Here is a 72,089-nt window from a genome sequence, read left to right as displayed (position 1 = left end):
ATCTGGAAATTTTCATAATTTATTTTCTTTTTCTTTTTTTGGTACCAGGGATCGAACTCAGGACCTTGCCCTTGTGAGGCAGGTGGTGGAACCACTGAGCTAAATCCCCAGCCTGAAAATATTCATAGTTTGAATAGCTCTTTTTTTGACAAAACATAAACTTTATAAATGATCCTCTGTTTTACTGAATGAATGAATGAGGGATCAAAAATAAGAGTAAAGCACCAGTTTTATATTAGTAAACAATTTTATCTATATTTGCATAAATCAATTTAAAAATGTGTGCAATTATGTGAACAATAATTAAAAGTGGATACACAATAAAGAAATTATGCATCTCTATAGATGCAATAAACACCAACCTTCTCCTCCCTCAATTCTGTGAATCAATTCTTAGTTCCAAGTTAGGTGCTTTTGTGGCTGCATTGAAGAATATAAAGATTTAGTACAAACTGGGAAATGGTCCCTGGGTCACAAGAGGAAAAGTTCCAACAAACTATAGATGAAGATAAATAGGAAAAGTATAGGAACTTGTTTATTCCGTTGGCTTCACAAACACTCTCACACACAAAATTACATTCTTCTTTGTTTACTCTGAGTCACTGAATGCTTATTAATTTCTGTATCAATGAAAGTATATATAGAAGTATTGCAAAAATGGAACTTTTCCAAGTAGTTAATGTATGGTGGTGGTAATATAAGGAATTTTCAGATATTTTGGTAGCATATTACAAAATAATCTGAGAAAAAGTAAGCCAACTCAATATGCATCATTTGCTTTCACCCTATATCACATTATTAGACAGTTACTCTTTCTTTTATAATTTTTAATTTTTATTAGTACAAGTTTGCAGCACAAAATGACTATATTCATCATAGGGAAAAGGTTCACATATGCAACACATCTCAATTCATTTTTCCCACTTCATTTCACCTCTCTTTTATTTTGCTAGCATTTACCTAGCAATCTTTCCAACAATTTTTCAATGTAGTAAACTTTATTTCCATATAAGTCCTTATATGATTTCATGGAGAAGTGGTTGTATACAGAAATGAAGGGAGAAAATACAAAATGGTTCTAGGATGTCTTGTAGTGGCATAGAGAAGGAAAATAAATTAGGAGTTTCTCCAAACAATAGTAAGAAAAATGACATACAAACTTGATTTGTTATATTATTTTATTGGTACATTTTAGGTATACAATACAATGACATTCATACTTGGAAATTTGCACCCTTACATAATCTCTCTTGATTCTTACTTTTCCCCCATCCCCTGCCCTCCCTTCAATCCCTCCATCCCTCCCTATTTACAAAGACTTTGTTTCCATTCTTTCATTTTCTCATATTAATTACATTCCCTTCCTTCCTTTCCCCTAGCCCTACCCCTCCCATTTCCCCTTCCCCTTTGCCCCTTTTCTTCCTATTTCACATTGTCTATTACACCTTTTAGTCCTTATTTACACTTTCAATTTCTCACACTAGAGAAACTATTCAGGATTTACACATGTTCTGTCCTATTTATTTCACTTAAGAGTATCGCCAGTGGTAAGGACCACCAGGCATGTGCAACAACTACGCAGGCAGAGAACCCAGGACTGACTGAGCACAGCTCTGTTTGGCTAGGTACCCCTACTTGCCACCAAGAGCTGCTACCTGGTTCCACACTACAGAGACACAGGAGGACATAAAGGCCATTGTCCTGAGCTGCAGATGTGAACAAAAGAGAGAGGGCCTCTCTCAGGCTCCCTAATGATAACTGAAGCCCACTGGAAAAGTGAAGAGAATCTCTGCAGTAAAGGCACACCAGACCACCGTACTTGGTAAGTTACAGGGACCATCATCTCCCATCAGAACCTGGACTATCTTCAGGAGAAAGGCAGCTGGAACCTGCAATAGATCCTTGCACAGTTCAACCCTGCAAGAGGACAGGGAGCTCAACTTGGGGCTTGCAGCCAAAAGTCTGCCTGAATCTCATGGGGCTGTGGCTGGCTTACTGAGATTCATTGACTTATAACTGCACACTGCTGCCCACGTTCACTATTGTGACAGAAGAGACATACCCTGAAGGAGTCCCTTCATTTTTATCTTTTATTTGTTATTTTCAAAATTACCACTACTTTTTGGCTCTTATTTTTAATTTTTTCCATCTTTTTCTACTCTTTTAAAATTTTTATTTTTCTCTTTTTTCTTTCTTTTCTTCTCTCTCTCTCTCTCTCTCTCTCTCTCTCTCTCTCTCTCTCTCTCTCTCTCTCTCTCTCTCTCTCCCTCCCCTCCCCCCCTTTGCTTTCCCACATTGTTCTTCATCTCCCTGTGTGTTCCTGCTCTGGTCCTAATTTGTATTTCTTTTTTATTTTTCTTTTCTACTCTTTCCATCTCTCATCTGTGTTCTCTGGCCTCAATGATAACCTTCCCCTATCCTTCTACCTATCTATCCCTCACTCCCCAACTCCTTCTAACTCCCCATTCCAAAGGGTAAAGTTGCTATTTTGAAGAGTTTGTTCACTAAAAACATATGTTGCATTGGTCCTCGATTTTGATTTGATTCACACAGTTAAAGGTGATAGATTAATAACTACCACAAATTGTCATTTTCTAAGAGGTACTTGATGTTATTGTGTTGCTAATTGTATCACTTGGGTTAAGGTCTTGTGATTGATCTAATCAGTTGTCCTTCCTGGTATAATGAAAATGAGACCACCTCAGAGCCATTAGAGACTCAAAAATTAAAGACCAGCTATATCTGGAAGACACCTCTGAGAATCAGTAATTCCATAAGGGTTCTAAATACATCAACAAAGATACTTACAATAAGCAACTTCAAAGTATCAACCCAGTAACTAAACCAAGGACAGTACCAAAAACAAAAATGAGAAGACATTTAAGCAAGTCACAAACTCAGACTTCCACCCCACAAAAGGCAAATTCTGGAGGAAATGAGGTGGAAAAGTCTGATAATCAACCACCCAGACACCCTGAACTGATAGCACAAGAAGTAACAAAACAGATGAATGAGGTTCTAGAAAAATTCAAAACAGAAATAATTTCCCAGATAACTACAGAGATGGTGAGCAAAGGGAAAGACATGATTAGAGGCTCTAGAACAGAAACAGATTTAAAAAAAAAAGATGAGCTCAAAAACATGCTGGAAGTCATGAGTGCCCAGCATAAGAAAGAAATGGAATCCATGAAACAGACTCAAACAGATATTGGGGAAATTAAAAACTCCATTGAAAATATGCACAGCAGATTAAGGGAATGTGAAGATAGAATATCAGATATGGAAGACAAGATTGCAGTTAAGGACCATGAAAACAGAGATTTCTTAAAAATGGTAAGGGCCCATGAGAGCTCAATCCAGCAGCTGCTGGATGATGGAAACAAGAATAACATAAGACTGATAGGAGTCCATGAAAAAACAGGAGAAAGTACAATTGACATTAAAAAAAAACCTGTTTACAAGAGTAATGGTAGAAAACTTTCCAGACAGAGGTGGAGAATTGGACATACAGATAAGTGACACATATAGAACTCCAACTAGCCACGATCAACAAAGCAAATCCACACCTAGACATATAATTGTCAAGATACCAGAAAACCAAAATCCTACAGGCAGTTAGAGAAAAGAAACAAATCACCTATAAAGAAAAGCCCATCAGAATCTCGGCAGACTTCTCAACACAAAGGCTCAAGTCAAGGAGAGCCTGGAGTGAAGTATTTCAAGCCCCAAAAGAAAATAACTTCCAACCTAGACTGTTGTATCCTGCAAAATTATCTTTCAAAATTGACAGGGAAATTATACACTTCCATGACAAAGAACACCTGAGAAATTTCATAAACACCAAACCAGCACTCCGAGCAATTCTAAACAATATCCTAGAAAAAAACAATGAAGCTCACAATTCCATGTGGCCCAACAGAGGGAAGCCACCAGGCAAGGTAAGACACTAAAGGGAAAGGGGGGAAAAAAAGAAATAAAAGAGCCAACAACAGCAAAACATCATGACAAGGATGAGTCAATATCTATCAATTATAACTATCAATGTTAATGGCCTCAATTCACCAATCAAAAGAAATAGACTGGCAGAATAGATTAAAGAAGCAAAATCCGGTAATATGCTGTATACAAGAAATACACCTAACTCAAAAAGAAATTCATATACTCAAAGTAAAAAGATGGAAAACAGTTCTTCATGAGACAGGAACCCAGGAAAAAACAGGCATAGAGATTTTATTTGCAGACAAAGTACATTTCAAAACAAAACTAATTAAGAGAGACAAAGATGGTCACTACATCCTTGTGAAGGGAACAATCCAATATGAAGAGATGACAATCATAAATCTATATGAACCAAATATGAATGCCTCCAACTATACAAAACAAATATTAATGGACATGAAAAACCAAATAAGCACTAACACAATTGCAGTGGGGGACCTCAATACACCTCTATCACAAATAGATAGATCATCTAGACAAAATTAACCACAAAATTCTAGAAGTGAACCAAACTATTGAACAAATGGACTTAATAGATGTTTACAGAGTGTTCCACCCCACAAAATCAGAATATACAATCCTTTTGGCTCCACATGGGTCATTCTCCAGAATAGACCACATGCTAGCTCATAGGACATGTCTAAGTAAATGTAAAAGAATTGGTTACTTCTTGTATATTATCAGACCATAGTGCAATAAAATTGGAGGTCAATAACATAAGAAATTGCAAAACTCCCACAAACACATGGAAATTGAATAGCACCCTCCTGAACAACCAATGGATCACAGAGGAAATTAAAGAAGAAATTAGACAGTTTCTACAAGTAAATGATAATGCCAGTAAAACATATAGAAATCTATGGGACACAAAGAAAGCAGTTCTACAATGGAAATTCATAGCAGTGAATGTCCATATTAGGAAAACAGAGAGAACTCAGATAAATAACCTAATGTAGAACCTCAAGATCCTAGAAAAAGAAAACCGTAACAAACCCAAAGCTCACACAAGAGAGAAAATTATAAAGATCAGAGCAGAAATCAATGCACTGGAGACCAAGAGAATGATGAAAAAAAATAATGAATCAAAGAGTTGGTTTTTCGAAAGAATAAATAAAATCAATAAACCTTTAGCCAACCTTATCAAAAAAGGGAAGAAAATGCTCAAATCCATGCAATAAAGAATGGAAAAGGTGAAGTCACAACAGACCCAGCAGAAATCCAGAGGATCATCAATACCTACTTTGAGAACCTATACTCTAATAAAATGTAAAACACAGAAGAAATGGACAGATTCCTAGATATATATGAATGATCAAAGTTAAAAGAAGAATATATAGAAATTCTAAACACCCCAATTACAATGAGTGAAATAGAAAATTTAATAAAATATTTACCAACAAAGAAAAGCCCAGGACCTGGCAGCTTCATTGCTAAATTCTACATGACATTTAGAGAAGAATTATCCCCATTACTCTTTAAACTTATCAAGGAAATTGAAAGGGAAGCAAGGCTTCCAAATTCACTCCTGGAAGCAAGTGTTACTTTGATTCCAAAACCAGGGAAAGACCCAACCCCAAAAGAGAACTACAGCCCAATTTCCCTAATGAACATAGATGCAAAAATCTTCCACAAGATACTGGCACATAGATTACAGAGGGTCATCAAGAAGTTCATACACCATCACTAAGTCGGATTTATCCCAGGGATGCCAGCATAGTTCAGTGTTGGAAAATCAATAAATATAATACAGTATATTAACAGAGCCAAGGGGAAAAATCATATGATCATCTCAATAGATGCAGAAAAGGCATTTGACAAAATCCAACACCCATTCATGATAAAAATGCTACAGAAAATTGGAATAGAAGGTCTTTATCTCAACCTGATTGAGGCTATCATGAAAAACCATTAGGCAACATCATACTAAATGGTCAAAAATGGAAACCTTTCACTATAAAATCAGGAACAAGACAAGGATGCCCACTATCACCACTCCTGTTCAATATAGTTTGGGAAACATTAGTCACAGCAATTAGAAAAGAGAAAGAAATAAAAGGAATAAAGATAGGAAAGGAAGAAATTAAACTGTTATTATTTGCTGATGATATGATACCTTACATAGAAAACCCAAAAAACTCCGTCAAAAGTCTTCTAGACCTAATTGACAGATTCAGTAGAGTAGCTGGATACAAGGTCAACACTCAAAAGACAATAGCCTTCTTATATGCAAAGAGAAGACTCATTGAGAAATTCAGGAAACAATTCCTTTTCTAATAGCATCCAAAAAATGAAATACCTAGGAATCAACCTAACAAAGGAAGCAAAAGTCCTCTACACTGAAAACTACACTGTTTTGAAAAAGGTGATCGAGGAGGATATAAGAAAATGGAAAGACATCCTTTGCACCTGGGTATGAAGAACCAATATAGTGAAAATGGCCATACTTCCAAAACTATTATATAGATTTAATGCAATGCCAATTGAAATTCCAACAGTATATTTCACAGAACTAAAGAAAACAATTCAAAAATTCATTTGGAACCAGAAGAGACCTAGAATAGCAAAAGAAATTGGAGGAAACAGAGACAAGGCTGGGGGTATCACAGTGCCTAACTTGAAACTATACTACAAAGCTACTCTGATAAAAGCAGCATGGTACTGGCAAAAAAACAGACCCAAAGATCAGTGGAATAGATTAGAAGATGCAGAAACAACTCCAGACATACTCAGCCACCTCATCTTTGACAAAGGAGCCAACTACCTTCATTGGAGGAAAGATAGCCTATTTAATAAATGGTGTTGGAAAAACTGGATTTCAACCACCAAAGATTAAAACTAGACCCATATCAATTACCATGCACTAAACTAAGATCAAAGTGGTTTAAAGATCTAAATATTAAGACAGAAACACTAAACTTGCTGGAAGATAAGTTAGGTAGAACTGTTGAAAATATTGGCATAGGAAAAGACTTTATGAACAAAATCTCAGTAGCAGGGGAGCTAGCAGAAAGAATTAACAACTGGGATTTCATCTTTTTAGAAAGATTCTGCACTGCAAGGGAAATCAGCAATAGAGCTAAGAGGCAACCTACAATGTTGGAAAAAAATTTTAGCAGCTATATCTCAGACAAAGGTCTACTATCTAGAATATATAAAGAATTGAAAAAAATCAGACCCCCCAAATTCAAAGACCAAATTCAAAAATGGGCATCTGAAGAGACATTTCTCAGAACAAGAAGTAAAAGCAGCAAATAAATAAAAGAAAAAATGTTCAACATCACTGTCATTCATGAGATGCAGATGAAAACAACTCTGAGGTTCAACCTCACCCCAGAAAGGTTGTCTGCTATCAAGAAATCAACCAATAACAAATGCTGGAGGGGGTGTGGGGAGAAAGGAATCCTTCTCCATTGTTGGTGGGAGTGCAGGCTGGCACAACCACTGTGGAAATCAGTATGGAGATACCTCAAAGAACTAGGGCTAGAGGTCCCATGTGACCCAGCTATTCCCCTGCTGGGTATCTTCCCAAAAGAATTGAAAGAATCATACCACAGGGATATATGTGCAATCATGTTTATAGCAGCACAGTTTGTAATAGCTAAAGGTTGGAAACAGCCCAAGTGCCCATCAACTGGAAATTGAATAAAGAAGATGTGGGGTTTTTTATAAAATGGAGTACTACTCAGCCATAAAGTACGAGAAACTAGACATTTGTAGCTAAATGCATGTATATTGAGGCCATACTCTTAAGTGAAATAAATGGCACACACAATTGTAAACACTGAATAGTTTCTCTAGTAAGAGAAACTGAAAGTGTAAATAAGGATTAAAATGATTAAAATGAATAATTGATAATTTGAAATAGGAAAAGGTCCAAAGGTGTAGGGATGGTGGGAGGGGAAGGGGAAAGCAGAGAAGGGAAAGGAAAAATTATGAGAAAAGAAAAAAAAATGGAAACAAAATCGAGGTAAATAGGGAAGGGTGGAGGGGGTGAAGGGTGCACAGGTAATGGGGGAAAAAATAAGAACTAAGATACATCATGTACAGGCACAAAAACCCAATGATGAATGTAAACATATTGTATACCTAAAATGTACCAATGAAGGAATTCTTTTTTAAAAGAGTATTGCTTCAATGTGTATCCATTTAGCTATAAATATCTCTAATTTCTCACTTTTTAATGGCTGAGTAGTACTACATTTTATTTTTTTAAAAAACACATTTTTTTCATCCAGTGGCCAGTTGATGGGCATTTGAGCTGCTTCCAAGTTTTAGCTATTACAAATTGTGCTGCTATGTACATGGGTACCCATATATCACTGTGATATGATACATTTACTTCTTCGGGAAAGATACTCAGCAGAGGAATAGCTGGGTCAAATAGGATTTCCTGTCCTAGTTCTTTGAGGTATCTCCATACTGATTTCCACTGTGATTGCACCAGTCTACACTCCCACCAGTAGTGGAGCAGGATACCTCTTTCCCCACAGCCCACCAGTATTTGTTATTGGTTGATTTCGTGATAGCAGCCATTCTTTCTGGAGTGAGGTGGAATCTCAGCATTGTTTTCATTTGCATCTCTTGAATGACCAGTGATGTTGAACATTTTTTCATAAGTTTATTTGCTATTTCTACTTCTTTGTCTGAGAAATGTCTGTTCATTTCAGATGTCCATTTTCAGACTGGGTCTTTAAATTTGGGGAGTCTGACTTTTTTAAGTTCTTTATAGACTCAAGATAGTAGACCTTTGTCTGAGGAACAGCTGGTGAAAATTTTTTCCCACATTGTGGGTTGTCTCTTCACACTGTTGGTGGTTTCTCTTGCTGTGCAGAAGCTTTTTAATAAAAAGAGATCCCACTTGTTGATAGTTGATGCTACTTCACTGGCAAGTGAGGTTTTGTTCATAAAATCTTTTCCTACACCAATGTCTTCAAGATTTCTATCTAACCTCTGTTCCAGCCGATTCAGCATTTCTATTTTAATATTTAGATCTTTAATCCATTTCAATTTTTGTTTAGTCCATGGTGAGAGAAACATATTAACTCTAATGGGCTCTCAATGTCTAATGTGGGACCAATTTGTCCGACACAATGCATAATGATAATAATAAATTTTAGCACACATTATCTAATAAATATTCCTCTATTGATTTTTATTGAAAAACTAAAAAAATGATGGAGAAAGGATAGTTTCTTATAATAAAATTTCATTAATGAGTTAGAAGAAAAAACTAAAATAGAAAGCAATAATGAGGCAAATAGCACATTAAATTTATTGCAGATAAAATTAAAATCTGTGGACAGAAATTAGAGAAAAGTCATTACATTTCTTCAAACTTTCTCCAAAATGTTTGGCAAATACAAAACAGAAATAGTGACTTTACAGTGTAGAAAACTAAACTTTACCAAATGATCACAATTTAAATGCCCATTAAAAAATCCTATTGTCATCTCAAACTCCTGGTTGTGAAGCATTTAGAAATAATACATGCAACAAAGGTTTAATTTCATTCCAAGGATGTAAAATATGAGCCAACCCAAACTGAAGGACATTCTACCAAATAACAGAGCAACGTCCTTCAAACCTATCAAAGACATAAAATATAAGTAAAAGAAAACTGAAGAATGGCTTGGAAAAGACTAAGGACAAAAGACAACTAAATGTAATATGGAATCTTAGATCAGAAAAGAGACCCTAGTGGGGAATCTGGTGGAATCCAAATAAGATTTTTATTTCAGTAGTGTTATAGTATATATTAGATGTCCCTCCTCTATTCAAGTGTTCATATGTGGAGCTTTGCAGAGGTGACTGGATTATAGTTGTGTGATACTCAGCAGTGCACTAGTCAATTGATGAGTTTATAGCTAAAGGTGACGTTGGGAGGTGAATGAAGCCTGTTTGGAGGAGGTGTGTCACTGGGACCTGGCCCAGAGGATATATCTCCCTTCCACCTCCTGTGATCCCTTTCTGCTTCCTGCCTGCCGTGCCATGAGCTCACTCTTCTGCCATGCCCTTCCTCCATGCTTTCCTAACTTGGAGCCAGCCAACTATGGACGGAAACTTCTTACAAACTGTGTGACAAAATAAACCTCTTCTCCTTTAATGTGCAAGTGTTGGGTATAGTGTCTCAGCAATGAGAAAGTAACAGGACATGTAGTTTTTCACCAAAGCTAGTTTCTTGACTTCAATATTCATATTTTTATGATGTTATTTATGATAATCATATAATTAGATGAAGTAGAGTGAGGGATATATGGAAACTATTAGTTTAGCAGCTGTTCTTTCAATAACAAACAAATCATTTTAAAAGTTTGTTTTAATTATCTTTATAATTCTCAGGAGATATAATGAAGAAAAAGCAAAGTCAGAATTTGTCCACTTCAAGATGTCCAGAAATGTCTGGCTTTATGACCCAAAAAGTCTACATCAAATTAGAGGTTAGAAAAAAGAAGACAGAGGGCTGGGGTTTAGCTCAGTGGTGCAGTGCCTGCCTCACAAACACAAGAGTTCAATCCCCCGTACCCCCAAAAAAGCAAAAAACAAAAAAGACAGTCCTGCATTAGAGCAGTTAAATAGGTTGTATGCTCTGCCAACCCTTGTTTACTTTTTCTTGTCCCTTAGAATTTATCTATTGCTACTCTTTCTTATTCACTTTTTTCTATCTCACTTCATATCTTAATATTCCTTGGTCACCCAAGATCACCACCAAATCAAAGCTTCTGTATTTCCTGTTGTTACATTGAATTGTTTGGCCTAAAATTGGCTCAGTACATAACTATACTCAAACTTAATGTGCACACAAATTGGAATTTAACATAAAAGTGTACTGTTGCAATGTGGCAAAGTGGAACAGCTTGGTGCTATAGCCAAGTGTTACAGCACAGTGTCACAGCCAAGTGACACAGCTCTGAGACGCAGCCCAACACTACAGCTCAGTGTTACAGCTCTGCATTGCAGCTATCACAATTTGAAGACTCGAGAATCTAATGGTCACTCAAAGAGATAGACAAAAACCTTTATTACACCAGCAGGCTCAGTGGAGTTCATACTCCAAAGTCTGAGAGCTTTACCAGAAATGAGAGTTTCCTTATATAGGGATCCACAGGGTAGGTGAGCATCCTCACTAAAGCAGAGGGGCAGAGTTACAGAACATTCCTGAAACACATCCTATGTTAGCATGCTCAATGAAGCAGAGGGGCGTAGTTAAGGGAACATTCCTGAGAGGTCACCAAGATCAAACAGTTACAAAACATTTTGATAGATTGGGCAGGAGTGCTGCCCAGCAGCACAAACTGTTACATTTCCAAAACAAAATATTTGGGGGGGGGGACACGGGGGCAAGGCAAGAGCCTATCTTATTGTATAGTTTTGCTCTATCAGTAAGAACCAGCCAGTCTCAGCCAATCAGAGCAGCCAAACACTCAGCTACTGAAAGCTGCAAACTTATGTCCCAGTGAGGCAAAGACTGCACAGCAGCAAACCAGGTTATTCCCATGTGTCATTTCCATTTCCTTGGCTATAACTATACCGCTACACACTGGGGTGTGGAGCATTCTGAACTACTTTTGGCACCAAACACTACCTAGTTAGTTAAATTTTTGTTCTGCTCTGTCAAGCTCTGTTAAACACATCTAAGGTTTTGTTTTTGTTTTTGCTTTGTTTTGTTTTGTTTTTTGATACCTGGGGTCTAACTGGGGACCTTGCACTTGTGAGGCAGGCGACAGAACCACTGAGCTAAACCCCCGGCCCCATCTAAGTTTTCACATGTTGGATGTTTTCTGCAGCTATTACTGGCCTACACGACCATCTCTCACTTTGTCGATGCCATGGAGAGTCCACAATAAACCCAATTGTTTACTGTTCTAAAATTTGCTCCTCTAGCAATTCTGCCTCTAACAACAGAAACTTCTGAAAACATTGCTCTCTAAGAAACTGCTTGGTGATGTACTGAATTTCTTCCCAAGAGCAAGTTTGGTGTGCAGGGGATGTTGCTGTCAGAGCAAATTCCCCAAATGAATGCAAAGCTCGTGTGGACTGAGAATTTCTCCAGAAGTTACGGCTGGTGGTCTGGGCCCACCACCTGAGTCCACTGCACTCCCTGGGAGCTTGTCTTATGCTTGCAGAGTACAGCCCCCCTCCCAGTGAGGGCAAGCTGTTATGAGTTGCTTACTAATTTTTATTTTTTCATTACTGGGGCTTGAAGCCATGGCCTTTGTACAAATCTATGTCCTTAAGCCTTATTTTGTTTTGTTTTGTTTGAATTTTGAGGTAAGGTTTGGCTAAATTGCTACATTGACCAGGCTGGGCTGGAAATTGTAGTTCTCCTGCCTCTGACTCCCAGGGTGCTGGGACCACAGGCATGCAATAATATGCACTTTGTTCTGTGCATTGTCCCTCTTACTTTTTATGCTGTTTAGTTTCCCCAACACTTCTTTGGTGGTTCTCAGAATTTTTCTTTCTTCTCCATGAAATATAATCACTACTTGTTGCCCTCAGTCTTCCCACTTGCACAGACAGGAAAAGGCTACCTTCATTCCATAGTCTTCTCCACCCCTGCCTCAACTATACCCTTCCGTCCAAAAGTTGTGTTTTTGTATTACACTCTAGATAAGATGGAGAAGTTTCCTTCTACTCATATTCTATTGAGAGTTTTTAATTAGAAATATCTGTTGGATTCTTAAAATATTTTATTGGATCTACTAATATGAGGAAAATTTTCCTTGTTATTCTGGTAATATGATGAATTGCATTATTAAATTTTCAATGGTAAACTAAGTATGCAACACTAGGCTGAGCCTAATTTGATAATAATACATATATTTATATATTGTTAGTTTGATTTGTTAATAAGTTAGAATAATTTTTACATATATGCTCGTGAGGAATATTTCACTCTAGTTTTCATTTCTGACAATGTTTTCTTTTGATTTTAGTGTTAGGGGAACAGCCTTCAGAATGAATTGCCAGTTATAAGTTTGGTGTTATTTCTTATTTAATTGTATAGTAGTATTCATCACTGAAGCTATGCAGGACAAAAGTTGGGCAGGTTTTTACCTACTAATATGATCTCATCTATACATGGTTGTTCATGTTCTTGCTCCTGTTGTACATTTCCCCTTAAGTGAGCCCTCTTTCTTTATGGGTTTCAAGAAACATCCATTTCAGAGCCAGGAATGGTAGTGCATGCCTATAATACTAGCACTCCTAGAGGCTGAGGCAACAGGATCACAGAGAATACCAAGACAGCATGAGCTACATAGTCAGCGCAAGGATTTCCAGGGACTACATATCAAGACCTGTCTCAAAAAAAAAAAAAAAAGAAGCAGAAGTGGAAGCAGCAACAGCAGAAGGAAGAGGAGGAAACAGAGGAGGTGGAGGCGGAGGCGGAGGCTGAGGCTGAATGAAGGAAGATAGGACCCAATTAAGTTGTTTTATTTGATGGAATTAAGTTTTAACAAATAGTTCCTTTTTATGATCCTTAATGCTGATATGTTAACTTTATTAGGTTAAGAAATGTCTAGCAGATTAGTAAACAATGCTTCTGGGTGTGTCTTGGTGGGTCATGGAGGCACAGCATTGGGTGTTATATATGATCCTTGCCCTGTTTCTCTCTGGCACAGTTTTATCTTTCATGCCCTCTCACTAGGTCATCTCCTCCTTGCAGCCAAGCAACCACGAAATAAATTCTTTAAAATTACAAACTAAATTAAGCCAATCCTTCTTTAAATTGTGGGTATCAAGTGTTGTGTCCAGTAAAAGAAAGCTAATACAGAATATTGGAACCAGAGAAAAGGAGTCATTACAGTGACTGTACCTGACCATGTGGTTTAGAAAACACTGGACTTGTTTACTAGAGTTGGCAAAGGTTTGTAGATGGAGGCCAAAACTCAGAACACCAGAATTCTAATAGTAATGCAAATAGTAAAAGCCAGGATCAGGAGGTTTCAGTTGGGATCAAGGACTCCACTGGCATGTGAGATAGAGGCCATATGTGTCACACTGTAGCAGAATATCTGTCTACATTTTCCCATGTCTCAAGACTTTGGAGGAGACTGAGATTGAGGCAGTAAAGTAATTAACCTCAGAGTTGAAATTACAAGACAGCCCAACGTTCAGGATGTGACATAGTAATGTTGGCAGGTTTTACCCAGATTTGTAATGCAAATTAAGAGCAAAAGGCAGAGAAAATATTCAAAAATTAAATTTTGTCCCATAAGAAATTATGAGTAAAGTTAGCGCCAATGGAAGTGTGGCTGCTAAAGAGATTTAACACCATTACAAAGAATATGTGTGCTTTTTACAGGGACAAGAAGAAAGATGATTTGAGGGCACCTCAGAAATCAGCAAGACACACCCATCACAGGTTCAAGGATGCAAAACTATAAACTTTTCATTTGAGAAAACAGTCTTTGGGATGACTTATCAAAAAGGAACTCCTGGGGAATTGGTTCCCCAGGATTCATTTTACTGTGCTCAGCTATCCAGTCATTCAGAAGCCACTGGGCCTATGACTCAAGGAGGACTGAGTCAAGCTCAAGCTGGCAACCAACCTTGTCATCCACATGATGCTGGTTTTACTGGCAGAATGTATGAGTTGTGGTGTCAGGAAGGATCTAACCCAGATTTCAAAGGAAGGCCTGAGAGTCCAGGCAGGAAGTCCGTGTGAGGGCAGTGTATGTAGTTGTGGGAATGAAATGAAAGGTGTGATAGACACAGAGATTGTAGGAATTACTGTTTGCCCAGCTGGATTTCAGTCTTGTTTTCATCCAGTTTTTTTCTAACCCTCTATCCCTCTTTTTGGAAGTGTGAACGATTACCCTGTGCCATTCCATCTTGGAATTATATAACTTATATAACTTCTTTTTTTATTTTTTTAAGAAGCTCACAGTTTAGAGTTTGTTTAGTCTCAGAAGCTACTTGGATTTTTGAAAAAAGGTCGAAGTATTGAGACTTTGGAAAAGGGAATATTGCATTTGCAGTTGTCTGTAGGATAGTTGTCTTATGTTAGCTGGAATTATGAACTTGCTAATGCCTTTATTTGGAGATTAAGTATGGTTTAAGATGTGTTTGCAAGTGAAGTTCAAAAGAGATGGACTGTGATTGTCAATCCTGGTATGTCAACTTTATTGGATTAAGAAATATCTAGAAGATTAGTAAACTAGGTTCCTGGGTGTGTCTGTGTGTATCACAGGGGTGTGTCTTTGAATACTACATATGGTCTTTCCTCCATTCCTCTCTGGAACTGTTCCTGTGCTCTGGCACCTGGCTGCCATCAATTAACCACTTTGCTCCACCACACCCTTCCTCCATGTTGTTTTTCCAAACCATAACTTGAATTCCCTAAGTCCATTACCTAAATAAAGCCTCTTTGCCTTTAAATTTGAGGTGTCAAGTATTGTGTCCAGGATGGGAGAGGTACTATATTTACCATATTTTGAATATCTGTAAAATCAATAATCTATATTTCCATCTCCTCATATTCCTGATGGTCACAGTGGTGCTTTTCCCTTATTCTTTTCCTGATACATCTGCTGAGAAATCCATTACATTTCCGCATTTTGTCCCAAACTCTTTCTGCTATTCTCTTTTTCTCTATGTAAATTTTTTGTATATAAATTTATTCTATGTACATTTTTTCTATGTAAATTTTCTTCTCTGTAAATATTTCTGCTCTCATTGTTGTGTTTCTTTTCCTTTGGTTACTCTGGGTTTTGTTCATTCTGCTTTTTCATTTCTAGGTTATTGATTAGTGTTTACAGTTTAATGCAAGCGCTTAGTGTCATAAATTGTTTTCTAACCATTGCTTATAGAGGCATACAAGTTTTGATGTGTTCTTTGTAAATTTTAATTCAGTTTAAGGTACTTTGGGCCTTAAGATTTGATTATTTTATTTTATTTTTTGTTTTGTACCAGGAATGATTTTTTAAATTTATATATCATTGTTTTTCTTTTTTACCTTTTTAAAAATTTGTATATTTTTATAGGGTAAATGATGGTAATTCAATACATTCATATAATTTATAATAATAAAATCAAGTTAATAAGCATTTCCATTTCTTCAACTATTCATCACTTCATTTTTCAGGAATCTTGTACTCACTAGGAAATATGATATAGGTGGTTTTGCCCAGTAGGTACCCTATTGTGCTAAAGAAGAATCAGGAGTGATTCTTCCAGTCTAACTATGATTCCATCTCCACTACCATTCCCAGTTTTCTGTAGCCAATATTCCATTGTATTCTTTCACAAGGTTGACTGATTCATTTCATGAATGAGTGAGGACATGTAAGGTTTATTTTTGTTTTATTTTACATAACTTAATAACTTCTCTTTTCCTTTGCAGCAGCATGGATGGGACTAATTTATATGTTATTTAGAAGTGTGCCCTTCAATTTAAAAAATAGGTTAGGGAGAATATACAGATGTCTCTGCTGAGTTCTAATTTAATTCCACTGTGTTAAAAGAACATATATTATTTGAGTTTCTTGAAAATTATTGAGACATTTTATGATTCAGGATATAGACATCTTATAGTATTCTTGGAGCACTTCATATTATGTTCTGCTATACTTTGAGGGAATTCCATATAAATGTCAATTTAATCCAGTTGATTGCCACTGTTCAACTCTTCTATATCCATATTTTTATTTTTGTGTGTGATACTAAAGATTGAATCAGGATCTTCACATTGAACTACATCCACCTCAATTTTTTAACTTTGTTTTTAACTTTGAGTCTGGTTCCTCCTAATTCACTAAGTTGTCCAGGATGGGCTTGAACTTGTGATCCTCCTACTTCAGCCTCTCAGGGTACTGGAGTTACAGGGGTGTATCACCACCCTCAGCTTTTCTAATTATACTCTTCATTTTGAAGAGAAGAGTGGATACTGCCTTATCTATTTACAATTTTGGATCTATTATTTTTCTTTTAATTCTTTCAGTAGCTACTTCATATGCCTTAGAAATATGTTGTTGCTAGATACCTAAACTTTTAGAAATTTCTCTTGAAAAACTGATATATCTGTTATCAAATCACTCTCTCTTTTTCTTAATAACGTTTTTGGCTCCATGGTTCACTTGATATATGTTAATCCAGCTGTTCTCTCTTTTCAATCTTTTCTTTTTATACATTTTTCCCACCACTTTAAAATGCTTTTGAGTATTTATTCCTTCTAACTAAAAACTCACATCCTCACCAACACTTGCTATGTTATATTTTTTTGATAGTACCAATATGATAAGTATGAGGTGATATCTTACTGTGTTTTAATTTGTTTCCCTAATGATTAGTGATGTAGAGCATTTTTTCACATATCTACTACTGAATTGTTTGTGCTTCTTATATATTTTAGATAATAACCCTAGTAAATATGTAGGCCTAGTAAATATTTTCTCCCAACATATTCATTGTCTCTCCATTGTGCTGTTTAATTCTGCATAGAAGCTAAGGTTTACAAATCTTAAGGGTTAGTCTAGAGTCATGGTGGTGAACCTATAGCATGTGTGTTATGTGTTTTTCTTTTAAGACATAAGATCTTAATATTTGAGTAATTTTTTTTCTAAAATCATGGCAGCATTGGCAGTTTGTGATAAATAAGTGGGTGTAGGATTGTAGCTTTGTCACTCATCTCTAAAGTTTCATCATCTTTGGTCTACAGTCTAATTTCCTTTTCATTGAGTAATGTATTCTCTTGTTTGTAACCCTTAGGAATTTCTGCACAATCTAATTATTTGTTATTGATACCATTTTTTTCTTGGTTTTCAATCTCTTTGGTTTTATCTATTTCCATGTCTTACTGAACAAGATAATAATTCTAGTAAAAACTTAGTGTGAGAGAACCTCCACCTAACTTCAGCATTAAGGAGAAAATCTTCAACATCACCATTAGGGTATAGTTTTTTATTCTTGTTTATTTTATTTTTAAGGTAACTTTTCTTTGCTTGAAGCAGTCCCTTTCTGTGTTTGTCTGCTTTCCACTGATGTGCCAAAATACTTGAGAAAATCAAATTAAATGAGAAGAGATTTGTTTTGGCTCATGCCGTCTGAGGTTTCAGTCCATGATCACAAAGCCCTGTTGTTTCTGGGCCTGTGGAGAAGCAGAACATCATGGTTGAAAGGCATGGCAGATAAAGACTGTTCATTTTGTGCCACCTACAAAGAGGGGGGAGAGGCAGACAACCAGGAAGGGGCCAGGGACAAGATATACCCTTTTGGGGTACACCAAAAGTGATCTACCTCCTCCAGCTAGGCCCTTCCTCCTACAGTTTCTACCTCTTCCCACTAGTCTATTCAATGATGGAACCTCTGGGTTAATGCATTGATGAGATCTGAGATCTCATGATCCAATCACTTCTGAAAAACACCAGTTCTGAACATTCCTTCATTAGGAATAAAGCTTTCAGCAAGTGAGCTTTAAGGGAACATTTCACATCCAAACCATAACACTTTGCAGTGCTACTTTGTCATTATTCTAATCTTTAATGAATCTAGAATTTTGTTGTGGCAAATGTTTTCCATGTTTCTGTTTTGATTCTTAATCACTGAATTACACTGAATAATTGTTTAACTGCTAAACTGATAGAACATTCCTTGAACAAGCACCATATTGTGACATTGATTTTTTCTACATTACTTGAATTAACATACATATAAATATATATATATTTAGAATTTTTGTTCTAGATGTATGGCAGATATTAAATAGTAATTTTTAATCTTGTAATACATTGTCAGACTTATTCTGGCCTCTTAAATAACTGGATTATATAAGCTTATTAATGTTTACTCTACCTATCAGTCAGTGTTTACTAGAGAAACAGATATAACATAAGACATACAAATATATATGAATTTAAAAGACTGGCTTACAATGGCCACCCACAGAGTTGGATGAGGAAGAGTTCAGAGGGTCTGTCTTCAGACTGCAGACCAAAGGATTCAGTTGAAAGTCTGGAGCTCAATCAGTGTTGTGTCCTGTGCAAGTCCATGTCAGGAGCCTGATTGTTCTGAGATGGAAGGCTGAAGAATCTACACTGGAAGCCTGAAGGATCCATGCTGGAAAGTCCAAGAGTATGCACTAGAAGGCATGAGATGATGTCCAAGGTGAAGACTGGACCTCCTTCAAAGGAACAGAAGCAGCCTTGCCCTTTCTCATTTCTCCATTATAACATCCAGGCGAGGAGCTGCCCTAGCGTGAGTTCTCCTCATCCTGGGCACCCAAGGGCATGGGATTGCTGATGTAAGCTTCTCTTAATCAAACTTATCAAGCTGACACAATCAATCAACTGTCACATTATATAATAAATTCAACAATAGACTATTCATAGTTTCCACTTCCTCTTACCCTTAAACATGTTGTTACAGTATTGTACAAAATTTTGTTTAGTTCATCTAAATTGGAATATTATTTTATAAGGTTTTGATAAAATTTTATTACTTTTAAATTTCTAGTTGTTTCTGCCCATAAATTTTATATTATTAAATTAACCTTTTCTCAATTCATTCTTGCTTAATTTTATTAATCTTTCCAAAAGAAAGATGTGTTTAGTTTTCTTCTTCTATTCTTTAATTTTTTTCTATCATCTCATTTATTTCTGTTCTTGCACTTATTATAACCTCCTTTCTCTGTGCTTTAGATTTAATTTGGTCTCCTTTCATTCTATGACATAAACATACATTATTGTTATAAAACATTATTCTATTCTTACATAAACATCAAAAATTATAATTTCATTCAAATAAATCTTTTTTAGATTAAATAATAAAACTACATTGATGTATAAAAGTTGTAAGAATATCTTACCTGTTACTTTTATGATTCTGTAATCTGCATCTAAAAACAGAAATGTCCAATATTAGCCTCAAATTAATAGATTTCTTTTTCATAGTGAAATATGCTGTCAATTCCACAGCTATATTACGGGCAGTGCTGCATCAATTAAATTGGTAAATAAATTATAGAGTAAACAGTAGGTTTCACTCTACCAGAGTCAAGTGTTTAAAAATGAAGATAGGGAAATGGTTAGAATGAACACTGATACAGAAACATTATTGGACATTTATATAAAGTTACTGCTTTTAAACAAACACAAAAATAGATATATGTGCACAGCTGTATTTCCTGCCTCTATTCATAAAAGAGCCTAGAAACAGTGACACTTTAACTTTGAATGAGGACACCTACAGCTCACATCTTTGATTTCAAATATCACTCTGTAAAAAAGGAAGAAGAGCTCTTTGAAGAAATTTCTGATGCTAGATCTGGAGAAGAATGTGCACGAACAGATTCTTGAATATTTTTTCAAGCCATAAACTTACAAAGTGATTTTGAAGTAAAAAGATAATTCAAATGGTTATGGAAGACAACTTGAAGGGACTTCCACTAAACAAATCTTGGAAAATTGAGCAAAAATAAAAAGTATAGTGGAAAATAGTTCATACAATAAAGTGAGAATTCATAAGTTGAACAAATGGAAGAGAAACAGAAGCTCTATTTCATACAACTAATAAATGTTAGAAGCAGTGATAAAATTAAAAAATTGTCAATTGGCAATCATCATATTATTAATTATATTAGACATGAATAATTAATACATGGTTGAATCAGCAGAGGAGTGTCTGATGAAAAGATATTTATTAATTGAATATACAAATTTCCTATTAATTACAAATGTATAAACAATAACTTCACTGTGGAAACTGGCAGACACCACCTCAACCAAGTGATCAAACTCATTTTTATTAGCATTGGGACAAAAAGAATGCACTGAGAAAGACAGGATTAGATCCTGAGTCTCACTTGTGGGAAAGTTGATAAAATTTGATACAAGTGTATAGATTAGATAATAGTATTGCATTACTGTTATCTTAATCTTTTAAGTTTTATGTGTCATGTTTGAAAGTATTTTTGTGAGAATATTCTTAGTTTTGGAAAATTTATATCCAGTGCTGGGGATTTAGCTCAGTGGTTCCCAAGCCTGCCTTGCAAGTGCAAGGTCCCAAGTTCAATCCCCAATACTAATGAAAAAGAAAAAAAATTATATCCATATTGCAGAACGTTTTAGAGAAAGATAGGGAAGAAATTTATTAAAGATTTGGAAAATACTCTGTACCACTTTTTAAATTTTTTACTAGATTTCATCCATATAATTAATTATGTAAAGTATAGACAGAAAAACAAACACAAAATGTATTGGAAGTTAATAGTTTATACTAAAATGTATCTTAAAATAGTTTCTTGAATGTTTTAAAAATTTAAAATATGCTGAAGGCAGGACTTAAATATCTCTCATTGAGCTATTTTCCATTCTGTACACATATAACAAAAATCACTGTGAGAGAAATTAGGGAAATCACACCTTTCAGAATAGCATCAAAAAAATGAAATAAGAATCAATCTAACAAAGGAAGTAAAAGGTCTTTACACTGAAAATGACAGTACTCTGTATAACCAGATCAAAGAGGATATCAGAAAATGGAAAGATATCCCTTGGTCCTGGAGAGGAAGAGACATCATTGTGAAAATGGCCATATTTCCCAATTTGTCACACAGATTTAATGCAATCCCTATCAAAATACCAATAGCACACCTCAGAGAATTAGAGAAAACATTCCTAAAATTCATTTGGAACTAGAAGAGACCTAGAAAAGCAAAAACAATTCTATGAAACAAAGGCAAGGTAGAGGACATCATAATCCCTCACTCAAATTTATACTACAAAGCTACTGAGATTTAATTTTTTAAAAAAACATAGTAATGGCAAAAAAAGAAAAAAAAAGACCCAAGAATCAAAGGAACAGATTAGAAAATACAGAAACAACTCTAAACACACACTGCCACATTATCTTCAACGAAGGGGCCAAGTGCGTTCACTGGAAGACAGATAGTGTCTTCAATAAATGGTGCTGGAAAAACTGGCTTTCCATATGCCAAAGACTAAAACTAGACTCATGTCTCTCACCATCCACTAAACTAAAATCAAAATGGATCAAACATCTAAATATTAAAACAGAAACACTAGATCTCCTGGAAGAGAGAATAGGTAGAACTCATGAGAACATAGGTGCAGGCAAAGGCTTTATGAAGAAAACCCTAATTGCACAGGAAATATTACAAAGAATCAACAACTGAGACTTCATCTTATTAAGAAGGTTTTGACCAGCAAAAGAAATCAACAACAGAGTAAAGATACAACCCACAGAGTAAGAAAAAAAAATTGCCAGCTGTCCATCAACAAAGGACTCATACCTAGAATGTATAAAAATCTCAAAAAATCAGACCCCCCAAATTTAAAATTCAATCCAAAGATGGGCATCTGAAATGAATACACACTTCTCAAATGAAGAAGTACAAACAGCAAATAAATATGTTAAAAAATTGCAAGCAAAGAATGAAACTTTATTAAAGCTTGCCAAGAGAATAAATCACTCTAAACATAATAGAAATCACATAAGGATTTTTCAAAGATACTTTGTGTATAAAATTGAAGTAAATGCAGTTGGAGCTTTGAGTCAATAATAGTCTCATCCACAACTCACAATGTGGGAAAAAGTCTTCACCTACTCTTCCTCAGACAAAGGTCTACTACCTCAAATCTATAAAGAACTTAAAAATATCAGACCTCCCAAATTTAAAGACCCAATCCAAAAATGGGCAGCTGAAATGAACAGACATTTCTCACACAAAGAAGTAGAAATAGCAAATAAATACATGAAAAAATGTTCAACATCACTGGTCATTCGAGAGATGCAAATGAAAACAACGTTGAGATTCTACTTCACTCCAGAAAGAATGGCTGCTATCATGAAATCAACCAATACCAAATGCTGGCGGGGCTGTGGGGAAAGAGGAACCCTGCTCCACTGCTGGTGGGAGTGTAGACTGGTGCAACCACTGTGGAAATCAGTATGGAGAGACCTCAAAGAACTAGGACTGGAAGTCCCATTTGACCCCGCTATTCCACTGCTGGGGATCTTCCCCAAAGAATTAAAAGAATCATACCACAGTGATATATGTGCACCCATGTTCATAGCAGCACAGTTTGTAATAGCTAAAACTTGGAAACAGCCCAAAAGCCCATCAACTGGAGATTGGATAAAGAAAATATGGTTTTTTTATAAAATGGAGTACTACTCAGCCATAAAAAATGAGAAATTAGAGACATTTATAGCTAAGTGGATGCACATTGAGGCAATACTCTTAAGTGAAATAAATAGGACACACATGTGTAAATACCAAATAGTTTCTCTGGTGTGAGAAACTGAAAGTGTAAATAAGGACTAAATGTATAATAGGTCATGTGAAATAGGAAGACAAGGGGCAAAGGGGAAGGAAGTGGGAGGGCTAGGGGAAAGGATAGAAGGGAATGGGATTAATATGAGAAAATGGAAAAATAGGAACAAAATCTTTGTAAATAGGGAGGAATGGAGGGGTTGAAGGGAGGGCTGGGCAAGGGTGAAAAATAAGAACCAAGAGAGACTATGTAAAGGTGCAAATTTCCAATGATGAATGTCATTATACTGTACACCTGAAATGTACCAATGATTAGAATGAATAATTGCTAATGCAAACTAGGAAGAAAAGGTCCAAAGGGGTAGGGGTAGTGGGAGGGGCAGGGGAAAGGAAAGAAGGGAAAGAAAAAATGCCGAGAAATGGAAAAATGGAAATAAAGTCTTTGTAAATCGGGAAGGGTGGAGGGGGTGAAGGGAGGGCTAGGAATGGGGAAAAAATAAGAACCAAGATGCATTATGTAAAGGTACAATTCCCAATGAGAAATGTAATTGTGTTGTATACCTACAATGTACCAATAAAAGAATTTAATAAAGTGTCCAAAAAAAAAAAAAAAAAAAAAGAACCACTGCAAGCTGCTGGGTTTGATAAAGGCAAAAGGAATACAAATTGGATAATGGAAGTAGATAGCTATAAATACCACATGAGTAGTAATAGAAAGGAGAACTGTAATTGTCATGAGTATTCCCTTCTCATTTTGTTAAGAATTCATATGTACAGAATCCACCAAAAGCTACATAAACACCTCAGCATTTTGCCATGCAAATAAATGTCTGGAAGCTAATGACCACAACCTTGAGTACCTCTTGTAAGTAGTGGCCAAAGGTAACTTTTATTAATCTTAGGACACCTCAATAAATTTAGTAATAAAGTATTTATACAATTTTTTCTTTTCTTGTTGTATACTTTTTTTCACAATCTATATATATAAATACATACACCAACATATATATTTTTTAAAATCACTTACATTCCTTTCTTGTTTCTATGTCATGTAACATAAGGTTCACTGACTCATATCAGTATTTATTGTTAATTTTATGTCATAGTACTTAAGTAATTTGATATCAAAAGAAAGGAGCATCACTCAAAAAATTTTTCTCCTCTACTAGGGAGAGAATTAATACATTTTTGTTGTACACAGGATAACTGCATCACATTAGGTGGAACTATTGCTTGTTGCCGTCTTTATTTAACTTAAGTATAGTTTAAGGAGATGCACTTGAATCCTAAATTGATTGAGGTGAACATGTGATGGTTAATTTGAGGTACCAACTTGAATGGGTTGAGAATATCTAAACACTTGATAAATCATTACTTTCAGTGTGTTTACAGTGGTGTTTCAGAAGACATTAGCATGTGAGTCTGAGTGTGGACTAGGTAGCAAAGATCCACCATCAGTGTGGCAAGCATCATCTAATTAGCTGAGGGTCAAAGAAAGTCCAAAAGAACAAAAATAAAGAACATTCATTGTTCTTATTGTTTAACATATTCCTCTGGAGACTAGCATAATTAAGCCACACAATGTACATAATCCCTATGGTCTCTAAAATGAATAAAAATACTGCCTATTCTATCATCATGTTATAATTTGGGATGTAGGAAGTTTAGAAGCCCAAAAGGAAAAAGAAAATTTACCTTGCAACTCTAGGTATGTCCTCATAGTCACAATTTCCTGTAAAATTGCTTTAAAATTGTGGAAAGGAGATTTTGTTAGTGTTAGTTTCTTTGAATAGTACCTTCCTAATCTTGGCTTATTTTGCTCAAATCAAAATGAGTAAAAATATGTGTGCAAATAAGCGGATGGACATATACTCCTTTCAGACTCATAACAGTAGCTTTAAAGGGGGGTTGTAAAATTCAGAACATCAGAATATAACACTTTTATATTTTTTTCTCTCTGCATTTATGTGTTATGTGACTCCTTTACATTAGATTGTCTTCATATATTAATTTCATAACAGCTTAATTAGAACAAATTCAGAATCTGAACTTAACAGTATCCAAAAATGATGTTTCGGTTTCAGTGAGAATAGAGTAAGATCTACAACTCAAAATGGGCAAGGAAAATGCATCCATTTTAAATGAGTAGCTATTCAGGAAGGTGTAACAGAGGAACTCAGGTGTCTAGATTCTCATTTAAGATCACTGATTCTAGGAGACCGTCTTTATTGAAGTTTGATACATAGCTGTGCTAGATGACTGGATTTCTAGGTACTATCTACTTTCTCTGTTGTGTTCACAGATGTCTGGATCTGAGCCCATGATGAGTGGAAACCAGTCCCTCTGCATTAAATTCACTTTTATGGCTTTTTCTTCACTAGCAGAGTTACAGCCTGTACTCTTCATGGTGTTCTTAATAGTCTACTTATTTACAGTGGGAGGAAACCTCATCATCATTTGTCTGATCTGGGTCACCCCTTCCCTGCACACTCCCATGTATTTCTTCCTAGTGAACCTTTCCTTTTTGGAGATGTGCTACATCACCAGTGTGATGCCTCAGACACTGGTGCACCTGCTGGTGGGGACCAAGACCATAAGTGTGGGGGGCTGTGCAGCCCAGATGTATGTATTTACCATCTTGGGACTGACAGAATGCTGCCTGCTAGCAGCCATGGCTTATGACCGCTTTGTAGCTATTTGTTACCCATTGCATTACACTTCCAGGATGAGCTCTTCTGTCTGTTTGAAATTGGCTGCAGCATCATGGATCACCGGAGGGGTGGTGGAGTCAGCCCAGACCACCTGGATCTTCAGTCTGCCCTTCTGTGGGACAGGAAAGATTGAGCACTTCTTTTGTGACATCATGCCTGTAGTAGAACTGGCTTGTGTGGATACTTCTCACAATGAAACCGTGTTGTTTGCTGTCTCTGTGGTCTTTATTATGGGTCCTTGTCTCCTCATTCTGTGCTCTTATGTGCACATCCTTGTGACCATCTTCAGGATCCCTTCAGCAGCTGGCCGGCACAAAGCTTTCTCCACATGTTCCTCTCATATCCTGGTTGTTTCTCTGTTCTTTGGCACAGCCTTGTTCACTTATCTCCAACCCAAGAATTCACACACTCCAGACACAGACAAGGCCACTGCACTCATGTACACGGTGGTCACACCTGCTCTGAATCCTGTCATCTATACTTTGAGGAACAAGGAAGTGAAGGAAGCCTTTCACAGAGTAACACACAAGAATCCACTTAGACAAATGGCTTAATCCAGCCCTAGTAGCTGTAATTTTTATTATTTTGCAGTCCTACCCCAAGACTTTATGACCCCTCTACCAGGGTATATTGTCACTGATGTTTTTTACCCTAGCAATCAAGGACACTTGTATTTGTTCTATATTTTTTAATGCAAGCAAGCAAAAGAATGCAGAAGTTGGATCATTCAATTGCCTAATCATTCCTTAATCGAACTATATTTACTAACATCTCCTGTGTCATGAGCAACATTTTTAAAAAATTGATGGAAATATTTAAAATTTAATACTGTGGAGATAAAAAGTATAAAATACAATTCTAAAACATATTGCCCTCTACATCAATATACTAAAGGAACATATATACTTGTCATTATAAACAATTGTTTAAAAGTTGATCCTCGGGACCATTGATCCTGACAGTATTGCCTTGCTGGTAACTACTATCCTTCTAGAAATCCTCTTAGGTAGAGTGAATCAGAATTTTGACAACTGGATAATATTTGGCTTTGGGCCCTGAACTGCTAAGTAAAGTTGGAAGGATATAAGAGGTAACATGCCCAATTAAGCCTGAAGTTTTACTATACAGAAGTATTAGATGTAACTGTATTTATGGTGATAAAGAATTGGTTTAAATATAGAATAAGGATTTTTGTCTCCATGATTATTTTTTGCTCATTTACTTTCTGTACCTGGGGAGTAGAAAGCAAATTCTCAAATTCCAGAGCTAGAGCTGAATATCAGGAGAAAAGATATGAATTATTTCATGTGGACTTCTTCTTATAGTTCAACTTTCCCTTGTACTACTGATATTTTAAATAACTGAACTATTATTTTGCTTAAGGAAGCCTTCACAAATACAAACATAACATTTTAAAATTAATCAGTGGATGTAAGACTTCAAGGAAAGTCCCAAGAACATATTTATGTAGAATGCATTTAATGTGATGAATTTTTAAAAATTATAGTGAAACACTCCTTATGACTCATTACTCAAACTGAATATGGACCACTTATATTATTTCTTTTTATATTTCTATTTTGTATTTACAACCACTTAGTCCTATGAGTGAACAACAAAGTATACAATCAGCTTTATAAGTACATTATTTATTCACAGAGATACTTCCATCATAAATACAAGTGTTTTATAAAAGGTTGTGCAAAGTTATTTGATTTACTTTTAAGATTAAAGAACCCAGTGCTTTGAAAAATAAAATTTAAACAGCCTGTATACATTTTATGTACACAGAGAAATTTTTTGTATCTCTTTTTGTTTATTTCTTGCTGCTATTGTTGTTTTGGTGGTAGAGTTTCATTGGCTGTAAATAGCTTTTTTGTGTTTTCCAATGCAAAACATCCCCTTTATAATAAACACTTAATATTTTTGAAATTTTCTCTATGAAATGTTTTCAAAATATTCTTCCCTTTTAATATGTAGTAACACGATCCAATGATAGGTGAAACAATTGTTTTATTTTTGATAATTCTTATAGGTCATGAAGATTGAGTTTTAATCATTGCTGATAATCACCTGGTACATATCCAGACCCTGAATAGTCATAAACAGCAGTTACTTGTTATTTAGACTAAAAACTCAATGTATTTTCAGTTATTTGAGAAATTCATTTTACCCCAAAACTGACTGTTCTTCAAGAAGATGTATTATATTTATAATACAATATTGTACTATTGTATTTGTATTTTGACTTTGCTTCCAGCCACTGTAGTATTCTGGATGCCATAGAACCTTGTATTAAGTAAAGTCAAGTAATTAAAATATTAATGAGCAGTAAGCTAAGTACTGTCAACACAAATGTAATGTATGATTTTGACTCAGAGGTCCTGAGAAATAGTTATTTTGTTGCTACAGGTTTAATGATTATTTTATCATACTATTCTCTAGCAAAAAATTTCAGATATTCTTATCAATGTCTAAGAAAAGCTACGAATAATATACTTGAAGTGAAAAAATAGTGAAGTGACTCAATTTGACATCAAAGATTAACTCCATATTCTAGTATATAGTCAAATTGGTTCACCTACCATTATTCATTTAGTGCTCAGTAAATAATGCACAACTGTGTGTGAGATTACATACAAGCCCCACATGCACGCACACACAAACACTTGCTAGGCCTATGACTAAAAATATGACCATTACATGAGCTTTTTCCTATTCGTTAAATTATGATAATTCCTTCTCCCAATGTGCTTGTCATCTTCTTTGTTGGATGTCAGTTATATTGTCTTATTAAAATGATCATTTCAATAAAATTATCATTCAGGTTCTAGGCTCTTAAGATAGTGAGAATCAGAACATGGAGAATATATCAATAGAATTACAGCTGGAAAGGATATATCTGGCAATTTTAAACTCAGAGACTGAAATTAAAACCGAACAAATAAATTCACCTCCTCTGACTGAATGATGTGAATGTGTGCTCTCTCTTGTTGGAAAGAAGTGAGCATTTGCAATTATACATGAAATTGCCTTGTACCTAGGGTAAGGGAAAGTTCAGAATATCTAAAGTTCCGTAGACACTTTCTTTATCATAGCAAAGCCTCATGTTCCCCAAAGATGTCTCCTACTTGACTCTGAGACACATAGTAACTCACATGTATACACACACACACACACACACACACACACACACACACACACCCCACATCATCCCTCTCATTCATTATGGTTCCTGATGTCTTATATTATTTTGCTCTCATATTTAAACACGTATTGCTCTACAATCCAGTCAGAGAAACTTCCTCACTTACTGCACTATGAAGGAATCCTCCAATGGGAAACACGTGATGATTCTGGATAGTCTCAAATTCCACTCACCTGGGGCTGAGAACGGTGCTAAATTCTGAAGAAAATAAATTAAATAGATCTCTTTACCAAACTTGTTTCACACCTTATTATTTTGACTTCAAAGCAATTCTTCACCAAGTTGGAAGCTCAAAAATTATCATAAGAAGCAAATTAAAGCTGGCTATAGTAGCTTGAATTTTAGAGCTGTGGAGAAATTTTAAAATGAAAACCTTAAAAATAACATGTTCAAATGAGAAGGGGAACAAGGGAGGGAGGAGGGAAGGAAAGAAGGGACAAGAAAAAAGGAGTAGAAGAAAAATGGAAACAAAGCTTTTGTAAATAAGGAGGGGAAGAGGGGTCGAAGGGTAGAGGGACTGGGAAAAAAAGAAGCAAGATGTATCATGTACAGGTACAAATTCCCTATGATGAATGTTATCATCATGTGTGTCTAAAATGTAACAATAAACATTTTGCTTCAAAAAATATCATAGTGTAAAATGTATTAATGGAGAGAGATGAGTGCAGATCTAGAATTTAAATAATAAAATGTTGTGGGTATCAAGAGATGTATTTTTAATACATGCCTACTTCTTTAAGAGCTGCACAGCCAGCATTCACCTTCCCATGTTAAGATTATTTGACATAAGATTTCTATGAGCAAAACTGATTTTAAGTACCAGATAGTTCTAGAGTCAGAACTTCTACAAACCTCAAAAGTTATAAAACATATTACAATTTTTATTCCATGTTTTCCAAGCTATTAAACCATTTTTAAATATCAGACAGTGAAGCTGATATTACATTCACTGGAACTAGCGTTTTTAATACGTGATGGGTATGGAAACATTTTTACTTGCCTCTCGATTTCTAAGAGCACAGGTAAGAATAGAGACATTTTAAATTCCAGTGAAGACTGCACATGAACCAATATAATTGGGTTTATTTAAAAAGGTAGAAAATCACCCAGCCACCTATATGTACCCACTTCTATGTGAGGAGAACACAGAGAAGATAGGAAGTGTGAAGCAGTTAGAACTGTTTTGTTTATAGAATTTCCAGGTCCACAAAGATAAAGGTAAAAAGTGCTACAAGTGCACAAAGTTGAGAGTATACAAAAAAAAATTCAAAAAGCTTTATCCCCATTAATAGGTAAAACTGGACCTCAGTTCTCCATCTGGATGCTTGCTTAGATGAAGAACTTGTGACCACCTTAGGTCCTGCTATCTGAGTGAAGCTTCAAATGATTTAAGGCTTAAAGGAGAGCTTGAATTGTATAGCCTGGATTTGAAAGATAGGGTGTGTGAACATAACGGCTCAGATCACTTGCATTTTGCTGAGATAATCTTCAGTAGCAGGGCTAGAATGGGTACATTAGGGCATGCCTGTAGTCCCAGAAACTTAGGAGTCTGAGACAGGAGGATTGCAAGTTGGATCCCACCCCGGACAACTTAGCAAGACCCTGTCTCATAAAAACAACAAACAAACAAACAAACAAACATACATACATACATAATAGCAGGGTTAGAAAGGAATGAAGTAGGAAGAATTTGAAAAAAGAATATCAATTTAGGTATAAAAAATATGTCCAAGATCTATCTGAGGAAAACTTATACAAAACTATGGTAAACAAAATCTGTTTTTACTTGCACAAACAAGAGTAAAGTATTATCTTTTCCATTGGATTGAATCTGAAAATACATAACCATATAACCTTGGACTTTCTGAGGGCTGTAGCACAAGGAAGGAAAATAACTTGAGAGTAATGTCAACATGAGGAAAATACTCTGTAGTGGTGTATAAATCTTGAGATGTGATGACACAGAGGCCTGTAAATTCAGCTTTAGTAGTACATTGGATTTTCCATTGCGTGAGATAATAATTCTCCATTCTTTCATCATTTGTTTACATCATTCTGAGTTCAGGTGTTTCCGTGTTAGTCGGCCTCATATTACTATAACAAAATTTCTGACATGGGTTACTTATGAAAGCAAATTTGTCTTTACTTAGTTCTGGATTATATTTAAAGGAACGAGAGAGAGAGAGAGAGAGAGAGAGAGAGAGAGAGGGAGGGAGGGAGGGAGGGAGGGAGAAAGGGGACAGAATCCCTTTTGAGGGCACACTTTCAATGATGTAAGGACCTCTCAAGGTTTTACTTGTCAAATGTTCCACTGATTCTCAATAGCCCCACCTAGGGACCAAGAGTTTTCATTTGAACCTTTGGAAGACCCATGTTTAAACCATAGCAACTTAACAGTAACTAAAATGGTTAAGTAATAATTCAAAAGCCATTTTAGCTAAAAGTTTGGAGACTTTGGCAACTAATTTTTATTTCATTTTTCTACTCTTAGGAACGGTTAGTTATTACTATCGATTCTTCTACATATTTGGGATATTTTTATATTATTATGTTATTCAGTGATTGTCCTTACACATTTTAGGAATTAAAATAAACATTAATAATTTAATTATTTAATCCAACAAATCTAGTATGCATAAGTCACTCTTATCCACTAAGAGTAATTCAGGGAATGATGCAAATTTATTCAACAGATAATATGAGATAATGTAGAGTTGCCCATTTGACAGAATTCCTAAGAATATTTTATTTCATGAGGCTTTCTCTTCTTCCTTGAGAAACAAAGTGCCAGACAAATTATATAATGCAAAAGTAACCATTATGACTAGATTTTATGAAGTAAAAATTTATTCAAACCAAAGTATGTAATTAGTACCTGGGATCTCTCTCTCTCTCCTCTCTCTCTCTCTCTCTCTCTCTCTCTCTGTCCTAATGATCAGACCCAGAATTTTATACCTGCTCATCATTCTTTGCACCACTGAGCTACATTCCCAGCCTGGATTCTTTTTAAGTTGGAGACATTTGCACTGTCATGTTTCAATTTTTGAACTTTTAAAATAATGCTCAAGTAACACTCAAAAACGTCTTTTCAGTTTCTGCATACAATGACTATTACCTAAAAGCAGATGGCAAGTACCTGTTAATAATTATTGATTGATCCGGCAACATTGGTTGATCTGCTAACAATAATAATAACCCAGAATAGAATTTTTTACAGCAAAAAATTTTCAACAAAGTACATTGTTTAACACAATCAATTCAATACTAATTAACAAATAAAGACTTTGCTAAAAAGAAAATTACTACATAACTATATTTGCATGCTACCAGTTTGTTCAAGAAATTCAGAGGCGGTGTCTTATCATGTAAGGAGCAGATGATTGTCTTGCCTGTGACAAGCCTCCCAACAGTGCCATCTGGTGGACAGAACTTGTAGTGATTGCGTCTGAATGTGCCTATTGTATTTTTATACTTTTTTTAAAAAGTCTGATGCTTTGTGACATGTAGCTCTTAATGTGATAAATGCAATTTTATTAAATGTATATTTGTTTAAATTATTTAAAATTCACATAACAGTATCATTTCCTCCTTTGTTTCTCACTCTGTTTTATGTGTACACTAAATGAAGGACATGTCATGTGGCTTGTTTTCAATAATTCTATTTTCTTAAAGCATTTGTAATTCATTGTTATGTTTTTCCAATAATTTATAATCTGATTTAAAGGAAGCGCTTTTTTCATAGCCATTAATGATTTTCACAGTATTCATCCCAAGAAGTCTATGAATTACATCCTGGCTCATCTTTAAAGAAAGACCTAAATAGCACTAAATAAATACTTTTTAAATAAATGAACAAATGAGTGTTATGTCAAATTCTAAGTATTATTGCATCTTAAATGTCCAGAAAAAAAAGTAGTACAATAAGTTCATAGAGGTGGCCAATAATATTATATTTGGCCACGACAGAAGAGATTTGATAAATCATTATGGAAGTTGAATATTACATAAAAAGACTAAAATCATTACCAATTTACAAGAAGTTTGACTTATTCTCAGGTACACAAAGGATAGATTTTAAAACAATGGGAGGAAGCCTCAGGAAAGCACCTCTCTGCTCAAGATGGTAAAAACCTTTCTAAGGAGCAGAGCCATTTGAAAATGAATGGACTGCCTTCAAAAATATGAAATTCTCCATTAATGAATAAGTGTGTCCTAATAAGTGTGTCCTAATTGTTTATTGATTCAGGAAGCACACTGGTATGGTTCACTTTGAATTATTTGTTAGATTAAATTATTTAATCTATATATTACACACCAAAAAAGAGTATCTAAAATTTAATATCAGTTTTCATCCTCCTCCCTGGTCTCTACATTCTATTTTTAGGTAGAATGTGATTTCCAATTTATTGGTGTATTATTTATATGCATGAATCCCATAATATAGACAACTAAATTTAAGCATTTCTTTAAGAATTAATTTCCAACACCTAATCAGTTAATAGTCAACTCTGAAATTCTCTTAACTAAGAATGACAATGAGAATATTGACTGTAGGAAATACTTTTTCAAAGCTACCTCTTAAAAAATGTCTTACTTTTATGTGATATGAGGTTCTGGGAAATGTAAAAGAAAGAACTGAATTATAGCTTAATTATTTAATATCTGGAATTAACTTCAATCAGAAATGTAAATGCTTCATTTTAATAAAATTCTTCATTTTGATCAAGTCTTTTTTTCTTTTCAATGATTCTAGGGATATAAGTAGAAAGATTATCTTGCACTCTTTTAGATGAATTATACTAATACAGCATTCTTACCATTTTACTCTCTTCTTTCATATTTATGAATTTCAGTCAGCAGTCAGGGAAGTATTTCCCTAATTTACTCTCCATTCACCCCTAGTGTAAATGGACAAGGAAAAAAATTTTAAAGATGAATGTGTATAATAAATGTCTTTGAGAAATATATTTTAGTTATCATTTTATGCATACTCAGTTGCTATATGTTATTTGTGATGTGGTTTTGATATTTACTTGATATCAAGTCAAAGATACATTAATATTAATATTACATTAATACTAACATCACGTTAGTATTAATTCATAATTCTGTTGTGTGGCTGCTCTTTTTAAAAGTTTAGCTGAGAATAGTACATGTATCACACAGTACTTAACATAATTCAAAACACATCTACTCAATGTAATTAACAAATATCTTGAGGCTACATACATGTACAGTATCTATACATCTGATATGCACTGAAGAAATAGAAATAATAAAAGCATATTATTTGAGTGGGAATGTTGGGAGCATGTCATGATAAGTTATTTATTTTATACCTTGACATTCAGACTGAACTTTTAAAAAAATGTTAAAAATTCCAAGGACCTGAGTAAAATGTTATTTTAATGATTTGTACTAGAAACAAGAGAAACTACTTCATATTTGTCAATAGAGAAGAGAAACAGTTTTAGGAAAAGAGCTTTTATTTTTCCCCACTTATTGTAAGCTATGTTTATTAAACTTACTAATGTAAGAATAGTATTTCCACTGAAAGAATAATAAACATAAATCAATTCTAAATTAACTTCCAAAGATTAAGGAATGTAAAATGATGTAAACTGGAAAGTATAATTTACCCTTTGATATATTTTTAAAAAGAGGTAAAAGGATGTGATTAAAGGGCAGATGTAACCCTAGGGAAAGAATCATAAAATTGTGTTTACCGGTACATCAATGTTTCTTTTAACATATGAACTCTCTGGGAATTCATCTAATAATGTTGACATCCACACAAGAGATTCTGAGTGCATGTGATTGGTGTAAGACAAGTATGAAAACTTAAATGCTTAACTCTGACACTATAGTTTTTAGTATTTAATGTACCACTTAAAACTATTTCAAGCTTCAGTTATACCATAATCATCTCTCCAGAGATTTCTTGGGGTTATTTTAATTGTGTTCCATACTAATTTCACTTTTTAATAGGAGCCAGTGAGACCTGTTATATAAGGTAATTCATAGAAAGATGCAAACATTTCAATGCACCAGTGAGGATCATCGTGTTGCTCTGGTACAACCTCCAACTAATTATGGCAAAACCAGATAATTTGTCAGTTTGGGAAATTAACTTTCCTACACCCAATTGTACCTTGAGACCAGTGGAGTCCCATCATACATTAAACTTCTCAAAGATACAAACTTACTCTTAGTTATCTCTAACTAGCATATTTAACTGTGAAAATGGAATATTAGTTTAAGCATTCAGTGGGAATCACACTATTTGGAAACCATCAAAGTAGAAATAGCTCTAAACATATTACCTAGAGAATGATTTCATCTTTAATTAAAATATTTATGTAAATAATGTCTATGGATAAAGATAATTAATGGCAACAATAGAGGAATGCTATGTACATTTCTGATTTGTCTCCAGGGTTTGCTGCATAAAAGATGAGAATTTCTAATGAATACAAACTCCAGAAGCACCCTAGACCTTTTAGATGTGAAGAATATCATAAAGGAATTTTCTCCTGTCCTAATTAAAATGAGACTCCCTTTTTAAAAAAAAGTTAATTCCCTCATCAGTTTCACAAATTCTTGGTATTAAAGTGTGGAATAAGCTAATCAGTAAGAAACACTTTTTTCTTATCTAATCTAAATAGGGCAAAGTATTGTGAAAAGAAGTAACACAGAATTTAGAATATGTAGAGTTGAACTGTAGTGGTGGACTTCTACCACTAAGGAGCATGGATATGAGCTAATCATGCAAAGCCCTCATATTTAAAGGCTTCATAATAGCAGCATCTTTTATGGTATAAATTAAAGAATCATTACAAACTAATATATACTCTATTTCTTATTTCATGCCCTGAATTGAAACATATTCAACTCAAATGACCAGTTATCATACCATATTTTAGAGAATAAAACAAGCATTAAAAAAAAAGAGATTTGTCAATTCCTTTAAACTTTTCTTTGCAGGCTCACAATCCTACCTGTCAAAATCAGTTATTATTATTAAATAAATCTTCAAAAATTACTAGGTTTTTCTTCACACTGTTTGCTGTTTCAGTCCACAATACAGAAATAGTGATAAACATGTATTATAGAATATCTATTTATGTCCTTTTTCTGCAACAGAATAATTGCCAAAAATCATGGAAAAATTAACGCAAAAGTATAGGAAATAATAAACTTCAACAAGTTTTTGCTACTTAAATATTAACCATACAAATAAAACACATTTCATCAAAATATCCATAGAAAATTATTAATTTATTTAGGCATTATGGTAAAACGATAAAAAAGTAAAAGATAAAAACATGGATAAAGATGAAATTTTCAGAAAAAAATTGTAATAGGAAAATAATAACAAATAGAGAAATAAAGGAGACTAATAAATTTGAAAACAAAAGTAACTAAAGCTTCTAAGAGGTTTTTAATTGATTGGTAAATAAATAGAAATAGTAGATAGTTGTAAAATAATTTTATACATCATTCTACATAAATTATGGAATGAAAATATACCAATACTGAAATTTTAATTATGAATTTTAAATCTCATAAAATAAGATAAATATTGAATTCAAGAAAAGGAACATAATAAAAGAAAGAATAAGAATACATTCATTAATATTATACATATATCTAAAGAATAAAGATTTGGAATTGACTAATGAATATACATATATTCATTAAATATATATGTGTGTGTATATATATATTTTTTTCAACTTTCCCTGACTCTAGTTATCTCTTATTGTAGATAGAAAGCAGAGTACCAAAGTTGAAAATTAGGGTGGAAGAGATGGTATATCTCCTAGTATACAAAACAAAAAATGAAATCACAGAAACTAAAATAAGATTTTTATATTTTAATGTTTTTCTCAATAATAATGTCATACTCCAGAGAAAACATTTTATATCTTGAAAAATACCTCATGACTCATAAATATTTCTATGTATTTATAAATGTATGTATATGAATATCCATTTCTTTAATTAATTAATTTAATTATTGCATTGTTATAAAATTTCCACTTATACATAGAAGCCAGATAGAGGAGATCCCACTGGTAAAACAGTCTAAATGATCATTAAGTGATAAAATGTAATAACCACCTGAATAATACAGGTTGTCCACCTTCACTGATCTACTTTATTATTTCTACCAGTATTTAGTTATTCAAAATTATAATACTTAATTTCATATAGTAGAATCCTAGCAGAAACATCTGCATTAAATAATTAAATGAAAATTATAAAATACAAGGCAGAATAAAATAAAATAATCTTTCTCCACTGCCAGAAAGGGGTCCCTGCTTTCTTCATGCTTCTTTTAAATGGACAATTCAGGCATTTGTTTTCAGTTTTAAAGTGACCTACATCCTAATTTCCAATGAATATTGCTAGTTTCACATGGAAAATTAGAAAATACTTAAACATTGATGTAAATGAAAATTTAAAATACCAAGACTTATGGGACACAGTGAAACCAGTGCTAAGGAAGACTTTTACAGCTAAATGCTGGAAAGTATGTATATGTGACAAATTACAGAAGTAAAGAAAGAACAAACTATACCCAAAACAAGCAGAAGGAAATAATAAATACTGTAGCAGTTACATGAAACAGAGAAAAGAAAAAAATACTTGAGAAAAATCAATGAAACTGAAAGATGACCCTATACAGATCAAAAATATTGACAAATCTTTAATTGAACTAAGGGGGGGGGGAAGAAAACCACAACAACTAAAATTAGGAAACAAAGTGGGAATGTTTCTACCAGTTATACAATTATAAGAAAGTGGAAGTGAACATACAAGCAACTGTGAGCCAACAAATTTGGTATCTCAGGTGAAATTTACAAATTTCTAGAAATACAAAAATTATAAAAAATAAACTGAAAAGATAGAAACTTTGAATAAGCCTAAAATTTAAAAAGGGGATAGAGTCAGTAATTTTTTTAAAATATCTACTGATAGCCAGGTGTGGTAGCACAGGCCTGTAATCCCAGGACTTAGGAGGATGAGGCAGGAGGATCGCTGTGAGTTTGAGGCCAGCCTGAACTGCATAGTAGGACCCTGTCTCAAAACAAAACAAAACAAAATGATGACAGATAAACGTCTTGAACATAATGAATTCTACCAATTGAAGAAGCACTAATTAGCCCTCTTTTCTCAGGCAAAAAAGAATTGTGAACTCTACCTAACTCATTTTATGAGAATGTCATTATCTTGATAGCAAAGCCAGGCCCGGGTACAAGAAAAGAAAATTATAGACCTAAGGAACAGTGCTGTAATGTACTCAATAAATACTATGTGACCAGTATTAATAGAATATATAAGAGATTTATTTCTGGAAGATAAAGATAGTTGAAGATATTAAAAATTGATCAGTGTAATAAACCATATTAACAAAATAAAGGGAAACAGTAACATTTCCATGGACGCAGAAAAGAACATTTAACAAAGTTCAACATCCTTTATGATAGAAATATTTAGCAAACTAAAGAAGAGAAAGAAATTACTTCAAAATGATAAAATTTACATATGATAAACTCAGTAAACATAGTAGTAAAATGCTGAAAACCTCTTCTTTAATATCAGAAACAAAACACAAACATTTATTTTCCCACTTCTATTCAAAATAGTACTAGTACTAGAAATACTAATAACAAAATTTAGGGGAGAGAGAGAGAGAGAATTCACATCAGAAAGAAAAAAGTAAAATAATCTGTTTGCAGGTGGTATGACCTTTCATACAGATATCACAAATCCAATAAAAACAAAAAAAATTGTTCCAATTGATAAATTCAACAAAAATTAGGATACAAAGTCAATACATAAAAATCAATTTCATTCCTACAAACTATCATCAGTGAAAATTATAAAGGGGAATGAAAAAACAATTGTACTTATAAACACCATCAAAGAAATTGAAGTACTCAGGAATTAGTTTGGCCAAGGTGAAATTCTTATGCAATGACATTATGACACAATTTTGAAAGAAATTAAATATGTAAATGGAATGACATTTCATCTTCTTGGATTGAAATAGTGAGTATTGTTAATGTGTCATTTCTACTCAATCCACAGATTTAATGCAATCTCTATCAAAATTCCAGTATTTTTGCAAAAATAGAAAAAATGTCACCCTAAAATTCATATAGATACTCAAGAAACCCCCAAATATCCTGAACAACATTGAAAAAGACCAAAGCTAGGGGAATTCCATCCTGATTTTAACATTAACTACATAGCCATAGCAACCAAAACAGTGTGGAACTGGTATAAATGCATATATGGTAAAATCATATTTTCAAGGATACCAATGCCATTCATTGGGGCAAAAGGCAGTCTTTTTAATTACTAGTTCTAGAAAACTGTATATCCCATAAGCAAAAGAATGAAGTTGCACCTTTATCTAGGCTCACACAAACATTAACTCAAAATGAATCCATGACCTAAATGTAAGATTAAAATCTATAAAACTCACAGAAGAAAATATATGGCAAAAGCTTCACAGCATTGAATTTGGCAATGGTACCTTGAATATGACACCAAACACAAAAATAAAAAAAAGAGAAAATTCACAAATCAGACATGAAATTTAAATTTTTTGTGAGTCAAAATACACTAACTGCAGAGGGAAAAAGGTAAAACAGAATGGGAAATGATATGTGGAAATCATAAATATGATAAGAGATTAATATAGGAAAACTATATGATTTCATTTATATTATCAATTTAAGGCAGTCAAAATTGTAGAGAGTAGAATGGTGGCTTCCAAAAGAATGAGAAACTTATATACAGTATATGAACCATACTGCAGCAACAAATACCAGGCCCACCATCATACTAAGAAATTGCCACATATCTCACTAAAGTATTAAAAATAAAGAAGGCATCAAAAATTTTTTCTTGATAGACACATGTATGCATATATATAAGTACACATATATAAGCACATAGATAAATATATTAGATAGACACAGATAGATCTTCACTAGATACAATACTTGGGGTGTTATTCTTGTGTCTTTAACCATGGAATATAGTAAAGTTAATTTTTTAGTCAAATTTTTTATTTTTTTGGTACCAGGGATTGACCTTGAGCTTGTGAGGCAGGTATAGTGCCACTGAGCTAAATTTACGGCCCAGTCAAGTTTATTTCCTATTCTTGATGATTGTTCCATTGTTATCTAAAACACTAACATTATAGGAAGCAGAGCCTTATAATTAAAAGTGAACTCTTTTTATTATTTTTCAACTAATCTGTAAATATAAAGCTAGTTCAAAATAAGAACTTACTTTTTTTTCATTAAGTTTATTGGTACATTTTAGGTATACAATACAGTTACATTCATCATTGGGAACTTGTACCTTTATATGATATATTTTGGTTCTTATTTTTTCCCCATTCCCTTACCCTCCCTTCCACCCGTCCACCCCTTCCTATTTACAAAGACTTTGTTTCCATTTTTTTCTTTTCTCATATTTTTCCTTTCCCTTCTTTCCTTTCCCCTACCCCTCCCACTTCCCCTACCCCTTTAGATCTTTTCTTCCTATTTCTGCAGTGAGAAAGAAACATGGAGTCTTAAGCAATATATTCAAAGATAAATTAAGCCAAATAACTGAAAATGTTGTTAGCTGAATAGCTTTTAAAGAATAAAATAAGTTCAACTAGTGAGAATAAGTTAGTTTAAAATTAGGAAGTGGTGATTTACACAATAAATACACAGTTGAATCAATAAAGCTAAAAACTGATTCTCCAAGATCATAATTACCCAATGAGACCGATTTTGGAAAAATGGCCAAGTTCACATTTAGGAAACAATTTGATTGTGGAGAAGAGTTTAGCTGCATCTACAACTGCAATTTAAAAGGTAATTGAATTGTATTATAAAGACCTAAAGTTTAATAAAGTTTGACAGTGAAACAAAATAAACAAAAAGGTTCCCAAATTTATAACTAAAACTATTTCAAAAAATGAGAGTCTAAATAATCATGCATTAAATTATGTAAATAGTAGTTTAAAATCTTCCTGTAATGATAACACCTAGATTTAGCAATTTTATGTCAATTTACCATGATTTGAGGAATAGTTCACTTTATGTTTAAACAAATTTTTTAAGTTATGGAAATAAAGGCTTATTATTAATTCAAAAATTTTATCTAATAATTATAAGAAAATCATATGGTACATGAAAATACTTTAAGAAATTTCAGGGGCTAATTTATGTTTCCTAATGAATTCAGTTGTTAATACTATGTTTTCTGTGGTTTGTAAATTATGAAGTCAAACTTTAAAACTGTCATATTAATAGGTTATAAAACAAAGGAATTATATATCTGAAGATTATATTAACAAATCTTGCAACACAAATCATAAACAAGAAAATGTAGCATTTTGTTTAAAATTAGAAGACAAAACAGTCTTGGTAGCCTTAGTAATGAGTATGATCAGAATAATGAAAAAAATTTTTAAAATAAAACAAACATTTAACCAAATAGGGAATTTTTTAAAGTCACCATATTGCCTGAGAAGACTCAAGGGAAATCACTGCAACTGGGAGATGAAAGCAGAAAGAAGAAAAACATGTTTAAAGAATTTAATCTAGAATGAAGACAAGTAATACTCCAATGCCTATTTTATGTGGAGGAATGGCAGGAATTCTCACAAGGACCAGGCCACCTTTTCTCACCTCTACAGTCACAATAACAAGCATCAGGCAAAGCTAACAGAACAGACCTGGGAGAGTTACAGAGATACTGTCTGTTGAGGCTGCACAAGAGGAAGACACAAAGCTAAGCAGAGGTTAACTCATCTCTGTAATATTTACTTATCAGTATTCACTGTCCTATGCATGGCAGGCTTTCAAAAAAATTATGAGGTATTCTCACTGCAAGAAAAGTACAGTCTGAAGAAACAGTTATCACCAAAACCACACTCAGATATAGCACAGATGTTATAACTTCCTAATGGAATTCAAAATAACTATGAATAATATGCCAGTAAATATAATGGGAATGAAGACAATATTGAAGAACCATAAGTGTAAATTTTGAAGATAAAGCTATAAAGAAAACATGGAAATACTAGAAATCATCCACAGAGTAACATTGGTGAACAATGTCCTTTGCTGACAAGTACTGAACATGAAGATAAGTCCAAGGAAATTATCCAAACTGAAGCACAAAGAGATAAATCAGTCAAAAATAAAATATTTCAAAGAACTATAAAAAATCCAATAACTGTGAGATAATATCAAATGGTCTGATATATGTATAACTGAAATTACAAAAGAAAAAATAGAGAATAGTGAACAGAAATGTTGGAAGAAATAGTGATTGAGGAGAATGGTGGTTAACAAAGCCCAGGGAGATTAAGGGAGAGGAGTGTTAGGGAGAGATTATTCAGTGGGTACTGAATTAAGAGAAATAAGTTCTGGTATGCTACTGCACAATAAGTTGACCAGAGATAACAGTAATGTATTTCATATCTCAGAAAATCAATCTAGAAGAAAGGATTTTGAGTCTTCACTCCATGAAGAAATGATAAACATTTGAAGAGGTAAATACTGTAACCTGATTTAAACATTATACAATGAATATAAGCATCAAAACTTTACATGTGCCCTATAAATATGCACAATTTTTATATTTTGTGTATTAAAATACATTTTAAAAAGGAATTTTCAAAAATAAGTTACAGATGTCAAACCACAAATCCATGGTGCTCAAAGGGCAATCAGTAAAAATATTACAATATAGCCCACTTAGATATACTATATTCAAACTATTTTAAATCACAGATAATGAGAAAAAGAGGAAGACAGCCAGAGAGGTAGGGAGCATTACAGTACTTACAAAAATAAAGACAAGAAGACTAGAAATTATAGAAGACTTTTCATTGGGACCCCTGAATGCAAGTCAGCAATGAAGTGTTTTCTTTAACCTGCTGAAAGAATAAACAGCCAACCCAGAATTGTATACCCGGTGAAAATACCATTTAAACATAAAGCGAAAGACTTTCTGAGATTAAAATCTGAAACAATTAATTCCCTTCTAGGAGAAATGTTTAAGAAAATGTTTCAGACAGAAAGAATATGTTACAGGTTCAGAAACTTCAAATTACAAGGATAAGATGAAAGTTTCAGAAATGAAATATATGAATGTAAAAAAATTATTATTTTCATTTTAAGTTGCTCTAAAAGACAACTGACTACTTAAATCAGGAGTCAGCAAACTACAATCCAGTATGGCCAGATATAAATTTACGCACATCCTACAAGATAAAAATATTTTTATACTTTTAAATGTACATTTAAATGATTGACAAAAAAATCAAAATAAGCTTATTTTAAGACATAAGAAAATTATATGCATTTCAAATTTCATTGTCCATAAATAAAGTTTTGCTCAAACCTTGAAAGGGTCTTTCATTTGTTTATTTAAAGTTATTCTCTTGCTACAATGACAGAATTAAGTAGTTGCAAAAAAGACCTTATGATATTTTGTTTTCTTCATTTTTTCTATTTGCAGCCTCTTGTTTGTGTATCCATTTCTCATCTTTGATCCTTTCCTCCTGTATTCAATAATTTGCTTATTTAAAGCCCTTAAGACAGAATAAAATGCATATTTCCTCTCTTCATATAACACACAAAATGTGAGATTTCCTATTGCTTTAAGAATTCACTGTAATATAGCTGTATCATTTATTGTAACATTCTTGATTTGGGTATATTAAATCTCTCCTTTTAGAAATAAAATTCCTGAGTAATGGGTAGTCTTTAATAGCCAGTATTCTGGCTGTGAAGAAGGAAGGAGTCCCAGGATATGTTTAGAATACAGCATTTAATCACTTGGCCTTAGTGTGAAATGTAATCATCTTCTGTGTATTATATTTCCAACTTCATAAATTGTGCCTTATATTTTGAGGGAAACAAGCTTAAAATCTTCTGTGGTATGTGGAAGCAGTCATCCAGGATCAATGTGTGAGACCAGGGTTAGGCAGAAATTGCATAAATTATGAAGCATAGTTCTTGAAAATTATGAGTTTGTAAATCATGAAATAAATGTGGCCTAAAATAAGCAAGGGGTTCACTTGTCTCAATAAATTAAAGTCTTGCAGTGAAAAGTGGGGAGGTTGTACAGTGCTTCTCCATTCATCAGAGACATTTATTCTCTGAACTTGTTACTTCACACAAATACCTTGAATTTTCCAGCTCCTTTTAATAATGGGCTAAAGTTTACTTCTCCATATTTGAATCTAGGGTAGCCTTGTGAATTCAACTAACTTACACAACATGGTGACACTGCCATCTTTATCTTATAAACTTGATTTCTAAAAATTTTACTAAGGATGTTTATATCTATGTTCCATGAAAGATGGATAAACTTTCAATATAGTTTTTGGCTCATAATAACTTGAAGTATATTACTTCTTTTTCTGGACAAAATTAAGTAGAATTTTATTCCATTAAGAGAATATTACTTAATAGCATCAAAATATTAAATATTTAGTGATAAATATGACAAATATGTAAGCTTTGTATACTAGGAAATCATTAGGAGAATGAGAAGCAAAAACATCATTGAAATGTACAAAGAATTCTTAAAACTCAACAATAAAACAAAAATATTTAAAAATTAACCAAAAAGTTTATGACATCTCACCAAAGAAGATATAGAGATGGAAAACAAGCACATGAAAAGATTACTCATATCAAATGAAATCATAAAAATGTAAATTAAGATAACAGTAAGATACCACTACATATCTATTATAACTGCCAAAATCTAGAGCACTGACAACACCAAATTTTGACCAAGATGTTTAAGGAGAATGCACATTCATGTTAGAGGGCATGTACATGGTTCAGTCACTTTGGAAAATTTGTCAGTGTCTTAAAAACTAAATTTACTCCTATCATAAATTCCAACAATCGTATTCCTTCGAATTACATAAGAAGTCGGTTAAAAAGTTACAAACGCACAACAAAAACCAGTACATGTATACTTACATCAGTTTTATTCATAATTATCAAAATATGGAAGCAACCAATACATAAATATATAAAGAAATGGTGATATATCCACATTGTGGACTATAATTCAGTTCAGAATGAGCTATCAAGTCATGAGGAGACATGGAGGGAACCTAAATGCATATTACTAACTGAAAGAAGGCTATTTTAAAAGACTAGGTACTGCATGATTCCAGCTACCTGACATTCTGAAATACATAATTATAGAAATAGTAAAATAAGCAGTGGTTTCCAGGGGTTAAGGTAAAGGAAAAGATGAATGGGCAGAACACAGAAGGTTTAAGGGCAACAAAATTACTCTGTCCGCCACTATGTGCATACATGTGATTATATGTTTCTTCAAACCTGAAGAATTTACAACTCTAGAGTTAACCCCAATGTAAGTTATGGACTTTGGAAGATGATTACATAACAGTGTAGGTTCTTCAGTTGTAACAAAGGTACCACAGGGGGCGGGGCTTCATAATAGGGAAACTATGCATATGTGAGGGTCAAAGATATATGAGGAATCTCTGTGTCTGCCTCTAAATTTCACCATGAATCTAATACTGCTGTAAGATTAGAGCCTAAATACACAAAAGCAAGAAACAAAAAACAAAATAGAAAATACTGAGACAAATTACAGAAGAACTAAGCAAATGGTGAACACCATATTCATTAATTGGAAGACTTGATAGTAATAACAAATCAGTTATATTTATATTATGTATAGATTCAACTCAATTAAAATCAAAATATCAGCAAGTATTTTTGGTAAAATTTAAAGTTTACCCTAAAATGTTACATTAAAGTGCAAAGAAGGGCCAGGGATTTAGCTCAATGGTTCTGCCACCTGCCTCACAAGCGCAAGGTTCCAAGTTTGATCCCTGGTACAAAAAAAACCAAAAAACAAATGAAATGCAAAGAATCTAGACTAGCAAAAACAAGTTTGAAAAGAATAAAGTTGAAAGCTTGAAACCTAGATTATAATACAACTTATAAAATTGTAGTAATTAAGATAGAATGGAATCAATATCTAAATGACCAAATAGACCTAGAAAAGAGAGAGTACAGAAGTAAGTCCACACTTATATGGTTAAATGCTCTTCTGCAAAGATATAATATGGTTAAATGGTCTTCTACAAAGGTATAAAAACAATTCAGTGGGAATAAAAGCTAACCTTTCACCATCTATACTATAAAATTGAATATCCATTTCTGAAAATAATAATTTTTTATTCATTAAGTTTATTGGTGTATTTTAGGTATACAATATAATGTCATTCATAATTGGGAATTTGTACCTTTGCATGATATATCTTGGTTATTTTTTCCCCATTCCCCTGCCATCCCTTCCATATAAAAATGAACTCAGGAGGAGCTGAGCCGTGCAAGCTGCCAAGGAGGAGCCAAAGAGTTGAGCCATACAAGCCCCAGCAGCACCGCCACCAACACCCCAACTCTATAGGAGGTCAGGGAGCTCAACTTGGGCCTTGCAGCCAGAAATCAACCTTAATCTGAGGGCATTGCTGCTGGCTTGCTGAGACTAATTGACTAAGATCTGCTAAGATCTTAGACTGCTAAGATCTTAGACTAAGATTGTGACAGCAGAGACATACATACCCTGAAGAAGGCATTTCCTTTTTAGTTTTTATTTTCAAAGATAGTTTTTCTCTTATTTTTATTTTTTTATTTTTTTCAAATTTATTTTTTAAATTTTTTTTCTTTTCTCTCTTTCTCTCTCATTCTCACTCTCTCTCCCACCTTGTTCTTCATCTCTCTCCCTTTTTGATCCTGTTCCTGTCCTAATTCAGACTTCTTTTTTCTTTCTTTTTCTTTTCTTTTCTCTTTTTCCTTCTCTTGATTGTCATTAGTTTTAAAGGAAAATGAATACAGTTTCTAGCTTCCCTCTTGCTATAAGGTTATTCTGTTCTTGTCTTTGTTCTTTCATTCTGTCATTTGCACTTGTCTTCAAAACTTTCCTAGAGTTTGTGTGACCTTCCTGTGTTGTCTGGCCTCACATCTAACCCTTTCCTACTCTTTTACATATCTATCCCTCCCTCCTCAACTCCTTCTAACTCCCAACCCTGAAGGGTAAACAAGCTACAGTGAAGAGTTTATTCCCTATAAACATATTTTGGGCTGGTCATCAATTTTGATTAAATTCACTTTGTTAAAGGTGATAGATTAGTAACTACCACAAATAGTCATTTTCTAAGCTGTGCTTGATGCTACTGTGTTGCTGATTTTATTGCTTGGGCTAAGGTGTTATGATTCATCTAATCAGTTGCCCTTCATGGTATACTGAAAACAAGATTGCCTGAGTCATTGAAGACTCAAAACCTAAAGACCAGCTATATCTGGAAGACACCTCTGAGAAGCAATCAGTCCATAAGGGTTCTAAATACAAACAACAAAGATACTTACCATAAACAATATTGAAGTATCAACTCAGGAGTTAAACCAAAAACTACCAACAACAAAAAGAGAAATGGGAAGACACCTAAGCAAGGCAAAACCCAGACTTCCAGCTTACCGAAGACAAATTCTGCGGGGGAAAGGTGGAAAAGTCTGATAATCAACCACCTGGGCACCTTGAACTGTTACCACAGGAAGTAACAAAACAAATGAATGAGGCTCTAGAAAAATTCAAAACAGAAATAATTTCCCAGATAACTACAGAGATGGTGAGCAGAATGAAAGACATGATTAGAGAATCTAGAACAGAAACAGATTTAAAAAAAAAATAGATGAGAGCCAGGGATTTAGCTCAGTGGTTCTGCTGCCTGCCTTGAAAGTGCAAGGTCCAGCCACCACGTGAAAATGGCCATAAGCAGATAAGTAGCAGTTCTGCTGGATGTCTCTCTTCTTCAAATGCTACAGTACAAAGCCCTAAGCATGAATAGAAAATCACTGCTTCAGAAAAAACTTCAAATAACATTTATTTGTGCCTGGCAGTGCTGAATGGTATATTCTGTGTAATTTTCCTTCATGGTGAAACAGTCCACAGAGCTCCCCAACAAGCAGTCCAAAACTAATCAAGAGTTTAAGCTTTGGGATGCAACCAGATGAGCTAATAGAAAAGCCCATGTTTCCTATGCAGCATGCACGATCTGGTCTGGGGACAGCAGAGGTGAATGGCAAGCTCATTGCTGCAGGTGGCTATAACCGAGAAGAATGTCTTCAAACAGTTGAATGCTATGATCCACATACAAGCCACTGGTCCTTCCTTGCTCCCCTGAGAACACCAAGGGCCCAATTTCAAATGGCTGTACTCATGGGCCAGCTCTTTGTTGTAGGTGGATCCAACAGCCACTCAGATGACTTGAGTTGTGGAGAGATGTATGATCCAAACATTGATGACTAGATTCCTGTTCCAGAGTTGAGAATTAACCGTTGTAATGCAGGAGTGTGTGCTCTCAATGGTAGATTATACATTGTTGATGGCTCTGATCCATATGGCCAGAAAGGACTAAAAAATTGTGATGTGTTTGATCCTGTAACAAAGTCACGCACAAGCTGTGCTCCTCTTAACATTTGTAGACATCAGTCTGCAGTTTGTGAGCTTGATGGTCATTTGTATATAATCGGAGGTGCAGAGTCTTGGAATTGTCTGAACACAATAGAATGTTATAATCCTGAAAATAATACCGGGAGTTTAATTGCACCCATGAATATGGCCAGGCGAGGAGCTGGAGTAGCTGTTCTTGATGGAAAACTGTTTGTAAGTGGTGGGTTTGATGGCTCTCATGCTATCAGTTGCATGGAAATGTATGATCCAACTACAAATGAATGGAAGATGATGGGAAATATCACTTCAGCAAGGAGTAATGCTGGAAGTGCAAATGTGGGGAACACCATTTATGCAGTGGGAGGATTTGATGGCAATGAATTTCTGAATACTGTGGAAGTCTATAAACTAGAGTCAAATGAGTGGACCCCATATACAAAGATTTTCCAGTTTTAACAAATTTAAGACCCTCTCAAGCTAACAGGCTTAGTGATGTAATTGTGTTTAGTAGAGGTACACTTGTGAATAAGGAGGGTGGGTGGGTATAGATGTTGCTAAAAGCAACACAGAGGTTTTGCATATTGTATATTATTAAACATGCTGTACATACATTTTGTGTTTGGAAAGAAATGAAAAGATGAAGGTCTATTTTCTGTATTTTTAAAAAAATTTTGGTTATTTTACTTTTTGGGAGTTGACATTGTTAAAGAATAAACCGAGAATTGATTGGGCATATCATTTCAAGAAGTCCCCTCTTCTCTGCATTTGTTTTGCCAATTTGCACATTAAATAGCTCTTCCTTCAAATGTCTGTTATGGGGCAAGAGGAGTAGGGTTTAAAGATATAGGCAGTTGGGTTTTTTAAGGGCCCTTTTCCAATAACTGGAACACTCTGTAACAAAAGATTCTTATTTAAATAGATGACAATGACTATTTTTGTTTTTATTGAAATAAAGCTGACATGCCTACCAATATTTAATCTTTTATGATTGCCTTTTTATAACTTTTTATATTCTCCGCAGAGTGCTTTACCTGTTGAAGTAAAATATGGCAGATTCAAGTTATTGAAGCAGACTGGCAGTCTTAAAGGATGCAGAGTGGGGTGTTTCCTTTAAAAGTTCAGAATGCAAACTTAACATTTGCCTCAGCTACATTTTTATTTATAATTTTCTTTAGAATCCAATAGCAATGTTTATTTGAATGGAGTTGCTGAGCAATAAGATAGCAATGAATTTTGGTATTTGAAACACTGGTTTGAAAAACATTTTGACTTGAGGGTATAGGTTATTTAGCAAGACATTTAATATATGAGTAAGTAACAGTGAAGTATTTTATTTTCTAAGTAATTCCTGTTTTTATTTGTCATTATAGAAGATTTTTAAATGGAGGCCCTCTATTGAGAAAATTAAATTGTATTGGGTTTGTGAATGCAGCCTTTATCAGAATTATGTTTTTGTTCAGTTTTTCTATTCATACGGGTAAATACTGGTTGGGATGACTTGATATCTCATGTGTAGTGCTACACACCTAACTTATGGTGCTGAAATTAGCACATCCTAATGCTTGCTGCAGATGCATACACATTAAAGGTACTTTTCAGGAAATCCTTGCACCATGGAATTAATATTTAAATGTTGTTTGTGTATTCATTCATTACTAAAATTTGGGGGGATAATTTTTTTCCATTAAGAATTACCTTAAGAGGGCCAGGGATTTAGCTCAGTGGCACCTGCTCAGTGGCATCTGCCTCTCAAGCATAAGGTCCTGAGTTTGATTCCTGGTACTAAAAATATATATATTTGTGGAAATACTCACCTAGCACCTTGCATCTGAAGTTAAGGTATGGAGAAAGGTATTTTTTTCTCTGATGAACACATAGGAAACTAATGAGCCAACTGGGATGAGATGACCATCAGTGGTTAACATGGGTTAGGAAAAACTTAAGTATTTTCTTCAAATACTTCAGTACTCAGGTAACTTGCCACCTTATTTCTCTCATATGTTTCATAAAGGACCACCAAGAGTGGAAATCTGTTAACATGGTTAAAGTGTAATTCCTGACTAATCATAGGTTGGCAGATTTGAATTGCCTAATGTGATGACTGTTCTTTACATGGATCTGTGTATGTTCTATTCAAGGAAATAAAGTTTTAGTTGAGGATACAGCACAAAAAATACAAAAGGAAAGAAAAGAAAGTGCAAGGTCCAAAGTTCGATCCCTGGTACCAAAAAAAAAAAAAAAAAAAAAAAATAGATAAGTTCAGGGTGATGATGGAAGCCATGAAAGCCCAGCATAAGAAAGAAATGGAAACCATGAATGCCCAACTTAAGAAAGAAATGGAATCCATGAAACAGATTCAGACAGATATCCATGAGATTAAAAACTCTATTGAAAGTACTTGCAGCAGACTGAGCTAATCTGAAGACAGAATATCAGATGTAGAAGACAGGATGGTGGTCAATGACCATGAAAAGAGAGATTTTTAAAAAATAGTAAGGGACCATGAGAAATCGATTCAATAGCACCTAGATGATGCAAAGAAGAATAATATAAGTTTGATAGGAGTCCACAAAAAAGCAGGAGAAAGTACAAATGACATAAAAAACCTGAACAAATTAAATTCTGTTCAGAGAATTAATGACAAAAAGCTTCCCAAACAGAGGAAAAGAATTTGATGTACAGATAAGTGAGGCATATAGGACTCCAACTAGCCATGATCAAAAAAAAAAAAAAAATCTACACTGAGACATATAATAGTCAAGATTCCAGAAACCCAACAGAAGAAAATTCCACATGCAATTAGAGAAAATAAATGAATAACATTCAAAGGAAAGCCTATCAGAATCACAGCAGACTTTTCAACGTAACCCCTCAAGTCAAGGAGAGATCCTGGAATGAGGGATTTTAAGCTCTAAAAGAAAACAACCCCCAACCTAGACTGATGTATCCTGCAAAACTATCTTTCAAAATTGATGGGGAAATAAGGTACTTCCATAACAAAGAAAACCTGAGAAACTTCATGAACACAAAACCAGCACTCCAAACAATTCTAAACAATAGTCTAGAAAAAGACAAAAAAGGTCACAACTCTATGAGGCCCAACAGAGCAAATCCATTAGGCAAAGCAAGAAATTAAAGGGAGAGGGGGAAAAATAAAAGTCAACAACAGGAACATAACATGACAAGGTTAAGTCAATATATATTAGTTGTAATCATCAATGTTAATGGCCTCAATTCACAAATCAAAAGAAATAAACTGACAGAATGGATTAAGAAGCAAAATCCAACAATATCCTGTATACAAGAAGTGCACCTAGTTCAAAAAGAAATTCATACACTGAAAGTAAAAGAGTGGAAAACAATTCTCCATGTGACAGGAACCTGAAAAAAATCAGGGGTAGCTATCTTATTTTCAGACAAAGTAGATTTTAAACCAAAACTGATTAAGAGAGACAGAGAAAGTCACTACATCCTTGTAAAGGGAACAATCCAAGGGGAAGAGATGACAATCATTAATATATTTGCACCAAATAATAACACCCCCAACTATACAAAACAAATATTAAGGGACATGAAAAACCAAATAAGCACTAATACTATTGAAATGGGGACCTTAATACCCACTGTCACAAATAGGCAGATCAACTAGACAAAAACTCAACAAAATACTAGAACTGAAGCAAGCTTTTGAACAAATGGATTTAATAGACATCTACAGAGTGTTCCACCTCACAAAATCAGAATACACATTCTTTTCAGCTTCACGTGGGTCATTCTCCAAAATAGACCACATACTAGTTCATAGAACGTGTTTAAGTAAAAGCAAAGGAATTGAAGTTATCCTCTGTATGTTATCAGACCACAGTGCAATTAAACTGGAGATCAATAGCAGAAGAAACTGCAAGAACTCCAAAAACACATGGAAATGAAAAAAACACTCTCCTGAACAACCAATGGGTCACAGACTAAATTAAGGAAGAAATTAGGCACTTTCTGCATTTAAACGATAATACCAATAAAACATACAGGATTCTATGGGACACATTGAAAGCAGTTCTATGTGGGAAATTCATAGTAATAAATGCCCATACTAGGAAAATACAGTGAGCTCAAATAAACAACCTAATGCTGAAACTTAAGTGCCTAGTAAAAGAAGACCAAGACAAACACAAAACTCACAAGGGAGAAAATTAAAAAGATCAGAGCAAGAAATCAATGCAATAGAGACTAAGAGAATGATACAAAAAATCAACAAATTTAAGAGTTGGTTTTTCAAATGAGTAAATAAAATTAATAAACCCTTACCCAACCTTATCAAAAAAAGGAAAGCAAAGAATCAAATCCATGCAATTAGGAATGAAAAGGATGAAATTACAATGGACCCAGCAGAAATCCAGAGGATCATCAATACTACATTGAGAACCTGTACTCTAATAAAATGGAAAACACAGAAGAAATGAACAGATTCCTACATACATATGAATTATCAAAGTTGAATGAAGAAGATATAAAAATTTTAAACACCCAGGTAAAATCAGTGAAATTGAAAATGTAATTAAAAATTTACCAACTAAGAAAAGCCCAGGTCCTGATGACTTCACTGCTGAATTCTACAAGAGAAGAACTATTACCATTAATATTTAAACTCTTCAATCAAATTGAAAGGGAAGCAATACTTCCAAGTTTAATCATGGAAGCAAGTGTTACTTTGTTTCCAATAGCAGAGAAAGACCCAACCAAAAAAGGCCAATCTCCCTAATGAACATAGATGTGAAAATCCTCAATAAGATACTTGCAAACAGAATACAGATAGTCATCAAGGAGATCATACACCCTGACTAAGTCAGATTTATCCTAGGGATGCAACAATGGTTCAACATCGTAAGGCAATAAATGTATACACTATAATCAATAAATGTAATACATTATATTAAATCCTTAAATGAAATTAATATACTATATTAAATCCATAAATGAAATTAATATACTATATTAACAGACCCAAGGAAAAAACAATATGATCATCTCAATAGATGCAAAAAAGTGTTTGACAAAATTCAACACCCATTCATGATTAAAAAAACCCTCCAGAAAATTAGAATACATGGACTTCATCTCAACCTGATAAGGGCTATGAAAAACTAACAGCCAAAATCATACTAAATGGTCAAAAACTGAAAACCTTCACACTAAAATCAGGAACAAGAAAAGGATGTCCACTATCACCACTCCTGCTCATTATAATTCTGGAAACATTAGCCAGATCAATTAGACAAGAAAAATACCTAAAAGGAATAATGATAGGAAAAGAAGCAGTTAAACGGTCATTATTTGCTGATGATATGATACTCCATATAGAAGACCCAAAAAACTCTGCCAAATGACTTCTAGACTTACTTGATAGATTCAGTAGAGTAGCTGGATAAAAGATCAACACTCAAAAATCAACAGCCTTCTTGTACACAAATAACAGACTCACTGAGAGAGAAATTAAGGAAACAATCACCTTCACAATAGCATCCAAAAAAAAAGAAAATCTAGGAATCAATCTAATGAAGGAACCAAAAGACCTCTACATTGAGAACTACAGCACTCTCAAAACAGAGGAAAAAGAGGATATAAGAAAATGGAAAGACACCCCCTGTTCCTGGGTAGGAAGAACTAATATAGTGAAAATGGTCATACCTCCAAAACTGCTACACAGATTCAATGCAATCCTGATTGAAATTGCAACAGTATATTTCACAGAACCAGAGAAAAAATCCAAAAATTCATTTGGAACCAAAAGAGACCTACAATAGCAAAAGCAATTCTAGGCAACAGGGACATGATAGAGGGTATCACAATCCCTGACTTGAAACTATACTACAAAGCCAATGTGATAAAAACAGCATGGTACTGGCGAAGACACAGACCCAAGGACCAGTGAAATAGATTAGAAGTTGCAGAAACAACTCCAGGCATACTCAGATACCTTATCTTTGGCAAAGGAGCCAACCATCCTCACTGGAGGAAAGATAAACTCTTTAATAAATAATGTTGGAAAAATTGGATTTCAAACTGCCAAAGATTAAAACTAGACCCCTATATTTCACCATGCACTAAACTAAAATTGAAGTGCCTTAAAGATATAAACATTAAAGCAGAAACACCAAACTTGCTGGAAGGTAAGTTAGGTAGAACTCTTGAAGACATTGGCATAGGAAAAGACTTTATGAACAAAACCGCAGTAGCATGGGAACTAACACAAAGAATCAACAACTGAGATCTCATCTTACTAAAAAGCTTCTGCACTGCAAGAGAAACCACGAACAGAGCTAAGAGACAACCTACAATGTGGGAAAAAAAATTTAGCAGCTGTTCCTTGGGCAAAAGAGTACTATCTAGAATATATAAAGAAGTTAAAAAAATCAGAGCCCCCAAATATAAAGACCCAATTCAAAAACTGAACATCTAAAATGAAGACATTTCTCAGACAAAGAAGTAGAAGCAACAAATAAACATCTGAAAAAATGTTCAACATCACTGGTCATTCCAGAGATGCAGATGAAAACAACATTGAGATTCCACCTCATCCATGAAAGAATGGCTGCTATCAAGAAATAAAATAATAACAAATGCTGGCAGGGGTGTGAGGAGGAAGGAACCCTTTTCCCTTGTTGGTGGGAGTGCACACTGGTGCAACCACTGTGGAAATTAATATGGAAATACCTCAAAAAAGTAGGATTAGAGGGCCCATTTAACCAAGCTATGCCTCTGCTGGGTATCTTCCCAAAAGAATTAAAAGAATCATACCACAGCAATATATGTGCACCCATGTTTATAATGGCACAGTCTGTAATAGCTAAAACTTGGAAACAGCCCAATTGCCCATTAACTGGAGACTGGATAAAGAAGATGTGGGATTTTTTTTTAATAAAATGGAATACTACTCAGCCATAAAGAATGAGAAACAAGAGACATTTATAGCTAAATAGATGCACACTGAGGCCACAGTCTTAAGTGAAATAAACAAGACAAACATGTGTAAATACCAAATAGTTTCTCTGATGTGAAAAACTAAAAGTTTAAATAAAAATCAAAATGTATAATTGATAATGTGAAATAGCAGAAAAGGTCTAAAGGAGTAGGGGAAGTGGTAGGGGTAGGGGATAGAAAACAACAGAAAAGAAAAAATATGAAAAAAGGAAAAAATGGAAACAAAGTCTTTGTAAATAGGGAAGGGTGGAGGGGGTGAAGGGAGGGCAGGGGAATAGGGAAAAATAAGAACTGAGATACATCATGTAAAGGTACAAGTTCCCAATGATGACTGTAACTGTATTGCATACCTAAAATGTACCACTAAACTTAATGGAAAAATAAAAAATAAAAATGAACTCAAAGCTCTTCATTGATTGAAAAATTAACTGCAAAATCTAAAATTGTAAAATTCCTTGAAAATGCTTGTGACCTTGAGTTAGGCAAGAATTTCTTAGATAAAACATCATAGATCAATCAATAAATTAAAAAGTTATAAATTAGACTTTATTAACATGTAAAAGTTCTTAATACAAAAAATTATTAAAATACTCAAAAGATAAACAACATATTTAGATAAAACATTTGCAAATCACATATTTTTATTAGGAACATCATCCAAATATGGGCACAATGGCATGTGCCTGTAATCTCAGCTATTCAGAAGGGTGAGGAAAGAGGATTGTGAGATTAAGACCACCCTGGGCAAGGTATCAAGTCCTCATTATCATAAAAGGAAAAAAAGAGAACATACAACCTTTGACAATCTCAATAAGTAAAAAATAAATATAATGAAAATTGACAAATGCAGTTTGAATATACAGATTTCCAATAAATCTATTATGATGGACATGAATAGTTATTACTAAGAAATGTAACTTACATTAGAATTTTAATTCTCATTTACAAATATATACAAAAAAACCAAATAATTTTACAAACAAACAAAAATCTAGGAATATCTAAGCAAATAGACAAAAATAGGAAAAATTGGAATTAAAAAACAATTAGAGAAGTGAATAAATATTGAAAACAAAGTTTAAAGAAAAAACAATGTGCAAACAAAAATATAAAACAAAAGTACTAATAATATATTACAATTTTTTGAAAATTGGTATATACAGAAAGAAATACACTACATGAATTTTTTCCCACATTGTAGGTTGTCTCTTAGCTCTGTTGGTGGTTTCTTTGGTGGTGCAGAAGCTTTTTAATAAGTTGAGATCTCAGTTGTTGATTCTTTGTACTAGTTCCCATGCTACTGAGCATTTGTTCATAAAGTCCTTTCCTATGCCAATGTCTTCAAGAGTTCTACCTAACTTATCTTCCAGCAAGTTTAGTTTTCTGTCTCAATATTAGATCTTTAATCCACTTTGATCTTAGTTTAGTGCATGGTGATAGATATAGGTCTAATTTTAATCTTTGGAAGGTTGAAATCCAGTTTTTCCAACACCATTTATTAAATAGGCTATCTTTCCTCCAAAGAGGGTGGTTGGCTCCTTTGTCAGATGAGGTGGCTGAGTATGTCTGGAGTTGTTTCTGCATCTTCTTTTTTTTTTATTATTCTTTTATTGGTATATTTTAGGTATACAATACATTTACATTTATCATTGGGTGCTTGTACATATACATGATGTATCTTGGTTCTTATTTTTTCCCAATTGCCTGTGCTCCTTTGACCCCCCCATCCCTATTTACATAGACTTCATTTCCATTTTTTTCTTTTCTAATAATTTTTCCTTTCCCTTCTTTCCTTTCCCCTTCCTCTCCCACCACCCCTACACTATTGAACTTTTCTTACTTCAAATTATCAATTATTCATTTTAATCCTTATTTACACTTTCAGTTTCTCACACTAGAGAAACTATTCAGTATTTACACATATGTGTCCTATTTATTTCACTTAAGAGTATGGCCTCAATATACATCCATTTAGCTATAAATGTCTCTAGTTTCTCATTCTTTATGGCTGAGTAGTACTCCACTTTATAAAAAAACCCCACATCTTCTTTATCCAGTTTCCAGTTGATGGACACCTGGGCTGTTTCCAAGATTTAGCTATTACAAACTGTGCTACTATAAACATGGGAATACATATATCGCTGTGGTATGATTCTTTTAATTCTTTTGGGAAGATACCCAGCAGGGGAATAGCTGGGTCACATGGGACCTCTAGCCCTAGTTCTTTGAGGTATCTCCATACTGATTTCCACAGTGGTTGTACCAGTCTGCACTCCCACCAATAATGGAGATGGGTTCCTTTCTCCCCATAGCCCCTCCAGCATTTGTTATTGTTTGATTTCTTGATAGCAGCCATTCTTTCTGGGGTGAGGTGGAATCTCAGTGTTATTTTCATCTGCATCTCTGGAATGACCAGTGATGTTGAACATTTTTTCATATATTTATTTGCTGCTTTTACTTCTTTGTCTGAGAAATATCTGTTCACTTCAGATGCCTATTTTTGAATTAGGGCTTTGAATTTGGGGGGTCTGATTGTTTTCAGTTCTTTATATATTCTAGATAGTAGACCTTTGTCTGAGATAAAGCTGCTGAAAATTTTTTCCCATGTTGTAGGTTGTCTCTTGGCTCTGTTGGTGTTTTCTCTTGCTGTGCAGAAGCTTTTTAATAAGATGAGAACCCAGTTGTTGGTTCTTTTTGCTAGCACCCCTGCTACTGAGGTTTGGTTCATAAAGTCTTTTCCTATGCCAATGTCTTCAAGAGTTCTACCTAACTTATTTTCCAACAATTTTAGTGTTTCTGTCTTAATATTTAGAGCTTTAATCCACTTGGATCTTAGTTTAGTGCATGGTGATAGGTATAGGTCTAGTTTTAATCTTTGGCAGGTTGAAATCCAGTTTTTCCAACACCACTTATTAAAGAGGCTATCTTTCCTCCAGTGAGGATGTTTGGTTCCTTTATCAAAGATGAGGTGGCCAAGTATGTCTGGAGTTGTTTCTGTATCATCTAATCTATTTCACGGATCCTCAGGTCTGTGTCTTTGCCAGTACCATGCTGTTTTTAATCACAGTAGCTTTGTAGTATAGTTTCAAGTTGGGGATTTTGATATCCCCAGCTATGTCCCTGTTGCCTAGAATTGCTTTTGCTATTCTAGGTCTCTTCTGGTTCCAAATGAATTTTTGTACAGTTTTCTCTAGTTCTGTGAAGTATATTGTTGGAATTTCAATTGACATTGCATTAAATCATGGCCATTTTCACTATATTGGTTCTTCCTACCCAAGAACGGGAGATGGCCTTCAATTTTCTTGTATCCTTCTCAATCTCCTTTTTCAGCATGCTGTAGTTTTCAGTGTATGGGTCTTTTGCTTAGCAGCAGTACCTCAGACAAAGGACTACTGTCTAGAATATATAAAGAACTGAAAAAAATCAGACCCCCCAAATTCAAAGACCCAATTCAAAAATGGGAATCTAAAATTAACAGACATTTCTCAGACAAGAAGTAAAAGCAACAAATAAATATATGAAAAAATGTTCAACATCACTGGTCATTCCAGAGATGCAGATGAAAATAACACTGAGATTCCACTTCACCCCAGAAAGAATGGCTGCTATCAAGAAATCAAACAATAACAAATGCTGGAGGGGCTATGGGGAGAAAGGAACCCTTTTCCATTGTTGGTGGGAGTGCAGACTGGTACAACCACTGTGGAAATCAGTATGGAGATACCTCAAAGAACTAGGGCTAGATGTCCCATGTGACCCAGCTATTCCCCTGCTGGGTATCTTCCCAAAAGAATTAAAAGAATCATACCACAGCAATATATGTGCACCCATGTTTATAGTAGCACAGTTTGTAATAGCTAAAGCCTGGAAACAGCCCAAGTGCCCATCAATTGGAAACTGGATAAAGAAGATGTGCTTTTTTTTTTATAAAGTGGAGTACTACTCAGCCATAAAGAATGAGAAACTAGAGACATTTATAGCTAAATGGATGTATATTGAGGCCATATTCTTAAGTGAAATAAACAGGACACATATGTGTAAATACTGAATAGTTTCTCTAGTGTGAGAAATTTAATGTGTAAATAAGGATTAAAATGATTTAAATGAATAATTAATAATTTGAAATAGGAAGAATAAGTCTAAAGGGGTGGGAGTGGGAGGGGAAGGGGAAAGGAAAGGAGGGAAAGGAAAAATTATGAGAAAAGAAAATAAATGGAAATGAAATCTATGTAAATAGGGACTTGTGGAGGATATGAAGGCCACACAGGTAATGGGGAAAAAATAAGAACCAAGATACATCATGTACAGGTACAAGCACCCAATGATAAATGTAAATGTATTGTATACCTAAAATGTACCAATAAAAGAATTTTTAAAAAAGAAATGAATAATAATCTTTGTTTCAAGTATCTTTTGATTGATCCTCATTCCCTAAATAGGAGCTATATCCTTAGTAACTTGCTTCCAAAGAATTATTATGGAGAGGGCAGAAATAGTTCTATACAAGAGAATCCTGAAAAATACATTATGTGATTCCTGACTAACACTCTTCCAAACTGTTGAGGTCATTAAGAACAAGGAAAATCTGAGAAAATATCATAGTCCAATGGAAGCTGAGGAACTCTGACAATAAAATGTCCAGTGCTACACTGGAGGATTTCTTGGCACAGAAAATGCATATTAAAAACAACAAATGAGGCCAGGGATTTAGCTCAGTGGTTTCTCCACCTGCTGTGCAAGCACAAGTACTCGAGTTCGATCCCTGGTATAAAAAAAAAAAAAAAAAAACAATGAATGAAATCTAAATAAGTACAGACTTCAATTCAGCTTGGTATATAGATTGGGGAGCTATGCACTAAAAAACAATTTTCCCCCCTTGGAGGCAATACTGTCCCTGTTGAGAGTGTGTTTTGTAGGCCATATGTCTTAGTTACTTTCTCATCATTGAGACGCAATACCCAACACACATACCTTTCCATAAGATGGAAAGGTTTATTTGGCTCACAGTTTGTGAAAGTTTCAGTCCATAGTTGGCTGGCTTCAAGGGAAAGCAGCATGGCAGAGGAGAAAGATGCCATGCATGGCAGTCAGGAGTTGCGTGTAACCAGAGAAGGAGGTTTTTCAGATAGACCCTTCCAGGCCACACCTCAACATCACATTAGCCTATAAACTCATCAGTGCACTTATCCACTAATGGGCATCGTGCATTCATGACCTAGTCACCTCCCCAAGTCCCCATCTATGGGTTCGTAAGGCTTTGGGGGGACATCTGGATATAAGCCACAATGTCATATGCTCTTTAGCTTTGGTGTGGTCAGATTTTTTTCTTAAATTCTTTTATTGGTACATTTTAGGTATACAACATGATTATATTTCTCATTGGGAACCTGTACCTTTACATAATGCATCTTGGTTCTTATTTATTCCCCATTCCTAGCCCTCCCTTCACCCCCTCCACCCTCTCCTATTTACAAAGACTTTATTTCCATTTTTTCCATTTCTCAGCATTTTTCCTTTTCCTTCTTTCCTTTCCCCTGCCCCTCCCACTACCCCTACCCCTTTGGACCTTTTCTTCCTATTTTACATTATCAATTATTCATTCTAATCGTTGGTACATTTTAGGTATACAATATAATGACATTCATCATTGGAAATTTGCACCTTTACATAGTCTCTCTTGGTTCTTATTTCTCACCCTTGCCCAGCCCTCCCTTCAACACTTCCATTCTTCCCTATTTACAAAGATTTTGTTCCTATTTTTCAGTTTCTCATATTAATTCTATTCCCTTCTTTCCTATCCCCTAGCCCTCCCACTTCCTTCCTCTTTGGCCCTTTTCTTCCTATTTCACATTACCTATTACACATTTTAGTCCTTATTTAAACTTTCAGCTTCTCACACTAGAGAAACTATTGGGTATTTATACATGTGTGTCCTATTTATTTCACTTAAGACTGTCGCCGCAATGTGCATCCACTTAGCTATAAATGTCTCTAATTTCTCATCTTTTATGGCTGAGTAGTACTCCATTTTTTAAAAAATAACACATTTTCTTTCTCCAGTCTCCAGTTGATGGGCATTTGGGCTGTTTCCAAGTTTTAGTTATCACAAACTGTGCTCCTATGAACATGGGCATACATGTATCACTGTAGTATGATTCTGTTAATTCTTTGGGAAGGATCCCCAGCGGTGGAATAGTGGGGTCAAATGGAATTTTCACTTCTAGTTCTTTAAGGTATCTCCATACTGATTTCCACAGTGCTTGCACCAGTCTACACTCCCACCAGCAGTGGAGCAGGGTTCCTCTTTCCCCACAGCCCCACCAGCATTTGTTATTGGTTGATTTCATGATAGCAGCCATTCTTTCTGGAATGAGGTGGAATCTCAGCATTGTTTTCATTTGCATCTCTGGAATGACCAGTGATGTTGAACTTTTCTTCAAATATTTATTTGCTAGTTCTACTTCTTTGTCTGAGAAATGTCTGTTCATTTCAGATGCCCATTTTTGGATTGCATCTTTAAATTTGGGAGGTCTGATCTTTTTAAGTTCTTAATAGATTCGAGATAGTAGACCTTTGTCTGAGGAAGAAAGGGTGAAGATTTTTTCCCACATTGTGGGTTGTCTCTTCACACTGCTGGTGGTTTCTCTTGCTGTGCAGAAGCTTTTCAATAAGAAGAGATCCCAATTGTTGATTATTTGTGCTAGTTCATGGGCAACTGAGGTTTTGTTCATAAAATCTTTTCCTACACTGATGTCTTCAAGAGTTCTACATAACCTCTCTTCCAACTGGTTCCGCATTTCTATTTTAATATTTAGATCTTTAATCCATTTTGATTTTAGTTTAGTGCATGGTGAGAGATGCAGGTCTAGTTTTAATCTTTGGCAAGTTGAAGCCCATGATTTCCAGCACCATTTATTAAAGAGGCTGTCTTTCCTCTAGTGAGGGTGTTTGGCTCCTTTATCAAAGATGAGATGGTTGAGTGTGTCTGGCATTGTTTCTGCATCTTCTAATCTGTTCCACTGGTCCTCAGGTCTGTTTCTTTGCCAGTACCATGCTGTTTTTATCACAGTAGATTTGTAGTATAGTTTCAAATTTGGGATTGTGATACCTCCTGCCATGTCTCTGTTGCTGAGAATTGCTTTTGCTATTCTGGGTCTCCTCTTGTTCCAAATGAATTTTTGGATTGTTTTCTCAAGACCCATGAAGTATGCTGCTGGGATCTCAATTGGAATTACATTGAATCTATATAGCAGTTTTGGAAGTATGGCCATTTTCACTCTATTAATCCTTCCTACCCAGGAGTAGGGGATGTCTGTCCATTTTCTGATATCATCTTCAATCTCTCTTTTCAGAGTGCCATAGTGTTCAGAGAAGAGGTCTTTGATTTCTTTCATTAGGTTGATTCCTAGGTATTTCAGGTTTTGGGATGCTATTCTGAAAGGAATTATTTACCCTATTCTCTCTCAGTGAGTCTGTCATTGGTGTACAGGAAAGCCATTGATTTTTCTGTGTTGACCTTGTAACTAGCTACTTGACTGAATATGGTTATTAAGTCTAGAAGACTTTTGGTGGAGTTCTTGGGGTCTTCTATATAGAGTATCATGTCATCTGCAAATAATGACAGTTTGGCTTCTTCATTTCCTATCTTTATTCCTTTTATTTCTTTCTCTTATCTAATTACCATGGTTAATGTTTCCAAAACTATATTGAACAAGAGAGGTGATAGTGGGCATCCTTGTCTTGTTCCTGATTTTAGTATGAAGGATTTCAGTTTTTGACCATTTAGTATGATATTGGCTGTTGGAGTTTCATAGACGGCTTTTATCAGTGTGGGGTAGAGAACATCTATTCCAAATTTTTGTAGGGTTTTTATCATAAATGCATGTTGGTTTTTGTCAAATGCTTTTTCTGCGTCTATGGAGATAATCATATGGTTTTTGTCCTTGGCTCTATTGATACAGTGTATTACATTGATTGATTTGCATATGTTGAACTATCCCTGCATCCCTGGGATGAATCCCACTTGATCAGGGTGTATGATCTTCTTGATGATCTTCTGCATTCTGTTTGCCAGTATCTTATTAAGGATTTTTGCATCTGTGTTCATTAGTGAGATTGGCCTATAGTTCTCCTTTTCGATTGGGTCTTTCTCTGCTTTGGGGATCAAGGTGATGCTTGATTCCAGGAATGAATTTGGGAGTATTGCTTCACTTTCAATTTCATTGAAGAGTTGAAACAGTAGTGGCAGCAGTTCCTCTCTAAATGTCTTGTAGAATTCAGCAGTGAAGCCATCAGGGCCTGAGCTTTTCTTAGTAGATAAGGTTTTAATTACGTTTTCAATTTCATTAGTTGATATTGGGTTGTTTAGAATTTTTAGGTCTTCTTCGTTCAACTTTGGTAATTCGTATGTATCTAGGAATCTGTCCATTTCTTCTGTGTTTTCCATCTTATTGGCATATAGGTTCTGGAAGTAGGTATTGATGATCCTCTGGATTTCTGCTGGGTCTGTTGTAATTTCACCCTTTTCATTCCTAATTGCATGAATTTGGGCCTTTTCTTTCCTTTTTCTGATAAGGTTGGCTAAGCATTTGTCAATTTTGTTGATTCTTTTGAAGAACCAACTCTTGGCTTCATTGATTTTTTTGCATTGTTCTCTTAGTCTCTATTGCATTGATTTCTCCTCTGATCTTTATAATTTCCTCCCTTGTATGAGCTTTGGGGTTGTCCTGTTCTTCTTTTTCTAGAAGCTTGAGGTTCAGCATCAGGTTGTTTAATTGGGCTCATTCTGTTTTCCTAATATGCGTACTCACTGCTATGAGTTTCCCTCATAAGACTGCTTTCATTGTGTCCCATAGATTCCGATATGTTGTATTTTCATTGTCATTAAATTGTAGAAACTGTCTGATTTCTTCTTTAATTTCCTCTGTGACCCATTGGTTATTCAGAAGTGTGTTGTTTGATTTCCATGTGTTTATGAAATTTTTCAAGTTTCTCTTTGCTATGGATCTCCAATTTCATCACACTATGGTCTGATAATATACAGGGGATAACTTCAATTCCTTTGCACTTACTTAAACATGTTCTTTGTGTGAGTATGTGGTCTGTTTTGGAGAATGACCCATGTGCAGCTGAGAAGAATGTGTATTCTGATTTTTGGGGGTGGAAGACTCCATAATCATCTGTTAAGTTCATTTGTTTAAGAGTTCAATTGAGTCCTAGTATTTCATTACTTATTTTTAGTCTAGTTGATCCATCTGTGACAGTGGGGTTTTGAGGTCCCCCACTACAATTGTCTTAGTGCATATATGACTTTTCATGTCTGTTAGTATTTGTTTTATATAGTTGGCACACTAGTGTTTGGTGCATAGATATTTATGATTGTCATCTCTTCCTCTTGGATTGTTCCCTTTACAAGGATGTATTGTCCTTCTTCATCTCTCTTAATTAGTGTTGGTTTGAAATGTACTTGATCTGCAAAGAGGATAGTTACTCCTGCTTTTTCTCGGGTTCCCGTCACATGGAGTATTGTTTTCCACCCTTTAACTTTCAGTCTATGAGTTTCCTTTTGAATTAAGTGTGTTTCTTGTATGCAGCATATTGTTGGATTTTGCTTCTTGACCCATTCTGGGCATGGTCAGATATTTTCATTGGTTTTTTTGTGAAATAGGTGTTAAGTGGAATTTTAACTCTGATTTTAATTTCCAACTCTCAGATTACTGATGATACAAAATATTCCAACACATTTTATTATTTGCTTTTTGTAAAATGATTGTTAATATATTTTACCTGTTTCATGGCTGTGTCTTTATTATAAATAAATTTGAAGTTCTGTATAAGATTTTTTGCCCATCAAAGAAAGCTTTATAGAAAGTAAAAACGTAATACAAAATACAGGATAACCAATATGTTCACACTCCATACAGCCATAACAATTATTGTATAAATTGAACTTCTATAAATTCCTAATTGTACTCTATATATGTACATATTTACTTACATAGTTGATGGTCTTTGTAATTTTTGAAAACTATATTCTATACTATGATCTAAAGAATTTTAAATTATTCCACATGTGGTTTTATACATCTTTTGCTAAATTCCTAAATTTTTATATCTGATACCTACAAAAGGTATAATTTTAAAATTAAATGTAGAACTCACTTATTGCTGTTGCATACATAGGCAAGTGATTTTGTTCATTTACCCAGACATCTTCTTAAATTGTCCTTAAATTATTATATATCAGTTTTCTCCCACAATTGATCTTTCAAACATTTAATTTCTACTCATCATACTGCACTTGCTAGACTTCTGATAGAAATGCATTAGGAATAGTGAGCATTTTGTCTTTTTTCCAATTTTTAGGTAAAATATTTTAAGTATTTATCATCTTGAATGTGTGCTAATTCAGTTTATATGTATATATTTATCAGTTAATTATGTGTAATTTTTTTCTAAATTTGCATATATTTTCATAAAATTTGTGAAAGGTTCTTGGAACAGCTTCTGGGATAATGTTTGTAAAATGTTTTCATGAATTAATATGATGAATGAGTCTGCATTTTCTAATATTAAATCATCAATGTCTATCTGCTGTAACAGTAATTTTAACTAAGTTTTTCAAGATTCAATTCTTGTAATTTATAATAATAAAACTAGAAATCAACAAAACAATGAAATTAACTTAGTAAATGAACTATCATGAAATTAGAAACAACATCTAAATAATGTTTGGGTAAAAGAGAATTTTTTTTCTTTTCATTTTTTGGTACTGAGAATTGAACTCAGGACCTTGAACTTGTGAGACAGGTGCAGTTCCACTGAGCTAAATCCCTGGCCCAAAAGGACAATATTAAAATTATAGGAAATTATTTATAACATAATGAAAATATAAATAAGCTATAATAAAAGCTAGCAAAGGTTTGAAACATAATTCAATGAGATAAAAACTGAAAATATTGTACCTAAGCATTCAACATATGAATTCAAAAGAAGTCTAATAAAAACCAGAAGATCTTCAGAAAATAAATGGAAACAATGGGATGGTTACACAAATATATAAGCAGATATTATATCAATAAATTTAATACAGAAGAGCAAGTGATTTTTATATATTAACTCAGTGTAATGTTTTGTGTTCAATTTTGAATACACTAAAGCAAAATAAAATAAACAAAAATTGATGGAACAACTAGACATTACAACCATAAAATACTTCAAAAATAATATAAAACTCAAATTGCATGAATTCAAACTCTTGGCAAGTCTAAGGAACAAAAATAGGATGAAACTGTGAGGATTAAAAATATGAAGTATGTGTAACCACAGACATTAAATAGGTAAAATTATCATAATGAGATAGTTTATGTAATTCTGACAATAATTTTTCAAATTTAAAGGAAAAATTTACGATCTATGTATATTTGTTATAAGAATGATGCAGGAATAAAATTAGAAACTAGATAAGCATAAATAATACTGATTATCAAATTTTATTGTGAATTTCATGAAAAGAACTATTATACTGTATTCATTTATTTATTCATTTTTACTTCTTGATGAAATGATTTTTGGATTATTTAAGAATATTATTAGTATCTGATACCATTTTTGTATAATTATTTCACAAAGCCAATAATTACATTACCCTAGCTTTTCCATCTCTCACTTGCCAAGATCAGACAATGGCAGACTTGATGATCAAAATCACAGAACATGCAGTATGTCTTTGTCTCTTTCTCCAACCTAATAGATAGATGAACATGTTGGTATTCATATATGTAGGTACACATATTTTATTAATCAATCTAATAAGTATAGTAATTTATTCAGTGAAAAGTGGTATATTTTGGTTGCAAATCTAAAATTAGTTAATACCTAATATTACACTAAAATAATTATCTAGAAATATTTTTAAAACCATTCATTCTAAAATCCATTTTTAAAAACTCCAGGAATGATTTTAAAATGGAAATAAACTTTAATCTCCAAAACTTTCACATGCTCTTCCTCAAAAATATTCCACGCAAAATTCCTGATAATATTGCTTTTAGTTGATTCTATAGATTTAGGGATGGCTGGAAGTCAGTGAAAAGGTATTTTTCTCAACAATATCCTTTTCAAAGCACTTTTCACCTCCCTATTTCTTAGACTATAAATCAGAGGATTCAATATGGGAATAATAAGAGTGTAGAACACAGCTACAATCTTGCTTTGCTCCAGGGAGGAGATGGACCCAGGTTGAGCATACATGAAGAACACAGTTCTGTAGAATAAACTCACCACTATGATGTGAGAGCTGCATGTAGAGAATGTCTTACTCTTGCCATAGGTTGAGGGAATATTCAGGACAGTAGAGAGGATGTATGCATAGGAAATCAGGATTGCAGTTGTGGTGGTAATGATGATGACAGAAGAGAGAATAAATAGCACAATCTCATTCACAAAGGTGTCCATACATGCAATTTTGATCAGGGCTGGAACATCACAGAAAAAGTGATCCAGTCTATTTTCCCCACAAAAATGCAAAATGAAGGTGAAACCTGTTTGTTTCACAGAGTTGATGGATCCACAGACATAGGAACCAATCAACAGGTGAACACAAACCTGCTGAGACATACGTACCATGTAGAGGAAAGGTGAGCAAATGGCTGAGAAGCGATCATATGCCATCATAGCCAGAAGAAAGCATTCAGTCCCAACAAAAAGAGCAAAGAAAAAGAACTGTATTGCACACTCATTGTAAGAAATTGTCTTCTCCTTGGACAAAAAAAAAAAATAGCTGTGTGAAGTCTGGAGTCTGATTTAATGACAATTACCATGCTGATGTTTCCCAATAAAATTACCAGATAAATAATCAAGAAAAGCAAGAATAAGAAAACCTGTACTTCTGAAGATACCCTGAATCCCAACAGAATAAACTCTGCCAAGTCTGAGTAATTCCTATTCATTTCACTCCTCATGACTGAGACCTATTTGAGAAAGTGAATAGATTATTGAGAAGCCAATAAAAAAGCTTAACCAACTTTCATTCCTGAAGTTCCCATTCAAAAAACATGCTAACACAAGTTGAGTTTTTCATGGCATCATATCTGACAAAATTCCTTTACATTTAGAAGCACCCAATGTACAGCCAAAATAAGGTTTCTTAATTTGGTTTTAATATATTTACTTTCAGTATATGAAAATGAGAATGGGCAAGGAATACTTCCAACAGTGATATATCCTATCATTTCGTGCCATCCATCAAGCTTTGAGGCAGATGAACTGAGCATAAGTTTTATCTTGTGCAGTCTGAAACAATATTTAACTACTATTATGGCTTATGTCTAGATGTGGTCATATGTGGGGATTTTTTAGAGGTGACTGTATCTAGAATGTGTGATGCTAGACTTGATTCATGGAGCAGTGCTAAGCTCAAGCAAGGGAAGTAGGATTAAGGATGTGAATGCTACCTAACCTAAGTAGTCTAGATAAAATAAAAGAGGCTGCAAGATGCTGATGAGGTCCCTTGTTGCTTTTGCTGTTTTCTATGGGCAGTGAACTGTTTCTTCTCTGCAATGCCCCTCTTCCATGAACCATTCTGCCTTGGAGCCAGCCAACTATGGACTGAAACCTCTACAGACTGTGAGGTAAATAAACCTTTCCACCTTTAACTTTGGATGTCAGGTATTTTGTCTCAGCGATAAAAGAAAAGTAACTAAGACAAACTACCTACACTTTCTCAACACATCAAAAATCTACCTCTGTCAAATAAATGTGAAGTACTAAAAATACCTACTATGAAGATGTGCTATGATGATTCCTTGTGAAAAGCAATGTTTATGTTAACTACAATATCTTAAAAACCCAAATGTTAGTCAAATCAATAAAGAATCACAAAATTCCTTTAATTTAGAAATGGAAAATTGGGGTAATTCCTTTTCTCTCTGTAAAATGCAGTTAATCTGACTCTCAAGGGATTTTGCTATATAAAAGTATTATAAACAGGAATCTACATTTACATAAGGTAGCCTGAATCACCAATCTTGAAGAGTCATCCAAGTGATAGATCAAATTCATCCTCTCCATAGCTGCACATCTTCAATCTCTACCTCCTACTTCATTTACTGTTAATCTCTGAATATTAGTGGCTACATTTTTTGGCAGAAAGCTCCAGCACATCTTTTTATTGTCTTAGCCACATAAGGTATTTTGTTTATATAAAAGACCCTTGGTTAAAATATAAGATTAATTCCTCAACATGAACTGTTTTTCCATGTATACATTGTTATTAAAACACAAGACACTCTCGAAAATAAATAGGATGGAAAAATCTGTATGTATAGATCACACTTGCTTTTTAAAAAATAGCTACTTAATATCAAATGTTAAACAGGTACACAGAAACAATATTAATAACATTTAAGATATCTAAAAATTAAATCCAAGTGAAAAATTAATTTATGTTAGAATTCTGTGGTTCTGTGATCCATTTTAATTTTTGAGCTAGAAAAATAATCCTTCAAGAAATTTACTGTCATCTTTGAAGTTATATACTGCTATCTAGAAATTTTCATAAAAGTACAAATAAAACCACAAGTGAAACTCATTTAGCTTCTGTTACTATTTTTTCATGAAGTAAAAATTTTTCTCAGTTAAAACTATGGTGTTTCAATTCACATAAATCTGTGTTTTAACCATGATCTGACTCTCACTAGCTGAGTGATCTTGAGAAAATTGTTTACATTCCATGACACTCTATATTCTCATTAGCAAACTATGACTGAGAAGATCAACTTAATATGATTGTTGCAAGGATTAAATAAAATGATTTACATAAATTAAATGAAACATATAGTACCAAGAAATAATGTGATGGATAAATGATCTATGAAAGAATAAGTAGAAAAATAAATTTTTGCTATATTAAAAATCTTCACAAAAGTTTATGATTTATAAAAACTGGGTATCTTACTTGAGATCCAGCTTATTCCAAAAGAAGTCTAATTGAAGACTTTTCAAAGTTTATTATTCTTTTAAAGGAGAATTTCAGGAAAGTTCAATTAATAGCAAAAATATTTTACACTATGTACAGATGTGCTCTAATGTTTAAGTACACTCAACACATAGACCTATTTATTTCTAAGTCTCATATGACTCCTCATTAAAACCAAAAGAAAATCTTACACAAAGTCTTCTAATTTGAACTTCAAGAGAATCTTACTCTTAATATTATCCAAAGGAAGAACTGAGAATTCCTCTTCCATTTTGCCTTTCATAACTTCATTGATCTAGCCATATAAATGTTTTAAAAACCAAAAAGGTAAACAAGAAAAAAAAAAGTATATATATATATATATATATATGAATTTCTCTTTGAAAAATAAAAAGGGCCCCTGAGTTCAATTAGGTCAGCTTTTGTCAAACCTCCTCATACCTGGAGTCACCTGGGGAAGTTCTATTTTGTTTTCTAATACTGATTTATGCAACATACCTTATTCATAATTAACCTGAATATTGAAAAATGTCTATAAGTGAAATGAATGTGGGGAGGGATATGTTTATTTTTTTTTAATTCCCAAACAACTCATGTAGAAGATTGGTGAAAAGTGAATTACACCTTATTACCTCCAGGCAGAATAGATATTTCCCCTATCAAAGTTACTCAGTCATTGTCAATGATAAAGATTACTCACCTTTCATTGCATTGTTTCACACATATCACTTCCAAGAATTTCTGCCTGTATTCATTATAAACATGTAATAAACTCAACCCATTTCTTATTTTTTATGTCAAAAGATAGTATAATTGATTACATTCATTTAATGGTAACCATTAAATATTGATTATATAAACCAGGCCCATGCTCCTCTTATTAGATATTCCTTTACTTTTTACATTTCTACTTTTCACATATAGTTTTTTCTTCATTTCTAAAGACCTAACAAGGAATATCATAAAAAGAAAGAATATATTTTATAGAGAACATGATGTCTTGGTCTAGAATGCGTGAAAGAGCTTCTGAATTATAAAACCCAGATCACTGTAAATACAATGTGTGCATTTGTATAATATATGTTTCATGATTTATATTGAATTCTAAAACCAATTTCTGACCTAGAATGATCCATAGTTAAAATGACCAGTAATTTTCCTACTAAGTCAAGAATATGAGGACAATGAAAACAAAGATAAATGCCATTTTTTTCCTTCAGATTGGCACATTTTCTTTTAATATCTGTCAGTCAACTAATATCATAATATATAATATATAATCAGACTTATATGCATATTAACATTTATTTTATAGTTATGTACACTGACAAACATTTTATACAATATTTTATAATAGTAACAAATTACTTTAAAATTCTATAAATCTCGTACAATATTGATTTCATTTCTTGAGTATTCAAAAGTTCTCCACTTTCACAAATT

At 34.0% G+C, this 72,089-nt stretch overlaps 1 protein-coding gene and 2 pseudogenes across 1 annotated transcript; 2 read left to right on the top strand and 1 right to left on the bottom strand.

Moving 5' to 3' along the window:
• The first annotated feature begins 25,532 nt into the window (after positions 1 to 25,532).
• Positions 25,533 to 26,555, top strand: LOC101726441 (olfactory receptor 10C1). The gene has a single exon (XM_004875460.2). It carries the CDS (start codon positions 25,533 to 25,535, stop codon positions 26,493 to 26,495), a length of 963 nt encoding a protein of 320 aa, XP_004875517.1. The 3' UTR covers positions 26,496 to 26,555.
• A 3,568-nt stretch (positions 26,556 to 30,123) lies between these two features.
• Positions 30,124 to 49,248, top strand: LOC101726068 (influenza virus NS1A-binding protein pseudogene; annotated as a pseudogene).
• Positions 49,249 to 67,753: 18,505 nt separating this feature from the next.
• On the bottom strand, positions 67,754 to 68,631 carry LOC147823686 (olfactory receptor OR9H1-like; annotated as a pseudogene).
• Positions 68,632 to 72,089: the final 3,458 nt, after the last annotated feature.

This window comes from Heterocephalus glaber, unplaced genomic scaffold (genome assembly GCF_053883595.1).
Source record: "Heterocephalus glaber isolate CG9 unplaced genomic scaffold, H.glaber_assembly_v1.0 deba00001569, whole genome shotgun sequence".
Taxonomy (NCBI): domain Eukaryota; kingdom Metazoa; phylum Chordata; class Mammalia; order Rodentia; family Bathyergidae; genus Heterocephalus; species Heterocephalus glaber.
The sequence above is the reverse complement of the archived record's forward strand: the minus strand, read 5'-3'. Positions and strand labels throughout refer to the sequence as shown.

What these genes read in the sequence shown, in the direction of transcription:
- LOC101726441 (XM_004875460.2), top strand. Translation starts at nt 25,533, where the DNA reads ATGTCTGGATCTGAGCCCATGATGAGTGGAAACCAGTCCCTCTGCATT.